The sequence below is a fragment of the Corapipo altera genome, unplaced genomic scaffold (assembly GCF_003945725.1).
Source record: "Corapipo altera isolate COAL_440 unplaced genomic scaffold, ASM394572v1 0, whole genome shotgun sequence".
Classification (NCBI taxonomy): domain Eukaryota; kingdom Metazoa; phylum Chordata; class Aves; order Passeriformes; family Pipridae; genus Corapipo; species Corapipo altera.
Window position 1 is genome coordinate 77,421,780 of NW_020884872.1, and position 72,089 is coordinate 77,493,868.

General features: G+C 38.6%; 3 protein-coding genes and 1 pseudogene across 3 annotated transcripts; all 4 read left to right on the forward strand.

The window, feature by feature from the left end:
- The first annotated feature begins 7,071 nt into the window (after nt 1-7,071).
- LOC113944078 (stromelysin-1-like) lies at nt 7,072-13,511 on the forward strand. Its single transcript, XM_027636707.1, has 10 exons — nt 7,072-7,214; nt 7,357-7,601; nt 8,064-8,212; nt 8,308-8,439; nt 9,311-9,472; nt 9,865-10,084; nt 11,225-11,358; nt 11,927-12,086; nt 12,933-13,036; nt 13,231-13,511. The coding sequence occupies exons 1-10, from the start codon at nt 7,110-7,112 to the stop codon at nt 13,338-13,340; spliced, it is 1,521 nt and encodes a 506-aa protein (XP_027492508.1). The 5' UTR covers nt 7,072-7,109; the 3' UTR covers nt 13,341-13,511.
- Nucleotides 13,512-19,411: 5,900 nt separating this feature from the next.
- LOC113957003 lies at nt 19,412-27,431 on the forward strand (annotated as a pseudogene).
- A 7,927-nt stretch (nt 27,432-35,358) lies between these two features.
- Nucleotides 35,359-42,227, forward strand: LOC113944085 (interstitial collagenase-like). Its single transcript, XM_027636718.1, has 10 exons — nt 35,359-35,463; nt 36,443-36,687; nt 37,013-37,161; nt 37,252-37,377; nt 38,108-38,269; nt 38,635-38,752; nt 39,413-39,546; nt 40,579-40,738; nt 41,653-41,753; nt 41,974-42,227. The coding sequence occupies exons 1-10, from the start codon at nt 35,359-35,361 to the stop codon at nt 42,072-42,074; spliced, it is 1,401 nt and encodes a 466-aa protein (XP_027492519.1). The 3' UTR covers nt 42,075-42,227.
- A 5,271-nt stretch (nt 42,228-47,498) lies between these two features.
- On the forward strand, nt 47,499-54,527 carry LOC113944092 (matrix metalloproteinase-27-like). Its single transcript, XM_027636730.1, has 10 exons — nt 47,499-47,657; nt 48,021-48,259; nt 48,881-49,029; nt 49,126-49,254; nt 51,051-51,212; nt 51,384-51,507; nt 52,402-52,532; nt 52,759-52,918; nt 54,129-54,232; nt 54,427-54,527. Exons 1-10 carry the CDS (start codon nt 47,499-47,501, stop codon nt 54,525-54,527), a joined length of 1,458 nt encoding a protein of 485 aa, XP_027492531.1.
- The last annotated feature ends 17,562 nt before the right edge of the window (nt 54,528-72,089 follow it).

Sequence of the window (72,089 nt, forward strand, 5' to 3'; positions counted from 1 at the left end):
TAGATAAAAGAAACTCTTATTAGATAGCAAAACGTTCATGCCAGAAATTTTTTTTTGGGGGGGGAGATTGTGAAAGAGAAGTAGGTGACTTCAGAATCAAATGCAATATGAGATTATTTATTTAGTGTTTAATTATGGGTATATCATACAATCTCCATAGGCAAAGATAGTTGCTATTTTTGGGGCTGAGAATCTGTTAGTAAGAATCAGGTAAGGCTAACCAAAATTTCTCTGGGAAAATAAATAATTCCAAAGATATCTCTGGAAAAAAGAGAAAGGCAAGTTTTGACCTGTCAACAGCAGGTAGAGTAGTGACTGGGAGGGAGATCATGATGTGCTATGTGTGTGTGTATTGATTCTGAGGATTTTGGTATTCAGCACAGCCATGTAATTTGGTTTCTGACTCATCTTTGAAAGGCATTGTGTAAGTCTTCCCTAGTTTGTCCTTCCATAGCTACTGAGAAAGTACTCGGGGCACTGGATGAAGTGTCTTCCACTCAAGAAGCTCATGTACAATCTGGAAATCATGATGGTTTTATGATGAGGTGTTTGCAGTAAGGACAGAGGAGATGCACTGACAAGCACTATGTGTGTTGTAAATGCATGATCTAGGGGAAAATCAGTCATTATGAATTACACAGCTGCCTATTGCTTCATTCCTCAAATGTCCTCTGTGACAACCCACAGAACTTCCTCCTGTTCACATACACCTGATCAGCTTCTCTTAGATCTGGGAACAGTTTAGTGGATCTTCAGCATGTGAGGCATTAAGATAATTTAGGAGTTTTGGAGAGAAAAGACTTTGATCAAAACTCTAGTGACTCTGGATAATCATTTCCAATGAATTCTTGTGAGTCCAATTCCTTGAGAACACTGTGAGCATGAAAAAGTAATTTAATTTAACATCTGAAACCTAATCCCTGTCCAAGTTCATGACTTCCCATGCAAGCTTGGCTCTTGTGCCATCCCCAGCAGTGACAGCTGGAGAAATTGCTACCCACCAGCCCCTCTCTCTGCTCTGCAGCGGAGACCATCCCTCCCTGACACACCTCACTCAGATCACTTGGATTTGATCAAACAATTAAAGATACAAAGGTTTAACTGTTCAACTTATTTTGGATGAGGTAACATGAATTCATTTTAATGCCTCAGCTAGATGTTCTGAGAGTGCAGTAATCCCTCTGCAGGCGGGCAGTGGTCAGCTGGAGGAAGACACTGTTAGAAAGTGACGCATTAATTAGTAATTTAACATCTGTGCTTTGGTCTGAGTCCGCATTCCGGAGATCACAAGTGGTTCTCTGTTAACTACAAAAATCATATGCTCATAGTAATTTTTAATATCAACTTAATAGATTTCAAATCTAATAGTTACAGTATTTATTAAAACTCATCCTTTTTTTTAGACAAGAAACATTTTGGTATGGTCTTCCAAGGCAGTTTAGTGTGTTAACTGCTGTGTTTGATTATTTGAACTGGTATTCAAAATAAGAGTATTCTTTGGTATTCAAGCTTAAAAGAGATGTGAAAAGCTGAATATTTACTTTTAGCTTAGCATTGCCACAAATGCAAAATGACAGCACCCTCACTAGTCAGCATTGTTACGGGAGTGATTTGAAACTTAACTAGCCTTTTTTTCTCTTTTACAAGAATTTAAACTAAATAAGTGTTTTCCATCTTTTAGTCGTACAACCAATATTCAATTCTCTTGGCTTCTTATGTCTGGAATTGCCCTCTGGTCTGTGGCTTTGTGTGTCAGAACATCTCTAAAACCCAATTTTATTACAAGGCTGATGACTTACACCCTTGTCTGTTCTGGTAGCATCTAAAGATTTCCCTCTTCATCACATTTTTCAAAGACATTCTTCTGCCAGGTGAAACCTCTGGGAGTGCAGGGCTGCTTGGAGCAGGGCTCTAAGGAGGTTATTGGCATGCCTGAGCAGGTGAGCAGCTCCACAGGAGGTACCACTTCCTTGTAATTTTTGTACCCTCTGAAAGCACAGAAACCATTTGATTCAGAAGTATGGGCCATTTGAAAAATATGTGGTTTTGTCAGTGGTGGAGGCACCAGGAACTTTGAACGAAATCATGGTGTCTCCCACTGTTCTGTATGTTCCCTTACCACCTCCATCTCTCTTTGGCAAAGCCTGACTCAGAGGTCAGAACCAGGCATCTACAGTGAGGACAAGATAAAAAACTGTGTGGCTGTTACATCCATACTAATATTTCCAAAATGTCTACAATGTATATGGTGATCACACATATGAGTTTTTAGAGGGGAATAGAGGGGGATAGCTGGAATACTATACACTCCCTAATAGGTATTTGTCAAAATAAAGAAATAATGGATTGCACAAATGATGGTAATCTCCAGCTAAAGAGGGTAAGCCACAAAGGTAAAACTCATATTTGGTACTCGTGGTCTACTGGCAGCTATTTAAGGATCAGAGAAGACCACTATATAAAATGTTGATCATCTCCAGATCAAAAAAGGGTCAAAGAAATATGAAGATGTCAGTGAATTCAAAGTTTATTAATATACAAGTCTCCTTCAAAAAATGGACCCCTGCCACATGAAGTTTAAGATTGCACCAAGCACTGGTCAAGTTCATTAATCGTTATTTAAAAGGCTTGTTCTAATCTCTGTGCTGGAATAAATAAGTATGTTGAATCTATCACAATTCATATGTACCCAGAAGACTTTCTACTTAAGAAGCACACAAGAAGGAAAACAGATACTGTATGAAATTCCAACATTAAAATATACAACATGAACTAAAGACCAAGAATGACAGTAACTGATTACCTAAATTTTCAAGTGGTAAAGAGGAAATAGTGAATGAATTGAGTCTCATAACCGCAGTGCTTCCTGCCTCACCCACTGCTCAGGCCATGTCTAAATTCAGAGTATGGCTCCCATATATTGCCACTTATGAAATAACGGTGCCATAATTGCAAATTTTGTATTCCAGTTTAATTCTGCAAACCTCCGAATTCTTGAGTATTGGATTCTGTCCTAACTCTTGTTCACTGATGGACGATATAACACCAATGGACTGAAATCATTTTGTGACCACGCCTTTTAAGCTACCAAGTCACACATTGCTGAAAGGAAATGACATGCAACTTATGGAACTTGTTTATACACTAAATACAAGTGCGGAAGTGATTTCAGCTTTGTTATTGCTGATAATACTCAAGAGGAGGATACAGACATCAAAAAAGAATCTGAATTTCTGTTTAATTAAAATCAGCCTTTGAGCCTATATCTACATGCCATCTCTCAGCTGGCAATAGAACCTGGACAAAATGTTCAGATGAAGCAGAAGAGTAACTAACATTATTACTATTAGCAGCTCCATATTATAAAACTAGGATGAAGAGATCCCACTGATAAAATATATGGATAGACAGGCAAAATCAGGGAATTCAAGTCAATACCTATTTCAGGCTCTATTTCAATACTCTCAAAATACTGTCTTGCAGAGAGAGATTGAAAGTGTTTTATTTAGACTGAAAGTGTTTCATTTTCAGTAAATATTCTCTAGCTTCCCTGAGTCTTTTAATAGCAGACCTGCTTTTTTCCATGTCACAAATTTTCTCCTAGCCTATTTCCCTCAACCACTTATTTCCTATCATCTGGCTGTTATTTAGCAAAGACTATCTCATACAATGATGTTAAGGGCTTGTGTCTTTTTCTGTTCAGTTATTGTTCCTCAAGTCCCAGAATCTCTTTGTATGAATTGTATCTCCCAATTCAATTCAAGTGAGAAAAACCAGCAGCTTCTTCCACATCTGGATATGGCCAAGTCCTTTATACCATGTCCTGCTTCTTTGGCACAGGTAGGTTAAAGAGGGAGAGTTTAGAAACAGTATGGGTGAAGAGAAGGTGCAAAAGAAGACATCTACAGATCCTTCTAAAAATTTAGGAGGTGAAATCATAGTGTGTGCATGTGTGTGCTTATTTAGTTCAAGCTTCCTTTGACCTAATTTGCCATTGTTTAAACAGTTAATGACAATTGTTTACATGACTATGTTAAGTATCCTTCCACTTCTTTCCATAAGTAAAAAGTGCCAAACAGAACTGGAATGACATTTCTGAATGGAATCTTAATCATATGAAAATGAGAAATAGAAAAATTCCCAGGTAGAATTTTAACAAATCTGCTAAAAATCCTGGCACTTGGGCTAGACCCCACAGGATAATACAGTTTACCCTGTCAGAGGGAAAACGGTGCTGTGGTGGAGGAGTATCAGCCTAGATGTTGGCAGGGTTTCAGTGAAATGCTCTGTTCTACTGCAGGGGTCTTCCTGGGAAAGGACCCTCTTGTCTCTGAGCTCACAATTAACTGCTGGTAACATGGGATGTATGAGTCTGAGTCTCTGATGAGCTGAGAGAAGAAATGAGCAGTATTCCTGGACTCATTCTGGCTGCTTTGCTGCTGCATAAGCTGACAAGGGTCACCACTGTCATCTGCATGTCTACATGGTCTGCAGCCCAGCTGGAGGACACCAGTGACTTCAGGGCAGATGGGAATATCAGCATCTTGTTATCTATGGGACCAAGGTATGAAACAGGCATATGACCTGCTCAGCCTTGTCCACAATTAAGTGTTTCTGACACTGAAGCAGAATTCATGAGCCAGTCGACTTACATGTAAGGCAAGAGTGCCATGTGAGGTCATTTCTTCAGTTCGGCTCAGCTCAGCTCACCCCATTTAAATTAAAGCTGTGTCTTTGCCAATAAATCTTCACCCTGTCCTCTGGCAAGGTAATATTCAAGCACCTTAAACCTCTGACCAAAGCCACAATACAGTTCTTTTAGCATCCTGCAATGCCTACACCCAGGAATGCATACTCACATTAGTTTGAACACTACAATCCACTGTCTTTGAAGTCAGATAAGAAGGCAAGTCACTTCTTGGATTCCCATACAAAGATCACACTTGCTAATACATCTCAGAGCCATGCAGACTGCTCAGTTGTGAATTTTACTCACTCCTGCTGCCAAACACACAAGGCAAGATATAGCTCTTCCCCAAGCTCCAGCCCTCACCAGCCATTCCATAAATGTCAGCTTGAGCGTGCAGGCAACAGGCTCTGGAAGCAGAACCCAACAGCCATGAAGGAGCTGTAACATGCCTATTGGCAGCTATGCAAAAGTCTGTGAGAAAGAATGGCTTCCTAAACATTCAAAAGGACTAAAATATTTGCCGACTGGTTATGCTGCATGTCCTGCTATGACTGCTTCACCCCTAGACACAGCAAACAGCGAGTTTACAAAACATTTAGCTAAAAGCAGAGGATAAGGGCCATATGGAAGTTGCTGCTGCCAGGTGTGGAGATACAAAGACAATATTTAAAATGGTCCTGCTTTGTGCTTGGATTTCTTTATGGAAATACAGACGTCATGCTCTACAAATGCAGTTTGGGATGCTCTTCCATGACCAGCAGAGATAAACCTTGCTGCTACTGAAAGGAGAGGTCCTAGCATCCCAGCATGCCTGGCTGCCTTCCTGCATCCCTGTTTCCAGCTATGATATACCACCCTTCATTCATAGTGGTTCTTCTCCCTCCCTTGGGGAGCCAGTGCAATTGCTAAATTCAATAGAAAACTATCGTTAATGGGGTTGGGTTTCTGGGCTGTTTCCTACAGCTTCAGCCCTCTGAATCTGTTTACTGAGGACACACTTGATATCAGAAGGGCACAGGAAAACATCAAGAGTGCTGGTCAGGATGGGAAGACCCCTTTACAGCAGCAGCGAGCTGTTCTCATCCCTCTGCAGCCTTAGACATAAACATCTGTGCCATTTCACTCGTGGGTTCAGGGACCTGGGCTCTGACCTGGGTCACACATGTAGCGTGACCTTACTCCAGACAGGCTGTCCAACTTCAGTTTCCTTTGGAAGGAGGCCATGCCTTTCCCCAGACCACCTTGCAGACTGCAGAGCTCAGCTGCTGTGGTGCTAGGCTTGTTTTTATGAAGTCTCCAATATGTTTGCTCTCACTATAAAGTGGTTTCTTTTTCTTCTTTTTCTCATGTTCAAAAAGAAGTGGATTATTTTTAGCTCATGTTTCTCCTTTTAAACTTGCATGCAGCCATTAAGTCAACATGGGAGAATTCTGCTTTCAAGGATGGATGTCTCAGAATGACAGGCAAGAGAGAAACGAGTGACAGTGGTTCTGCAATCCTGCATAAAGTGCAATGCACCACGTTCAGAAAAGGACATAGGAACTGAAAGTAGGCCTTCTGGGAAATTGGGCAACTTGGAATCTATGGCTCAAATCTTTGTCATTTTCCATCTGAGGTTGGAGATTTTTATTAAAAAGTTCTGCTGAAGACCCTTGTATCCCAAAGGTGCCTGTAGTTCTCCAGGGCAATTTCTGCCTTTTCTTCTTTAGCTGTGAAACCACCCTTGGCGGGTAGGCCATGCAGACCAGGTTACCTGATATATGCTGCTCTACTGAGACCTTTACATTGTGGTGTGGGGTAACAAGGGGATAAGGCCATAAATCCATGATTACATGGGCCAGGTAGCAGCAGATGATGGTTCTCTAATAAAGCTGGGATGTCAGGTTCAAAAAAAGAGAAATGAGTAATTTGTATAATAAGCTATGTCACTGAAATTATCAGGGACAAGATGAGCTAAAGGAAGGGGTTCTTCCCTGGAGTGCTGAGGTCCTGCATGGATGCCACACTGAGAAAACTGAAGGACAGTTTCTGGAGATCCCATCTCGTACTACAAGGAATTACAGATTGTTGTCCCTCACAAAGAACCAGGCTCCTTTAGCACCTCTGGAAAATGAGGTGGATTTTACCCAGTCCAGTTTAGGAATGAAAAAAAAAAAAAAACAACATACTGTCCAATAATATGATTGCGAAATCAGGGGATTTTGGGCAAGGTAAACTGTCATGTGTTAGCTTGCTTCTAAAACCAAATTTGTTTTCTGTGTTTCTGTGGGAAATCAGAGGATGTTATAAGCTGAGTCATGCCATTATTGACTTTAGCAAGCACAGCACTGATATAAATAGTGAAACACTGGGGAGTCTTAGGCAGAAGGAGAAGAGATTGAGGTCTTCTAGCAAGGGCTAGTAGGACAGGGAGACCAAAATGAAGACAAAGATCCTTCTTTTCCTTGAGTTGCTATATGTTGTATGTTCTTCTGCTTTTCCAGTGGTTCCAGAAAAGAAAGAAGAAGATACACAATTTGCTAAGGTAAAGACTACAGGCAGAACTTAAGAAATAATTTATTGAAAAAATGAACATACTGATGTATTAGTGATGTAGGATATGTTATTATATGCATTGGAAAAGAAAGTTTTATGTTCTAAACTGTTTTTTTTTTCTTCCCTATCAGAAATATCTGGAAAGCTTCTATGATTTTAAAGAAGAGAAAAATTCTCTTTTTAAAGTAAAGAACCTCAATCACATGGCTGACAAAATCCGAGAGATGCAGTCATTCTTTGGGCTAGAGGTGACTGGGGAGCTGAACCATAAGACATTGGACATGATGAAGCAGCCTAGATGTGGAATACCTGACATCCGTTCATACAGCACCTTCCCATACAGCCCTAAGTGGAAGAAAGAAGATGTGACATATCGGTAACATACATTAAAGCATGTTTTTCTCTACACCACTGGGAAGCTTTGTGAATGCTAGGTAGAAGCCATGTCAACAGTTTCTTTACTATTTATTCCTGTATATCTCCATATAAAAGCTCCATTTAGGATGAAAGGGCCATGAATGTGGGGACTATTCAGGCTTCCAAATAGTGACAAAAATACCAAAATAACATGTTAACATGTTAACATGTTATGTAATGTTAACATTACTTAGTTAACAGCCTACAAAATAATATACTTGGTGGATAGGGATGCAACTGAGGGTGTATATGTTAGGAAAACTGTGAAAGCTTCATCTGTTATGTAGGCAAATATTTTGAAAATAAACAACTCAAGACATATAGATAATAATAATTCTTGATTAAAATATTTGACCTTAATACCATGTATCCCAGTACATGTGATCTAGTTGCTTTTAATTCCTTTGTCCTTATTTCACAGGATTTTGAACTACACTCCAGACATGCTGCAAGCTGATGTAGAGGAAGCAATTGCAAAAGCCTTCCAGCTCTGGAGCAGTGTCACCCCTTTGAGATTCACCAGGGTCTACAGTGGTCAAGCAGATATAATGATCTCCTTCGCCGCTGGATGTAAGGGGATTCTGCTGCCTGGGAAAGATGGTATTTGTCACCTTTTCTTACAAAGATGATGAAAAGTATAACTTTTTTTCCCCTCTTATTTTTAGTTCATGGTGACTTCTATTCATTTGATGGTCCAGGAGGAACTCTGGCCCATGCTTATCCCCCTGGCAGTGGGATAGGAGGAGATGCCCATTTTGATGAAGATGAAAACTGGACCAAATTTACTACCTATAGTGGTAGGTAACCTTAAATGTTGTGTTACCTGTTCTTTAATAGACAGAGTTGTCTTGAAGATGCTGTAAAGTCACATACACCATGGCAGTAGTTTCAGTGTTTACTGACATGTAAAATGTCAGTGTAATTTAGTAAAATAATGCTACATATTTTGATCTGGGCTGCAGTCATGACAGTCTTCTGAAGTTAATGCAGACAGCAATTATAGCTCTAGTAAAGGAAATGAGATTATCATAGAATAGCAATATTGGGTAATCATGACATTGTAAGACAGGGAATTTTCACCCTCAGGTAATGACCTTAAAAGTTGTAATATAACCTCTTGTTCGTTTTTTTTGGGTTTGTTTTTTTTTTTTCCCTGTTTTAAAGTGATGCATATCTTTAACTTCTGGAAAGGAAAAAAAAATCTTGAGTTTATTGATAAAAGTTATTAAATGAAACAGTGAAGTCTTCTGGTTTCCAGCAATGTCCAGGGATAATGTTACATTTTACTGGTCTTCGTGAGGTAGTTACCAGTTAAATTCCATGTCATTTATTAATCTCAGAAATCTGTCTAAGTGACTAAAATATTCTCACCTGGTTTTTAGTCATCATTAACATTAAAGAAAATTTGTTTCTTTGTTGGCAAGAAAATTTCTGCAACAGGTGCAAAAACTATTCCCAGATTGGTTTCCCAGTGAAAAATAAGTTTTCATAATTCAAAACTCGTTTCTTCTCCAGGATGCCAGAGAGCCTCTTAATGGGGACACAAATTTTGCTGTTTTTTTAAGTCCAGAAACAATGTACTATGCATGAGAGGATGGCACCTCTCTTCCACTGTCATGCAAAAAAAAAATTAGTAAATTTTTATTCTTTGTGCTGAACTTTTTTTAGGATACAACTTATTTCTCGTTGCTGCTCATGAGTTGGGCCATTCACTAGGTCTTGGTCACTCCAATGTCTTCGGTGCTTTGATGTATCCTATATATATGGCCAAGGATACAAGGGACTACCAGCTTCATCAGGATGACATTGATGGCATTCAAGCCCTCTATGGTAAGCAAGAAGAATCCTTTTTTAGTGAATGATAAATAATAATTTATAATGAATTTTACCCAACAGCTAAAATGTACTGAAATTTCTACTGGAAGAAGGATACTCTGGTTTAATTTCCTGTTACTATTTTTGGGTAAATCTCTTGGGTTTTTTTGTGGCTAACAGTCTGTATCTGCAAAATAGGCTGTATTCATACCATTTAGTTAAAAGATCCAAGTCCTTCTCCAGTGGTACCGGAGGAACAGCAGTATTAAACTCTCTTTATCTTCCACAAAATGATGGTCACATGCCAAGTAGCCTATGCATTTGGCTTCATATGGTACATCCTGAAGCTCTGCAATATGAACTACTCTGATCTACTTTCCAATTCTACACTTATCTGTTTTACAAAGGATCCCCCAGGGAATCTCCTGTACTTCCAACAAAAGCTTTTCCCCCCCAAGAACCAACCGAACTGACACCTGCAGAAGCAACAACTGAAATGTCACCCTGGCCAGAACCAACACGTACAACACCCTCCAAACCCCCACCAAGACCTGAGGACTGTGACCCTCATCTGACTTTTGATGCTATCACCACCCTCCGTGGGGAAACACTGTTCTTCAAAGGCAGGTAAGTGCTTTTATTTCTAGCAACACCTGTGTGTGAGATTCACAAAGGCAAAGCATAAAGTTCATTTCAAGGCATTTATCTTCCATTGGTTAAAAGGAAGATATTTTCTTATGAAAGTGTTAAGGCAAATTTGCTAAATTTTACTAGCCCACCTGGGCTGGGTGAGTAACATGGTTTTCTGATGGGTGAGTAAGCCAATTATCACCCACGTCTGTTAGAATTGTACAAGGCTGAATAATTCCAGTGTAACTCCTCATCCTGTAGCTGCTTCACATACAGCACTGTCCTCATCACACCATCCAGGTTGTGGGCCAGGAAGCTGTGGAAAATGTCACTTTCGGTGTCACTCTGACCTAGGAATCTGCACTAGACCACTGCCCAGTGATGTCTATAGGGAATCCCTGCTGTTACAGGTGTCCACTTTTGGGATACACTCTAACACTAGCACTGTAGCAGGTTGTTGGCTGGACGTATCCACCCTGGTGAGGGAGAATGGAATGTGAGGCCCAGGATTTCACCTGCTTCTTGTGTTGGTAGTTGTGTTTTGATTGAACGAGCTCCCTTTGATGATGCGGGTGTGATTTCCCTTTTAAAACATACGATGAAGAATTGTAGCTTAAAATCTTAATAATTTTCAAGGAAGGTGAGGAAGGAGCAGTTTTTCCTTAAATTAGGTTTGAACATGTTCCTCAAGAATATTTAATTAACATTTTTGACCAAACCGAGATGAAGAATGCAACTGTACCTTACCAGCATGAGTCATGGCAAAGAGAAAGCTGCAATTGTCACGCTACCACAGATACCACAGGTTTTCCAGGACAAGCCATCAGGATACCAGTGGAGAGGTATACAGTGCCACCAACTCTAGGTGAACCTGCTTGAGCCAACAGGCTGGATAAGATGACCTTGAGAGGTCGCTTCTGACGTCCACGACCTCAGAGCAATGCATAGTAAAGGGCAAATATGTGTGTGGGAGCAGGGCAAAGTGAAGCACTGCGATCACAAAAGGGGTGATATCTCGTGCCTCATAGGGAGCACTTGCTCCAGAACCTAGACAGTAGGCTTTAAAGTGTGTTTCTGGGCTCCTGACCTACTAGTGAAGTACAGATAATGAAACACTGCTGTTTTCATTTCTATCAGCTATGTCTGGCGCAAAAGTCCATATTTCTCAGAAATTGAGCACGACACCATCTCCTCTTTCTGGCCGTCGCTGATAGGTGGCTTTGATGCTGCTTATGAGGTTGACAAGACTGATCGAGTGCTATTTTTTAAAGGTATTTCTCTTGCATTTCCATCAGTCCTTTTTATGAATGAATGAAGTTATAGTAATACTACTAATGTTTTTTAATAATAAGGGAAGCAATATTACACTAATATTCATACTAATTCTAATACTAATACTAGTACTATTAGGAGCTATTCTTAATACTCAAATCCATTTTGATTTTGAAAATGCTGTTACTGCCATTAACTAATTCTGCTTCACAACATTCCTATACAATACGATATTACTCTTCTTTGGTCAGAGAGAGAGAAGATCATAGCTGAGACAAAATTTATTGCTACATTAAGTTATTTAAATACATTTTTAAAGGTGCCAAACACACCTTTGTTGACCTTTAACTATTGAATATATAACTTAATGTCTATAAAATGTCTATAAACTAATGTCTATAAACACCTGTGAGGTATTCAAACTTACGTGTGCCCTAGAGGGTAAGTTTTTCAGTAGAACATTTGTGCTGTTTGGTGGCATTTACTATACAGAAAGCTCTGGGACTTTGATGAAAAGCAGATCAGGCTCCTCAATGAATCCCTATAACTTTTTCTGTTTTCCTGTAGATGATCAGTACTGGGCTGTCAGTGGCTACAGTATAGAGTCAGGCTTCCCCAAGCCCATTCAGAACCTGGGCTTCCCCACCAGCGTCAGGAAAGTTGATGCAGCTGTTCATGATCAAAATACCAAGAAAACCAGTTTCTTTGTAGGCAACAAGTACTGGAGGTAAGACTCTTTCCTCTTCCATACAGCAGATAACAAAAATAGCTTTTAAAATCAAGTTACATTAGCATCCTCTTGTTGTCAGCCTTCTCAGACTGTAAAAGCTGAAACTCAGAGGCAATTATTCCGGTTTTTTCACTCAGGTCTTTTCATAGAACAAAGTCTGTAGCACCTGAGGTAAAGACAACTTTCATTTACCCTTACCAACCTGTTATTAACAAGCGAATGAACTTTCTTTATTCATTAGGAAGCACTATGAACTTAGTATAAAAAGACAATGTGAGTAGACTTTGTCATCATATCATGTATTCATTCAGTAGCTATTAAAGGGCAGAAGTGCTCTATGAAATCTATAAATGACAAATCAGTTAAGAAGGCTGTGGAAGGACATTAAAATATTTGCTTCTTAAGAAATTTTTTTGTTCAACTAAGTAGTAATCTTAGTTTTAATAATTAATCTGCAATATTATCTTAAAAGATTATTATTGCACCATAAGTTTCTATTTCTTTTATGGGGTCACTCCATAGATTGTGTGCTGTTAAATTAAATTAAGATGAATAATTATTTAAGTTTATTACTCAGTATAAGCCCCATCCAGCCTCACTGTCAGTCTCTGGGAATGAAAGTAAACTCTTTAGTCTGATATTCTGAAAATAGCCTTACATAGGCCACTAAAGATGTAAATATTTACATAGACAGGATTCACATAGACTGTTCTATGAGATCACAGATGCTTACAGTTACCGGATTTTCAGCTGAGAGTGGGTATATTTTGTAAAAATTCCATCTGATTTTAACATTGAACATGCTGTGCTTATTTTCTGTTTTCATGCAATTTCTTTATTTAGTTTCAATGAAAATACTCAATCAATGGAAAGAGGATATCCAAGAAAAATAGCAGCTGACTTCCAAGGGATTGGCCACAAAATTGATGCTGCCTTTCAGAAAAATGGTAAATAAATTAAAATGTAACTAAAAAGAAGTAACCCAAAAGACCACCAACCAAAGCCAAAAATATGTATCTTTCAAATATATATGTTAAATGTTTGTTTTGATTTTTTAATCACTCAAGAAAATATTGTGTATAACAATAGGTATACAAAAATGAAATATTAATTTTCCAATATTCTGTCCTTCCATTTCTAGGATATTTCTACTTTTTCCATGGTTCAAACCAGTATGAGGTTGACATCAAGAAAAAGAAACTCATCCGTAAAATGAAGAGCAACAGCTGGTTTAATTGCCAGAAATATTAAGTGGTGGTGCAGGGATGTATTTGTACCAGAAATGGTTTTACATGTTCCTTGGTTCTAAACAGTATTATTCAGCTGTTACTGTGCATCTGAGTCTGAAATTATGGCCTTTGACAAAGCTAATTTAAAACCGTAAAATGTAAAACCTAATGTACAGTTTTAATTTATTTTGTTCTCCAGTTATTTATTAATCAAGTTGTTTTTGAGTAATAAAGTATTTTGCTCAAGTATAGCAGTGTTTTTTGTGTTCTGGTTCAGTCCACTGGAGACAAGGCACCTGCTATAACCATATGCAAGCCTGAACAGCATCATGACCATTTTTAGTGGGGCTCAGTGTCTGTGGAGGGAAAGTTAAAATGAAGAAGAAGTAGGAGGGCAGTTCTGGCAGACAATAAGAAATTAGTTAGGTGACAGAGCAGGGAAACAAAGACATTCAGGAACAATGTGGGGGAGGCATAAAAGGTAAGAGGAGATCCTACACAACAGTGTGTGAAGGGAGAGACTGGAGCCTGGGACTCACCTGCCATGACCCCATGGCAAAGGAACAGAATGGTCAGGGCAGGGATGGAGACAGGTGCCTGCTAGTAGATGGGAGCATGGCAGAGAGCTGAAAGGACCAGTGCCCCAGTGCTGTGGTGGGTGGATTTTGTGAGCAGAGTCATTCACATAGCAGAACATGAGCCAAGAGAAGGGTAGGTGTCCAGTTTGGGGACGGAGGTAGCATGCAGGCAGGTTGGGAACTGATCATAGGGTCACAGGGAGTCAGTGGATTAGCCCTGCTGTGCTGTGACTGTGTGGCTTGGGAATGGAGTCAGGGCTGGCAGTCCACCTTGCAATGCTGAATTAGAAACCACTAACAAGAACTACCTCCCAGTGTAAACAAGCTGAAATGATAAGAAAATCCCAGAATTTTTATGTAACTACCACAGATGAATCCTCCAGAGGATGAGTGGTGAGATACAGAGAAAAGTACATCTGCTTCCTCTGTGCACCTTGTTTGGGTCCCCCTCACAGGGCAATAGCTCAGTGACCTTAAACACCCCTCGGGGTATAAGAAAGCTTGGCTGAAGTCCATCCTATCTGAAGGGATTTAGTCTCATCTCTCACAACACTGATGCTGTTGACTCGCTATTCCTCTTTCTCTAGCAGCATTGGCAAAGGTAGAAAGAGAGGATGGGAATGGCTGCTAAGGACAGTATTCCAGTTAACCCAGCTCAAACCCCATTAGGGTTTTGCTCCAGGTTTTCTGCACAGGATTTGCTCCTGGTTTTCCACACAGTGTAGATCCCTGAGAGACCTTGTCAAAACACATACTAACATCTGTTGCACCATCCATCTGGGCCAGAGGAAGCCATGTGTCTCCCAGTGTACCCACAGACCCACTGTCCCACTATGCTAGCAGACAAGACCAAAGAAGGGCAGCAGAGATGCCTTTGAATGGGGCTTTGAGAAACCTGTCCTAGTGGAAGGAGTCCCAAACGCAGGGGGTTTGGAACTAGACAATCTTTAAAGTTCTTTCCAACGCAAACTATTCTATGATTCTATAAATCTTGGAATATCTCTTCTTTGCCATGTTCACCTCCTCATGCATGCTAGATTCACTCTGAGCACCTCTAAAAACAAGGTATAAAATGAACATAGGTTAGAAGTGGCTTAAAAGTCAAGTAGGGACTGAACAGCTCAGCATTGCCACAAGGGCAGTGGTGCATCACTGTGAAGTCATGGACTGACAAGTGAATGAGTTTACCTGGCAGCAGTCCAGGCAGGGCAGAGACACAGGAAAACTGTGTTGCCCCAACATCTCCCAGTGTCTTTCTCAATAGCCTGTGCTGTGTACACAGCATATCCTGAAGAAACTTCAGTTCAAGGACTTTAGATGACTCCAGGGTTAGGCAGGGTGCTTGTGAGTACTGTTTGTACATAAATAATGGGATTAATCCCCTTTTTTAAAGGGCATTTTAAAAATGCCTACATGCTTTGATATGCTAAATGGATGCCTTCTTATATGTGAGGGCTACCTTCAGAAATCAGGCCTTTAGGATCTGGTTGTTGACTGAGACTCCAAAGTGGTTAAGGAAGAACAAAAAAGAAGAACAAAAAAGAGCATCTCAGCAACGGTGAAGCAGAATACTGTTGATGTTTACAATGACTCACATTATATTAACATATTTTTTATATATGGTTGGTACATTTTTTTTAGTTATGACCTCAAGTAAACAGCAAAATTAAAATATTCTTTCGACCTCTGGGTATTAATTAGCTTAAACTCCCAGTATCTGAAAAATGAGTGATATTTACTTGAATGCAAAGGAAAATCTAGAAAGAGTAGCCTGGAGGATAAATAGAAGACAATATGGCATGGATTTCACCAGGACAAGAGGACTGGTGACAAATGTTAACCATGGAATTTCTATCTGTATTTCTGTTTTCTTAATGTCTTAAACTTTGAAATGAAAGAACATTACTTTTGGTTTGGGAAAAGCAATGAAATTCCTGGCAAATGAAAAACATAATTCAAATGAGATTGGAAACAGGAATGCTGAAGCTGCCTGGCTACACTTAGTGGGCAAGAGATTTCTTGTAACTATGATTTTCTTATAACTCATAAATGATTGCTGGAATTAAAGGCCTCTTGGGTACCAGAAGGGGAAATTTGTCCGTAAATGTAATTTCAAGTATTTATCCTCTGTGAATATGAACTTTCCCTGAAGACTGAGGCCAGGCACACAAAAAAAAAGAGGCACACAAAATAACCCTTTACATCTGAAATTATTGACAGCACAACTTCTGTCCCAGACCCAGTCTCTTGCACATGAAATCTGAGGTAAAAATGCCTTAATGACTTCACCAACAAAGAGCAATAGTAACCTGTGTACAAGCTGACTGGAACTAGGGGGGCCCCATCAGTGAATCAGCATTACCATGCTGAAGACTGTTATATAAAAGCCAGAAGTAGGTCACACACTCATCTTTGTCAGCAATACATATTTCTGAGGCTAGGTTTGTGCTGCCAGGCCTGAGAGTTTGCAACATCACCAGGAATGAAGTGCCAAAGGCACTGAGTTAAGCAATGCTCATGGCAGCACAGATTTGCAGTTCAAAAGCTTCCTGTGCACAGAACTGGGGATTACCAGAGTCCAGCCTGGCCAGGACACTGAGGGTACATAAAGCAGCAGAGTGGGGCAGTTTCAAGCTCTACGTAGTCAAGCTTTTGACTTTGCAGAACAATTTAGCTTAATTATGTTCTGTTGAGGCTCTATGAGATGTTCTTTTGCTTTTCTCTATACTAGAGTATGCATTAGTTCTAAAATATATAAACTGTACACTAGCAATAAGCTTGCCAAAAAACGAGCAACTTCTAACACTTCTTGCCAGTGTTACATGTCTTTCCTGGGTACAGCCAAAAGGGGCTGGGGCTATGGGAATACATCCAAGGCAAAAGATTGACTCCAGAAGAGGGGGAGAAAAGGGCAATCTTAGAAGCTCACCCAGGCACTTTTACAGGTTGAAAAGAGAACATAACAATTTTCATACTGACTTCTTTAACCCAAGCCAATAGATTGTCATTATATATTGTACTAGTTATTAATAAAGCCACCTCAAAGGACAACATCAAAGATCTCTGTGGTTATATAGTTTTCTTCATAAAGCGTATTCTAGGTTATTGATCTCTTGAGGACAATGGTGAATAGTATAAAGCAAAATGAGAAAGAGTTTGACAGAGTAGCAAAAGTATGTGTTTGAGAAGGCCGATAATCAGAAAACCTTATACATTTCGTCAACAGCTTCCTATATGGTTTTGATGGCTTCTAAAGACCCTCTCATTAGTGAAAAAGATAAGTGAGGAAAATTTATCAAGTACTGCCAGCTGAAAAGCTTCTTCTTTCTTCTAGTATACATGGAGATAATATGGGAAGAGAAAAAATTTTGGAAGTCTATAGCTGGGCTGTAAGCCCCAGAAGCTGTTTCTGCAAAGAGGTATTGTGGGTGTGTAAGCTGTACAGGAGAACTCTACATCCAATATTTAGATTCCTCTCACCCACTCAGAGACACCTCACTAACTATGTGAGGGGAGTCATCAAACCTCCCTCAGGGGATCGCTTCTCCTCAGCTCAGCTGCCCCATTTTTGGGCCCTTTCCTGAGCCTGTCCACCTCCTTCCAGGGCTAGGGAGAGGGTCTCTGCCCTAAGGGGAATGCTTCAGCTAGGTATCTGCTCTTAGGGTACAAGTTCTGTCCCCAGTGACCAGATAACCCCTGCAGAGTCCCATCGGCCTTGCTGGGGACTGCTCTTGTTTCAGCTGCCCAGACCTACAGTCCCTGATGTCCGGCCTGCGGACAGCCACAGGCACCCTGTGCTCTGGGGGTCCTTCTGGTACCAACACAGTGCCCTTCAGGAGGAAGCAATTCTAGCAAATACCTCAAGTGTACTTTAACCTCTCCTTTCACAGCTCTGTGGAAGGGGGTTTATCTCTCTGCACATGCAACATCCCACCTTCCCTGCAAGTTCTGCGGGGGTACCCTAAATCCTGGGTCAGCCCTACAAAGAAATCTCAAATACCTAGGACTGTCTTCAATAGCAGTAAGCATCTCTTTTCAGGATTCCCAAGGACTCCACCATCACCACTGCTTTGTCCTCATTTGTGGCAGTTTATGGAGGGTGTGACTTGACTGGGTGTGGAAAAATAGACCCAATGCTAGAGTGGACCTGTTGTTGAGTATCAGCAGTTCTCACCACCAGTGACAGACATAGAGAACAGAGGAATCTCTCCTCTGACTAGGACAGCCAAGAGACAGTTTGATTCAGAAAACTTCAGTGCTTTATTATTGACGATGAAAGAACGGGGCAGCAAACACACCCTATTCCATTTTTGGGATTCTCCACAGATCTCTCTCTGTGCTCCCCTTTTATTAATCTCCTCAGGTAAGCAGTACCTGGTGTTGACATTCAGTTAACTAGAATTCTCAGGATTTTGCTGACCTGATGTTTTGATTTCACAGGTTCACACATTACCATTCTGTGATTGTTTTCAATCAGAGTATAAACCATGCATCCAATCACACAGACCATTAAACAGTTTTCGACTTTGAGACCACAGTGCTTAGTCAAGGTCTACCCTCTTTTTTGGTTCTAGTTAACTGAATGCAGGTGTAGGCTGGCTCAGCTTGTTCCCACAATTTATAAAACCTTATAGTAAATATAAAAGGAGACTGTGAAATACAAAGTCATTGTGCAATTCTCTGAAAACAGTGGAAAAACTGTTGAATAAAAGTAGCACAAAAACATCTTGGCTCAATTTTTATACTTTTTACATATGCTGTGGGAATTTTTTTTCATTTCTTTCTGTAAATTCCACATTTTCCTCCAGACAAAAGGAAGTTTCATCCATGTGAGAACTGTATTAAAGAAAAACTGCATAAACAAAGCACTGCTTCATCAAGCAGGGAGTTATAGCACTGCCAGAACTATATCAAAGGGAAAGATGGTGGCAGTATAATAGCCTCCAAAAGTACATGCTCCTATGCAAACAACTGCAGACAAAACAAAACAAAACAAACAAAAAAACCCAAACAAAAAACACAACCCCACCCCCAAATAATCAAAAAAACAATCAACCATGACCACCACCACCAAACAGCTAGAACACAACTTTTCTGCTTGTTTTATAACCTTCTGTGTATGTTTTTCCCTTTAGGTACTTCAACAACCCTTTTGAAATCAATACTAACTTTGAACGGGAAACATTAAAGAGATATGCTTTAGATTTTGGAGAGTAAGACTAGATTTAAAAAATTGAAATATTAATAAGTTTATTAAAATGAACTACAGGTCTATTATCTTTTCATTAATCATATTTCCATGTTACAAAACTGCACAAGGGTGGAACCAGATGAAAGACAGTACCAGTCTGTTCTATGATAAAACCCTTGTTTTGCATGTTCTGTTGCTAGCTAGAAATTGTGAGCATCAATGAGTCAGGGAAAGCTTTATACAGCAAACAAGTACTATATAAAGGTGAAGCAGGTGTGTGGGAAATGACAAAAAAGACTTCTCTAAAGGTTAGGGGAACTGAGAATGGAGAACCTACCATTTTTCTTGTTATTATGAGTGGCACTTTCTTGTCCTTTTCCTGTAGATACAAGACAGAAGAAGGAAGAAGACATGTAACTTATCCAAGAGAGGAAGGCAGACCTTTTGGGAAGATCTTTAGCAACTGTTGAGTATCCATTGTAGTCTCTGTAACTAGTAAACAGTGGTTGAGGAACTTGCAGAATAAATAACATGATGGAATAATTCTCAAAATGGTGGGTGGTGGGGAAAATGAAGGGTGGTGTAATCATGATGACAAAGGCTTCTTTAGCCCCAACTCATCTTGCTTTATCCTTTTTTAGAGAACAATTAAACCAAATGATGTATTCACTTGCTTGTTGACTCTACAAACAATTAAATTCCTGAATCAGTCTAGGTTTGTTTTGCAGTTCAGGTGGAAACACGGTTATTCATGTGACTTGCAGTACTATGAAACATAGGTCTTCATAAAATAAGTTAGGGGGTTTAATGAATTATTGCTGTCAAAAATGTGGGGAAATGGGATAATACTGATGAAATTTTATATTCAGTCATATATTCCAAACTACCTCTTATGAAGGACTCTGGGTAACCCTAGGGCACAGGATAAGTGAGGGGCATCTTATCAGAAAATGCTAGACAAATACTAATTTTAAATGTATTTTGAGTTAACTGCAAAAGTGATAATATAATGTAAAAAACTGTCATTAAGAGAAAAAATAATCATACAGGCTTTAACAAACTCAATTGTTAAAGCCATAGAACAGAAAGAAAAGTAGCAGAGACACATGACTAAATGGTGTTAGTGTAATACCTTATGAGCTTCAAAAGCAAACACCATTTACTGTCTTGAAAATTACTGTGGCTTTAAGAAAGATGGGGAATCTCTTGTTTGGAAAAGTAATAGCCCAATGAACCAAATATTGAAAGAAATGTAGGAATTCTTTGGGCTGGAGGTGATTCTGGCACTTTGGACTTGGTACAGAAACATCACTGTGGATTCCCTGACATAGCTGGGTTCTCAACCTTTGCAGGAGAGCCAAAATGGGCAAAACAAGTTCTGACATACAGGTAATTACAGTGGAATTCTTCGTGTCTAGATGGCATACTCCACAGTGCAAGTGGCAAAAACACAGTCGGTTTTCTATGACACCAACCTTGTTGCCCACACAGAAGCAGCCCTGCAGCGTTTAACATCCTGCTTTGCAGATGCTGCTGAGCTCTTTGGGCTGAAAGTCAGTTTAAAGAAGACAGAAGTTCTCCATCAACCTGCAGGTCAGGAAGTCTTCCATCATCTCCACATCACCATTGGTCAACCAGAACTCAAATCAATCCAGTAGTTTAATTACCTAGGTAGCCTCATCTCCTCGGATGGTAAGATTGATGGAGAGATAGACAACAGGTTAGCAAAGGTACACGGTACCTTCGGAAAGCTTCATAAAAGAGTTTGGTGAAATAAACACTTGAAGAAAAGTACCAAGATCAGTGTTTACAGAGCCATAGTGCTGTCTACTCTCTTACACGGTTCTGAATCATGGGTCATCTACTGCCACCACCTGTGTCTCCTAGAACGTTTCCATCAACACTGCCTCCATTCAATCCTAAATATCCACTGGTCAGATTATGTGACCAATACATCTGTTCTTGAACAAGCAGCAGTCACAAGTATTGAGGCCATGTTACTGAGAACACAGCTGCGTTGGGCAGGGCACGTCTCAAGGATGAAGGACCACTGCCTCCCTAAGATCTTACTTTATGGGGAACTTCCCACTGGCTGCCGCATGAGAGGAGCCCCGAAGAAAAGATACAAGGACTCCCTGAAACAACATCTCAGCCTTGGCCATATTGATCACCATAACTGGTCTACTCTGGCCTCTAATCGGGAGGCCTGGAGACACACCATCTATAACACTGCTGATGCCTTTGAGAAAACAAGCAGGATCAGTCTTGAGGAGAAAAGACAACGCAGAAAGAATCGTGCCTTGCAGATTATACCACCTAAGGAGTCTTTCTGCTGTGCCTTTTGCAACCAGACATGCCTATCTCATATTGGCCTTTTTAGCCACCAATGCGCTTGCAACAAACATGGTAGAGCCCTTCCCAAATCTTCGTTTGTGAAGCCTAGCCATGATTTTGAAGGATAGTAAACTACACACCAGACCTGTGCTCAGCAGATGTCAATGCAGCAATCAAGAAAGCACTGTGTTTGGAGCAATGTGACTCCACTGAAATTCATCAAGAAGGATAGAGGTGATGCAGACATAATGATCTCCTTTGCAGCCAGAGGTAAAACTCCAAGTAACCGTTTTGAGTTACTGCCAGTTTACTGCCTGTCTGGAGCAGTTGGCTTGAAATGGTAATGATTTCTTCCCATGAATAGCACATATAAAGTTCAGAGTCAGGTTGAACAAGCAGACAGAAAACACAGTTCTTGCTCAAGGTGCTATGGCTATAATTCTTAACAATCTTTGAGGGAGGGTATAGAGGCAAATGAGGAGAAGGAGAGGGAAAATAAATGTAAGGAGCTGCCTTACATTTATAGATGGATCTATACCTACCAATCTATAGATCTATACCTGGATCTATACCTACCGTACTCTGCTCAGTGTGTGCATGAACACCCCATCAGCTCTGTATGGAATTTGCTCCTCAGATCACAATAACTTCATCCCCTTTGATGGCCCAGGATGATCCCTTGCTCATGCCTATGCACCAAGCAAGGACATTGCAAGGACTTCGATGAGGATGAAACCTGGACCAAAAGTATAGAGGGTAAGAAATTAAGTTCTCCAAGCCCTTCGTGAAGCAAGTTGTACATGAAATCAAGGGTGCAGTGTCTGTCTCTTCTGTTCCTTACGAAGTGCTTAAATTGCTATTGATTTGGGGGAGCATTGTTCTGTGGTTTCCGTAGCTATAAAAAGCCACTGAGCCCTCTGGTTAAGGGCTGCACTGGATGGAGAATTATTTGGGAGGGGGTCCCCTTCTCTCCACTCCTCCAACCTGCTTGCTTCTTGCCAACAGTTATATCACCTGCACAAACCCAGGGTCCTCCTCCCACACTGACTTCTACACGATCTACAGGCTATTTCTTTGTATTCTGCTATAATGATTTCATTATTTTTCTTTCTGACCAGAATTTCATCTCTAACTGAATTTCCCACGAGAGCTTCACTTGCTTAGGCAAGCAGTTCTGAAAGCTTCTGAACTGCCTTATGCCTTTCAATGTTATTCAGAAGAAATGAAAACACGCAGCTCTCCTATTATATGTTTTGTTTGTTGTTTTCAAGTACAAACCTGTTTTATGTTGCTGCCCATGAATTTGGCCATTCACTGGGACTCTTCCATTCCAAAGACCCCAATGCTTTGATGTATCCAGTTTACAGGAAATTAGACCCTTCAGAACTCCCTCTTCATTAGGATGATATTACTGGCATTCAGTACCTCTATGGTAACTCAGTTATTGACTAACTAGCAATTATAATTTCAAAGACTTTGGAATACCTTACAGTGAGATTTTTGTGTACTGGGTATACCTCAATGAGTTCTCTCTATAAGTTCTTCCATAAACTGCTTCTTTTAGGACCATCTTCTAACACATAAAATGATCAAAGGGAATCTACTGAGATAAAAGACATAACTGAGCCAAAAGATCCTGCACTGCCAAATACCTGTGGCCCCAATTTAACTTTTGATGCTGTCACCACTTTCCATGGAGAAATAATGTTTTTTAAAGACAAGCAAGTCAGCTTCTAGTAGTAAAATAGCTGGGTATCATTTTTTAAATTATGCTTCACAGCAAGGGAAAATAACTTTAACCAGAATGTCAGCCATTCTAGACAGGAAGGCAAGAAGGGAATCAGGAGAAGAGATGGAAAACAAACATAAAGAGGCTGCTAGAAAAATGAAGAGAGAAAAGGATAAGCAGGAAGATGACCTGTGGAACAGGACATGCTGTGAAAAGGGCGGCGAAAGATGGCTCCTCTGCAAACAGACTGTTTTCACTTTAGGCTGTAAGCAAGTCCCAAGTGTTTGGCATCTGGGAGAGTCCAGCTTCGGCAAAACACAATTCCAGCTCTGGGACACTTGACACCTTCATTACTGTCCTTGCTTTGAGAGAGCTGAGGGTTTACCAGTCTTGACACAATACCTACTTGAAGAACCTCTGTAGTGGTGATTTTGTATAATAATAAAAGGAAAGGATAATAGATTCAGTGCTAAACTCAGACAAAGTGTCCCTTTCCAGGGCATGACATCCCAAGGTCTGAAGTAGAAGGGTAAAGGAGATGATTCTCCTTCTTTTCATGAGATAGTGCTGTGCTTCCCCTGCTTCAGACCCTCCCTAAAAATCAACACTGAAGCAAGTTCTGACCTCAGAGTTTGGAGTCCACAGGGCCAATAAAGTGTTATTTTGCAGAAGAGCCTCACACACACTGACTGTTTCTCTAAACTGGTGCTGATAATCCCAGAGTGGGCTTCATTCCCAAAGTCTTACCCCATACCAGCCATGTGATTCCATTTCTGCGTAAGGGAAAACAAATGTTTTGACCAAACAGTTCCTCTGACCTATTTTAGATGTCTGGATCAAGACGAGAGCAATCCCACCATGGAATTAACTTTCTTTACATTATGATTAGGGGAGCTTAATGTGACTGCTCGGAGTCAGATAAATCCTACCCTGATTGCCATGATATAGTTTCAAGCATTAATGTATGTGAACACCTAATTTTATTTAAAACCTGTTCTATATTTATGTAAGACATATTTGGCACAAACACCCTGCAGTCAGAACAGCTGACTTTAATTTAACATCTTTGTTCTGGCTACGGCTGCCACCTGGTGTTGATAATGCATCTGAAATTTCTGAAGAAGATGAAACCATCATTTTTAAAGGTAAAATGTTGTCTTTTTATTTTCACATGTTGTCTTCCAATTAGCCTTGAGAGTTTGTCTGGCTTAAAAACTACTTAAGCTCTTTCTGTAGGATCCAACAAGCTTGAATTTAGTCTAAAAATTGGTGTGTTTCAATCACAGAGATAACAAAAATATTATCTAAGATAAAGAAAATGTATCTTATTTTTTAATATTCATACAGAAAAGTTTCCCTGCTAAAATAAATGCAATGACTTTTTTCTTTCTGGGAAATTATCTATTGAATTTAAAAATGATACCACATGCTTCTTCCAAACTTGTGGGAAACCCATATAAATACGAAGGAAGACTGAAATTTCAGTTTTCACAAAACGTGATTGCTTTTTTTTGGACTCTAGAACTAATATGTAGAATGTTTTCAAGTAACCGTTATTTTATCTCTGTATTTTTCCATTAAAAGATTACCTTTCATGGAAGGGATTATGTCATTCCCAGAAGAAGATTCCGATAATACGTTGTCATCAACTTTTCTTCATAGGGAATGAATTCTGGGTTGTGAAAGGAGATACCATGCTTCCTGAATACCCCAAAAAACTCTACACCATGGGCTTTTCAAAGGATCTTACCAAAATTGATGCTGCTTTTTATAATGAAAATGAGGGGAAAACATATTACTTCATAGTGGACAAATTTTGGAGGTAATATTTCCTGTGATACTTTCCTAAACAGAAGCAAACATAATCATATGATCAATATCCTGCCATGATTTAGGATGCATTAGTCACACACTTTTGGTAATCTCTTTCAGTGTCACAACTGGCTATGAAAAAAATATTTGAAATGGAGGTGAAACTGTGCTTTTAGCTTTCCTCTTAACCGATATAACTATTGTATATTTTATTGATTTATTTATTTTCATTTATCTACCTTGGGAAAAAAACCCATTCTACAGCTCCGTAAGTCATCTCAGGAAATCAGTTAGAACCTCACCATTTATATAAAAATGTTTCTGTGGAGTAAGAAGGAGAAGCCCACCCTTTTCCAGTTACTAACAGATAGTTTCATAAAGTTGCTGATAAATGCTATGTACTGCAAAGAATTATCTGCTGTGCATGGTTATTGTTTTCTCTTTCCAATTCAGTCCCTACTGCTCAGGTTTTTCTTACAGGACATAGATTTCTAACAGCCAAAGGAGGTGCTCCTGTAATGAAAGCAGTAATTCACCTAAACTTTTGTAGATGAACAACAAGACTTCTCTTCTGTCTGTCACCACAATACCCAAGTCATTGTGCATACAGAGATCACCCTGAAGTAACTATTCAGACACGTATTTGCAGTTCAAGCAGAAAATCAGACTTCCACATTTTAAGTCAAATTCTGGTAGCTTGAATGATTTCAGATGAGATATTTGATCATTAAATCTCTTGCTGAGCAAAGTTATCAGAAGAGGAAGGCCTTCAGAAGCCTTCTTATTCCAGCATTAATAGATAAAATGGACTTTACTAAAGATGTAATAACTTGCTATACTTACATAAAATGACTTAAAATAAGTTATAACTTCAGAAAAAAACCACAGATTTTTTCCTGATAAACATTTCTTACAGAGTCATGACATTAAAGCAATCTTTTTATAATATATTATCTCCTTTAGGCATGGTCCCTCAGAAAAAAATATTAAGTATTAAGCAGATTTATGACAATGGTTCCAATATTAAGTATTCTTAGATGTATCTTGAGGTGCAGTAAAAAGAAGCAATTCTTCCAGTGCAGCTACTAAAGTAATAATTATTTATGGCAAATTGTGTCTCTCTCGATGCTACCTAAATGATACTGAAAATCTTTAATGAATGCAGTTACCTGTTGATAGGTAGAAGGTAATTAAGTGAGATTATTTAATCATGAGTTGTTTGCAGTTTTCATTGACTCAAGGTTTTTTATCATTTTTCTCAGTTATGATAAAAGAGGTCAGTCTATGGATAGAAAGTCATTACTCATAAGAGATGCCTTTCCAGAAATTAATGGGAAGATTGATGCTGTTTTTCAACATGAAAGTGAGTAAGTGTTCTTAATAAAATCTGCATGAAATGCTCAATCATAGGGTTGAGAGAACCTGGGCAGAGAAAGATACTTCTAAATGATACTCAGAGCCCTCAAGATGACCAGTAAAACCCTGAAACAGTCACATAACGCTCCCATGCTTCACTTTACCCCTTTGACAACTTCAGATCTGGGAAGGCTGTCTCTAAGGGACAGATATACCTGTATTTATGTTGACGTGCACATCACACCATGAAGAGCACTACCCAAGACAGTGATGTCTCAATAGCATAAGGTTTACCTGCTGTGAGCAAAGCTATCACAGCATGGCCCTCTACCATAAAATGGGGCTGCTTTGAGTCCCAGTTGGCACTAACTTCTCCTACATGAGGGTGAATACTGCTTAGACAGGGAGATGCTGATCTAGACTCAAGGATGCACCCACACTGCCAAATGTCACAGCTTCCCAGTTATCTCCTTGCTCCTCATATGTTCCTTATCAAAACCCATACATGCTAATTGTTTCATAGCAAATCATGCAATTGATAACATCTTCCTCCAAAACAGGGCTCTCATCTGGCGCTGGGGGTCCTTAGCTGTAGACCTCACTCCCAGAGGGTAATGTGGATGTGACTGCCCCAGGCTGGATATCTCCTTCCCTTCATGGTATCTGGCACACAGCTGGCTAGAAATGCATTCTTCTGGGTGGTTTCAACACAGCTGATGTGTACCAGGAGATGTTTTAAACTGAAGAAACACTCAAGACACATTTTTTTATTGTCGTCTTGTGGGACTCAGCACATTATGCAGTGTGTGAATGGCTGGTTTGCCATGGAAGGTGTTCCCATGCTGCTGTACAATGGTTTGCAGAAGTTACTCCTGGGAGTAGATCCTCTTGGCAGCGTAATTGTATCCAAAGATTACTTTGAGCTCTTTCTGGATGTTGTTAAATCGTACTAATCTTTACATCTGCAGTATCATAATTCACCTGGTTTTATTGCTGTCTGGTTTTTTTATAGACTTCCTTTATTTCTTCTGTGGAAGAAAGCTATTTGAGTTTCACATTGATAAGAAGAGAGTTACATGCTTCCTAAAGACAGACTTCTTGTTTCCATGTTAAGGAAATGAAATCTGTAATGGTGTTGGAAAGAATGTAGTGTTATTGGTCTAGAAACACTTTTTCTTTTATAAATATATGAAATGCACAGGTACTTTAGCATTAGTCAGTAGACTTCAGACCCTGCATGATCTGTGTTTCTATAAATAACAGAACAGTATTTAACATAATGATGAGTATACATGTATGTGGTTAACATCAGGCTGGCTAGCTTACCAAACAACAATGCTGTTTATACTTCTGGTACAAAATTATGGCTTATTATTTCCACCATCTTCTTTTCACTTGTCATACTGTACATCACCCTACACAGAGCCCTACCTCGGTTCCAGGAGTCCATGAGGAAGAGCATTTCTGTTCCTAAAGCTAGGATTACTTTCAACCAGTTTTAGATATTTCAAAGTTAAACAAGCAGACTAATCAAAGCTACTGGTCATTGTTGCAGTCCGAAATGTGGATACCAACAGAAAAGGAACTGCTAGGATTAAACAGGAAACCTTGGGCCACTGGGGCTGGGAAAAAAACACCATCTAAAAGACCAGACAACATCCATTGACATTCATTTCGTGTGGAAAGTCAAAAAGATATATGAACAGTTTGGCTCATACTTCATAGATATTTTTTAGTTTGTTAAGAAAGTTTCTAACTGCCCTGGATTTGAGTAGTTTTCTTCATTTGTTCCTACTACTGATCCCCTTCTACTGTATCTATGCCTTCCAAAGCACTTCCATTGTGGATAACTGCATGAGATCATGCAGCTCCGGTCTTTTAAACTTCCTTTCAGAAATATTCTGTTCCAGATAAGATTATAATTCTCAGAGAAAAACTGGCTGGTCCTAGAGATTTCATGATTTTTTTGTAGTTTTGTGGCTTTCACATACTTATCCAACCAGTTCTTCCTTGGGTTATTTTGATGATTTCGCATTAGTCGGAAGTCTTTTCTTCCTTATGCCTGTGTGCACAGATGATCATATTAGTTATTGTATATGAAGGCTTGGATCTGTGGCAGAAGTAGAGCTTAGCTGACTCTGATAGTGTCTGCTGTGGCAGAAGTAGAGCTTAGCTGACTCTGATACTGTCTGTCTTACTAAATAGTTCAGCTTGTTTAATAGTGGATGTTGGTATCTTTTTTTTTGCTTCACAATTCTTATTTTAAAAATCTCTGGTACCACTCATAAGACAGCCTCACTGTTTGAATGCAAACAGGCTTTTGAACTGAAGGTGATTGACCTATATTCAGTCTCCCATGCTCTTCTGAAATACATTTTGAAACCTAGACTCTGAGTTATGTATATGTATTGTCTGCAGTACACTCAGTCCAAGCATTTCAGATATGGATTTCTCAGTCCTCTAAACACATCAGATTTTTCCATGCTGTAGAAATTTTCCAACCTGTTTGTATAGAAAATTGGGTGAAGACTAAAGTTGCTTCACAAGGAGCAGTTTTATCATGTGACTCTAGAATTCAGATCACAAAAGTTGTTTTCTTCAATGTTTTGTTTATAATGGTCTTGTTCTAGTTTTCACAATCTTGTCTTTGAGGACATTTTGCTTACATCTGAATGGGGTTTTTTGGTTGGTTGGCTGGTTTTTTTGGGGGTTGAGTTTTTTTTTGTTTTCTTTTGCCAAGGACTCTATAGTGCGTCCATCAGAAACAATCCAGAAGGTCCAACAAGGGAGTTCCAATACTGTCTGCCCTAGGAAACAACTGTTTTGACTGGATGTTCTTTTTCTTACCAATTATTGATTTTCTTGGTTTCACACACTCATCCTGCCTGGAAGGGACCAATGGCATTTGATATTGTTCTTGGAAGGATTACATATGTATTTTCACAAAAGGTGGCTCTGCAGTACTGACTTGAACTGAAAAGCTGTTGTGTACTAATTTAAACACTCAGATTAAGAGCAGAAAGTTTACCACCTAAGTAAATCAGACAAAGGTAACTGATAGGTACTGGCAGAATAGAATAAGATTAAAATGAGTTAATTTAACTGCTGTTTCCAGGGACTTGTTCTTGGTGAGATGCTGGGTTTGGTTTATGGAAATGGTAAGGGAAAAAAACCCTTTCCTGGTGAAAGAAACAGCAACTTTGTGGGTTCAGAAGTGCTTAAGGCAACTCAGAACTAGAAAGATGCATCTCACAGGTGCCACTGAGATTCCAGAGAAAATAGTTAAAAGCTACCAAGGAGCAGACTTTTTTTCCAGATTATCCCTGGTAGCCTCTGAACTGCCATCTGGCTGCTCTCCAATAGGCCTGTTCGTGTTTGCTCCCTGCTAGCAAGACAACTGTCCTTGCAGGTTTGCAAGCAGTAGCTGTCTCTTGGGATATCTCGGCATTGATGCCATGCATCCAGCTGGGGAATTGCTAGCCTGTAGGAGTTCCAGTATGTCCCAAATAGTCCAGATGCCCAGGGAATATGCAGATTTATTTTGTATATCAGTGTGGAGACATTGATGTCTTCTTGCTGCCTTTTTCAAGACAAGTTTTATATCTGCACAGCTTGTGTGATAACCATCAAGGCAAAGGACTTCAAGTTGGTAAGTTTGATTCTGCAAGGCATCCCAAAGCTGGTCTGCCATCGGGGAAGTCATGCCCTGGACACAACAGATCAGGTTCCCATCCCAGGCAACAGCCCAGCTGCAAGGATGAAGAATGTGATTTTATTTGTCTGTGTTCAGGAAACAGGTGCTTGCCATGGAAAGTGGCACTGCTTCCCTTCTCCTTTTACTGAAATCATTGATGATGCCATGTCTGAGACTATGCAAGTCACTGAGGTGTAACTCAAGCACTGCCCCAGTCTGTGACTGGTCATGTTAAATTGCTTTTCTACGATAGGATAATCAGAAGTGATTCAGCACTTGACATCCTGAGCGCTATTGCTGTGGCCTTTGGACTTCTGAGAGGTTTGAACTATAGCACTGTGCTCCTAACAATGCCCAGCACAGCACCCTGGTTTGTAAACTGAGTGACTGATCATTCACTTGGAACAGTACCAACAGCAATTCTATAAAGGAAATGTTTAACACTGTGTGACGATAAGCCATGAACTTGTGCAAACTCTGAGATAACTGACTTGAAGGGTTGCCTTTGGCTTTTTCATCTCAGTGTTAAAATATGCTTGGCCCTAAGTATTTATTAAGGTAAAATTCCTAATGAACTTTCTAACTTCATGCAAACATCTGGCAAACAGCTGAGTATTGCAGCACAGTGACAGGATTTATATCTTTGACACTTCAGTTTTCCTATTAAAAGTTATATCCTTCGAGGAAAATAACTTGTCTCATTTGCAGAAATATTTTCATTTTGTTGCTTCAAAATAGATTAGAAACACATGAAGAGATTCAGATATACATAAGAGCTCAGAATGGGAATAAAAGTACTTCCTGCAGGCATTATGACTCCTTTGTAGTGCCACCTGCTAATGAGAAAGTAGTAGTAAATATCATTGTGACAAACATTAAACATTCTTAGAATTATGAAGTACTACTTTTCATTTTTGCAACAGTAAAATTACAGAACTACCAGTCAAAGTTCCCTTTTCTACAGTAATTTTACAGTGAGAAACTTGATTTAGGGAAACCCCACTGTGAGTCACACTGTGAATTTATTTTTTCATTATTCAGTCAGGGGTGTGGGTGGAAGTCATTTGAACATTTTAAAATGTTATCAAAGTTAGCTAGGGAAAAGAGAAATAGCTCCAAGAGTCAAATCCAAGCTCTAGCTAAGAGAGGTACAAAGTAAATGGAAATCACTGAGAGAGAAAAATTTTTGAGGCTGGGAAAGTCTTCTGGGGAAATATGGCTTCCCTTAATGTTTCTAAATGTCCTTTTCAATTAATGCTGAAAAGGGAAATCATACTGGGTAGACCTCTGGCAGTGTTTACATTCCTATGTAGACTTAGTGAGTGAGAAACAAGGAGTAGAGTACCTAGAAAAGGGACACTTTCAGGTCTCTTGCCTCAACATGAGCAACAAGGGTGCAGCTTTGCTGAGGAAGAAGTGTGCAAATAAAGCAGGATTATTGCCAATACAGAGAAACACAAACCTGTCCTACCTGGGTGTACACTGGAAAAACCCTTGAAAATGCTGGCTTAACAACTGTGTCACCTCCTCTACCTTAGGTATCCATTTGGGTTTAGCAGTGGTTTAGCAAATAGATACCAGACCTCACAAGGTGACTGAGGACAACGTGAGTGAGGCACTGATGTTTGTGGTCCAGACAGGAGCTACCTCTGAAGAACTCTTGGGTATAGATAAGGGTCAATTTTACTTATCTTCTTTAATTACATGGAGATTTTCCATGTAAGCCCCTCTGGAACACCTCTGCTATAAAGACAGCCTGGAAGAGCTGGGATTGTTTATCCTGGGAAAGACAAGGCTTCAAGGAGACTTCTTTTGGGCTTCCAGTACTTAAAGAGGGATCATAAGAAAGAGGGAGAGGGACTTTTTACAAGGGCAGACAGCAACAGGATAAGGACAAGAGATTTAGGTTAAATCTTAGGAAGAATTTCTTTACATGGAAGGTGGTGAGGCACCGGAATGAGTTGCCCAGAGAAGCAGTGGATACCCCTTCCCTGGAAGCGTTCAAAGGCTTTCAGCAAATTGGTCCAGATTCCTTCCAACTCAAACCATTCTATGATTCTAGAATGCTATGATTTTAGGAAAATTTCAAGTAGTGTTAGGAGTTGTCCAAACCAAGCACCCTGAGAGAGGTGAAGCTGCTGCAGCTTCATGACAACAGGTCCAGCCAGCAGTGAAGCTGCACTTGTATTCCCGGTAGGGACATGCACGTATACATATGTACCAAATGGACTGGCACATGCATCTTTCCAGTCACATCACCACAGACACAGGGGCCTTCAGCCCCTGGTCCAACCCCAGAGGCTCTCACTGAGACCCCCACAGGCAGGATAGAATCCCTTACATGGGAAAATTACTAGAAATGGGGTTTAGTGAGAGGCCAAGACATTCAGATGCAGGTGCAATGCAATGGTCCTTCAGGCAAAATAAGGAACTGTGTAGACACCAGTTGGCACTCAGTAACAATCCTCATGTATTTTGAGGGGATCTCACTTTCATTTTGGCATATTCATGTCTCATTGTGTTGGATTTTGAGCTTTTTTCTGAAGGGCAGACTCTACCCTTCCCCTCAACACAGATTCCAGGGAGTTGTGCCAAAGAACACGCAGTAGGAAACCAACACAAATGGTGAAACGGGACATGACTTTGTAGCCCAACACTGGAAAATCCCAAGACAGGAGGAAGCCACTGCTTCTGCTTCCTCTTCCTTATACTGCTGAAAGTTTTTCACTCTCCAAACGAATAAACAGCTCCCACAGTTAGTGCTGGAGCCCAGGACTTTCTAGTCCTTCCACTAGCTGACTTGGAAAGTAATTTATTGAAAGTTTCATGGAAAACAACTATGTGTCCCCTCTGACTCTCTGTCCAACGCAGTATCCTCTTGGTCACGTTAAAATTTGGCCATAGACCCTCTGTAGAAATTTGCAAGGCGGAAGATCCTCTCTGTGAAAGCCACATGATTTCCTTATGTTCCTGTCTCAGCCACTGGACACATTTGATTAATCTGCATCTCTTCTTTGCCTGTATGTATTTAGACATGTCTATGATGCCTTTGGATAATAAACAAATTTTAAAAAAAATAGAAGAAATAAAAAATTAACCACTTTTTAGAAAAAAAAAAAGAAATTAAGCTATTAAATCAGGAACTATATAAACCAGCCTACAGAAAAACTGGAGAAATATTTACAGGTATGACTAATTTAAAAACTGAGTTAGAGAAGTGAAGCAGAATTTCACAAATTCTAGGATTATGTGAGCTGTAGTAAAGTCTTTGGAGAGGTACTCAGCACATAAAATTCCTTTTGTACATGTCTGAAAATCAACACAGATTAGGAATAATCAATAATTAGGTTTCCTTGGACTATGATCCATGAATACGGAAGTTGAATTTCTTTACATCTACCACAGCTGTACCTTTTGAGGAATTATTGTCCTAGTCATTTTGAATCCCAGCACATGAATGTTGCTTCTGCTTTTGAAGTGTCCTATATTAGCTTCAGTCAATCACTCCAAGTAAGCTATGTGACTCACATTGGAAGGTATAAAGTAATTTCCTTTTTCCTAGGAATGACATATGCTCTGCTGAACCTAGATATAACTAGGAGGTGCTACACTACAGTGAATGTAGAATTACATACTAAGTACATTATTTTTCATGCCGTTTGAGAAACTAAGTGAAGAATTTTCCAGCATATTTAAAATAATTATGTATATTTGCATTTTTCCCTCTCACACCAACATTTACTGTTTCCCTTTTAAGGTTCCAAGGAAGCTCCTTACCTCCAGTAAGGACAGAAACATCAAAACCATCCTGAGAGATGTCCAACCTGTACCTGTCAGGTTCCAGAGTTAGCAAATACACAGCCACTTCAGGCCAAATACTCTGGTGCTTAGCTGTCCTTGCAGTCAGAATTGTCTTCCTCAGTTTAGGGGTCTACACTGTAGGTTCCCACATGTGTCCAGGGTATTTAAACCCAATCAGTCAATGAAGTATAGATAGCAATTAATCTCATTTTCAAGTCCATATCTTATGGTCAGTTGAATCACACTCTAGAATTCATTGTCCAAAATGGGAATTTAGAGACCTAAATAACTTACAGATATCTACGCAAAAAAAACCCAAACCAACCAACCAACCAACCAACCAAAAAACAATAACAACAATAACAACAACAACAAAACTTAAAGGATATTTCATCTCATTAATCATTTGCCTGTACTTGAGACACCCACCAGGCCTTGCTACCATGACACAGAATCTATGGAGACATGCATCCTTCTAGGGCAGCTGGAGGTCAGGTGTCATTCCCTAAGGTATCCCAAATAACACCAATGCTCAGGCAGCAGAATCACAAACCTCATGTCTTAACTTAGTTGCTGTCGCTTAAGACCACTCTAAAGTCTTGGAGACTAGACACTGCTTCCTTTTTACTAAAACTTTCATATATTTATCAACCTTTATCATGGCTCCCCTCATTCCTCCTTCTATGAAACAGTAAATACAGAGTCACAAAATGGTTACTTTAATCTTCCATTTCCACACTGATGAAAATCCCTGTTGCATTTCATGGAGTTTTTTTCTCCCAGAGTTCATCTCTCTCTGCCTGAATCCAAACACACTATTGCAGCTGAGACCTTATCTATGCTGGCAAGAGTACAAGTATCACTTACCATACATATAGGAATCCAGCTATGCGTTTCAGTAGCATGACTGATTTTTGTTAATATAATTTTGTAAAAAAATGTTGAATAATTTTAGCACTCAGTTCTGCTAACATCATAAGATTGTTTTAGATAGAACTTTTAAGTAACTGATAACAGTCCTCCTGGTGTTATGCTGCTGATTATTCCTAGATAAGTTCTTTGTACTGTCTTTTGTATTTTTTTATTACATATTAGAACCTATTATTCTGTAGTCTGTTAAGTATTAAATAATATGTATCATCTATTTGTTTCATTATCATACAATATATTATGTTGCTGTTACATGTTTTTTCTTATTATTTCTACAGTTTCAAGACTTTGTGCCCTAAATAGTCTAAATTCAAAATTCAAGAAAACCTGTGAAATGTAGCTCCACATTTTATCTGAAAAACACTTCCTTATTTTTAAACACACTACAAAATTGCCCAAAACAGAAGATTAGGACAAGATAAGGACAGTAACATAAATTAAACAGATTGCGTCACTACCTGGTGATGAAATCATTATGCATCAGTTTTACTAATCAGAGGATATTATACAGCATGAGTCAGGCTGTCATTTATTTACTATTAGCTATATAAACAAAGCTGAGAAGCGTGTTCAGTAGCTCAGGAAAGAAACTGAGGCAGAGAACCTTGGATGAAGATGAAGACTCTTTCACTTCTTCTGTTGTTATATGCAGCCATCTCCTCTGCTTTTCCTGTGACCCCAGAAGCAGAGGATGAAGGAAAAACCCTACAGCTTGTAGAGGTAAATATTTTTTTCAGTGCATTTCAAAGGGTAGTCTTTGAGATAATTATAATTGTAACTCACAGAATATTGCTTGAAATTAAAGATTTACCATTTTGCAGATGTTTCAATAGAAAGCTTTCCCAATCAATCTAGAAAATGTGTGAAAATTATATGGAAATTTTTTACCCAAAAGTCATCTGAATATTGCATATTTCACTTTTGGTGTTTTCAGTAAAACAACAAAACTTCTGAAGCTTGAGTTTTAGCAGCAAGTTCTGTGGCTCTGCAAAACCAGTCAAATTCAGTAACAATATTAATTTCTGAATGTGCTTTGAAACTTGTAATATGACTGGTCTTAATAACATAAGGAAGGAAACTTGCTTGAAGCAGACGTGTTCCAATGTTTGGCTGAATAGATCTTTTACAGAATATTTTGGAAAAAGGGACATCTATGAGAAATACAGCACTCACATAGACACAACACTATTTGTTGTAGAAAAAAGTGTTGAAATTTAGTAGAGACTTGAGTTTCTACTATCCTATTTTGGAACTAAAAATAAAAGGCATGATTTACCAAGTCTGACTCTCTAGTAGTAGTCACTTGCTTTCGTGGGAGACCTGGTTGTTTGGAGTATCACTGCCAATCTTGATTTCCTTGAATGAGACCAGATATAAGCTTCCTCATAAATTTTGCTGTTAGAGTAGTGGGACATGATAAATAATGTGGGAGTATTTATTAATAGTAAATATGAGATTTTCAAGACATTTCTTCATATATTCCATCAGTGAAACAAGAAATTCAGAAAACTATAGCAAAACGGTAAATTATTCCTGACTCCTCACACCACTTCCTGGAGAAAATAGGTTGTTATTACTCCTGGTAAACACAGGGCAAGTCGACATGGGAATAGTTCACGATTACTCAGAAAATTTTAGTGTGACCCAAGACAGTACCGATATGACACAGTGCTCTTCTTTTTTTAAAACTCTGATTCAGAGTTATCTACAGAATTTCTATGACCTTCAAAGGGATAGCCATCCTCATTTAAGAAGCCATGGTGAAAATCCCCTTGCTGCAAAGCTCAAGGAAATGCAGTCATTCTTTGGACTACAAGTGACTGGGAAACCTGATCTTGACACTTTGGAGATGATGAAAAAACCCAGATGTGGTGTACCTGATATAGGGCAATATGTGTTCACAGCAGGGAATCCTAAATGGAAAAGAAATAATCTGACATACAGGTAATATTTCCTAATCTGAATAAAAAAAATCTTATTCAAAAAATCTAGCACCCCAACTTGAGGGGGAGGGGGGTCTGAAGTAATTATATTATGCCATATATGGACATATAGAGTGATTAAGTGATTCCTAGAAGAAGACACACTCTGGAAGGCAGTATCTAAACTGAAGACATTATTGATTTTCATTCACAAGAGATACACCTAAGATTTTTTACTTTTTCACAAGTTATTATTTTTCAGCTAAAATGCTTAAGTTCAGAGAAAATGCTGAAATTTCAATGAAATTCTTAACAATATATTATTATGTGTTGTTTTTTCTTTGAAGAATTTTGAATTATACCCCAAAGATGACAAAAGCTGATGTAGATGAAGCAATCCGAAAAGCTATCAGTGTCTGGAGCAACGTAACACCACTGACATTCCAAAGGGTTGAGGACAAAGAAGCAGATATAATGATTTCTTTTGCTTATAGAGGTAACAATGATAACTCTACATATTCAATAGCCATCTGCAGTCATAGGAGTAATTTAGGATTTTAACTGATTTTTTATGTCTTCATTATAGACCATCGTGACAATTCTCCTTTTGATGGTCCTAATGGGCAGCTGGCTCATGCATTCCAGCCTGGTGAAGGTATTGGTGGGGATGTGCATATTGATGAGGAGGAAGCTTGGACAAAAGATGGAAGAGGTAAGGATTTTGTAACTGGATTCATTTACATAGTTTTACCCTGGATGTTCTTAGCTCAAGTGATGCTTATTACTTCATGAGCTTGATTACAGGCAGAGAAGTGAGTAAAAGAGATAGAATTTGGCCTTTTTTTTTTTAGGAATTACCTTGCAGAAAATAGAGGTTTAGGTCATAATGGTTTATAATGGCATATAAACATTTAGTTCATAATGGTTTATAATAATTTTAAAGTCAGCATTTTAAAATACTTTTTTTTCAGATAAAAGATAAAACTTGCATACAAGCAGATCTGATGGGAGACTTCTCTAGGCAAATCCTTTCTCTTTCTTAACCTAGCACTTCAAAATTTGGTGCTAACTAGGATGGTCCAAGTATCACCAAAACTGTAATCTCAGTGTTTGTTTTGAAGTCATTTTTCTGTTGGATCTCTGCCAATAACTACTCATCACTGGCATGATCCTTGATCTGAGCAGTTTATGTGACAGCAGGAGAAACAGTTTGTGTTTAAGATAGAAGAACACTAGAGAAAGGACAATGAGACCACAATTAAGGCCAGACATTCTTTAGTTACTCATATAGTTCTTCTGTTACAATATTTTTAAGTTGTGATGTTGATAGAATTACTTACAATCTTTCTTGCACTTTTGGTATATTTTAGGAGGAAGCATAAGTTGACTGTGCTAAATACCGAAATAGATTTTACCTTCTTTGTATGATTTTTATCCCACAGGCTACAATTTGTTCATTGTTGTTGCCCATGAGCTTGGCCATTCACTGGGTCTGTCTCATTCAAATGATCCTGGAGCACTGATGTATCCAACTTACTCCTACACGGACCCCAATGAATTCCTTCTTCCCCAAGATGACATTGATGGCATTCAAGCCATATATGGTAAGAAAAAAATATATTTATTTAATATTTCTACTTGAGAGGCTCATAAATGATAAAAGGAATTTATCAAAACTACATTTATTCCACCAAAATGAGATGTTTAACAGCTACTGAAAAGCGGATAACAAAAGAGAGAAAATTCCTGGAAGTTAACTTCAGCTGAAGTCAATTTCTGCAAAAAACTCATTTTGGAACAGATGAACACAACCGATTTTACCAATATTAAAATCCTGTGTATCATGACACTTACTTTAAAATTGTATCCCTTTTCATTCTCTGTAAAAAGTGTTCTTTGTGTCCTCACAGAACTTCTGAGCACTGTCTTTATATTTCTCCACACTAAACGATAAACATTCATCCTATAGGGCAGTCTAATGCTGCTGTGCAGCCAACAGGACCAGTAACTCCAGAAGCCTGTGACCCAAATTTGACATTTGATTCTATTGTTACCCTACGCGGAGAAATCTTCTTCTTCAAGGGCAGGTAACAACAACAAGCATATATATTACCCCTTTAAAAGATTCAGTAATTTAAAAAATTCCACTAAGGGAAAAACTATCCTTTTGGAATCTAGTACAAAGAGAAGCACTGGAAAACTACTGTACATTTACAGAAGGAAGAGTTCTCAAATCGTTAGTCCTAAGAGCCCTAGTTGACAAGAGCAGGGACAGTGACAAGGGCTTGTAGGTTGTCTTCCAGCTGTTCTACTACTGTGGCCACTGTGACACACTGTTCAGACTTGTCTCTGAACTCCATTCAACTAAAGAGCAAGAGCGTTCATATGTCCCTTAGCAATCTGTCTGTGGGTCCCACACTCATCCTCAGTTAAGGAGCAGTGGCAGAACTGAAAGCATGGCCAGGTAGAAAGATGTTTGTTAGGTGGTTACTGAATCTAGGTCTGAACCTTCTTGATATACAAAGAAATAGAAGGCCTTGTATTGAACTTGCCTGATTTTTAGCATGTAACTGAGGTGCTAAAATTAAGAATTCTGTTGCTGTAGATTGCCTTTATATTCAGTGGAGGGGGAGTATTCACACCCAAGTACTCATCTCCCCTCTGTTACACTCCAGGAGCTATAATAATTCTTTTGCATTTATGATAGGAGTGGAACTATTTTATCACATAAATTTTGTTTAAAACAGATACATGCTGCGCAAACATCCTGCGAGGACAGAGACTGAGCTCAATTTTATCTCACTGTTCTGGCCAACATTACCATCAGGAATTCAAGCTGCATACGAAAACATTGAAAAGGATGAAATTGTACTTTTTAAAGGTAATGGAATCTGAAATTCTCTACTTTTTCTGACTATTTACTTCCTGCTCCTTTGCAAACTATTCAATTACAGAAGTCAAAGTGTTTTTAAGGAAGTGAAACAGAGAATCTTACAATTCTGCAAGTAATTAAACCAGAGAATCATACTGCTGTAAGTGATCTCCAGAGGTCATAAACCTGAAAACTTGCCCTTCTGTTATACCTAATGCTCTGAAAAATAAGACATGAAAACAGCTACCCCTTCTTCAGGTCTAGTTCTCTTCAGGTAACAGTACTTCACTTTGTGCAGAAGGATTTTTTGTGAATTCAATTGACAAATACAGGCCTTTTTACACTACTGTTACTGTTATGCGTATTACATTTTGTGATATTTTTGGGAGAAAAACCTACCAAAAAAAATATTGGAGGAAAAGAGTACAGTGCGAGGAAAATTGTTCACTGAACTAAAAATCAGTCCTTTTTGTTAAAGGTCTCAAATACCCTTTAAATATCTCAAATAACTTTATTATATACATATTTAGGTACATGATATATTACCACATATAAAAATGTTCATTGCACTTAAAATTACCAAAGCACTTTAATTAGATATATATGCTTTTCTTAACAGTTTAAATTGATGCATACTGACTAGTTTTCAAAATATTATATGATTCTCTAATCAGATAGTATATTGCAGGAATTTAATAAACTCAATAACCTAATCCAGTGTCAGTGGATTAACTGATCAACCTCCAGCCTTCTCCAAGTTGTTATCCAGACAATTACTTTATATTCATTTCAAAAAAAATCTGGGGAAAGTTGTTATCCATACACCTTACGATTCTAATGTTTTACTCCCAAAACCAAAAGATATTTCCGTTGTTTTCATGATGTATTCCCAGTGTGAGAATTGGAAAAATTTTTGAAAGTAGAAAACTGAGAGGAATAATACTGACATCTAGACACATTATTATTTTCTACACATCTAAAACACAAGTAAATGCTGCTTATGAATAGCAAAACCAAATTAAATTTTCTTATATTTTTCAGAGGATAAATATTGGGTTGTCAGGGGATATGATATTGCGCCTGGCTATCCCAAACCAATCTACCGCCTGGGGTTCCCGAAGACTGTTAAAAGAGTTAATGCAGCTTACAGTGATGAAACCACAGGAAAAACATACTTCTTTGTAGCTAACAGATACTGGAGGTAAGATTGTATGTTCATTTACCAGAAGGCCTATTTTCATTTGTCCCTGGGGATTAATGTATTACTATAAAATCCAAGTGTAATGATGTTTAAACAAGGTATATTCCACAAATTTAAATGTGATTTTTCTAAAGCTTAAAAAAACTAAACATTTGCTAGAAAATGTCGACTTTTCTATAGATTTTTTTTTTTTTTTTTTTTTTGCTAAAGATTGGATTCCTGTAGCGGAATGTAATTACTTGGAACTGAATGAAGAAGCTGCTCAATTAAAGAGTGGTTTTCTATAAATTACTCACTTTTTCTCTATGACGGTGCTGCTGTTCTGTGCAAATATATCCACTTTGAATTTACATTTTAAACAAAATGAATTGCTAATAGTGTTGTATTAAATTTCTCTATGAAGAGATTCTAAATATTCTCCAAATATACAACTGGTTGTATTTCTAATTCAAGTATGACAAATTTCAGAGAGCAACGTCGTTTAAAAAGTGCATCCCTGACACTAATTCAACAATGTTTCAGGACTGTGCTACTGTCTTCTTCTCCAAAGTTTTCTGTTTTGCTTTTATATTGAACTGGATATTCAGTGCCTGGAAATAAAAACTCTTTTATGTGCCAGTGATGCCTAAGGAAGGCTCTGCCAGTCCAGAAATACATTAATAAATTCTTGTGCTGTGTTCCCAGGGTCTCTGAGAACCTTGTTGCAAACTTTGCCATAAGCAGGATTTTCAAATCTCAGGACATTCATAATGTGAGAAACCTAATACATAATAGAAAGAATCAAAAAGCTACTTTAGTTATTCTTTATAAGGCTTCTTAGTAACAGCAGAGTTGTGTACGTGTACGAATTCACTTTTGACTTTCAAAATATTGTCTGCTTCCTCACAAATTATAATGGTGTTTCTTGTTCTAAGATATGATGAAAAGAAAAAATCCATGGATCATGGTTATCCTAGGAAAATAGTCTCTGACTTTGGAAAAATTGGCAGAGTTGATGCTGCTTTCTGGAAAGATGGTGAGTAAAACATACCTTTAATCTGTGTTTACTTGAATATTTGGGCTTCTGTAGATAGAATAATTTCCAAAAGTTTTCAAAAAGCTGTCATTAACCTTAATGAGAAGGAAATGAAAAATATCAAGTATATATGGACAGTTTATAATGGGGATGATTTTTTTTTCCACAATACTGAAAAAAGTCACCTCTGAAATATAATTGGATTAAATTTTACTTCTAGGCTATGTCTACTTCTTCCATGGAACAACTCAGTTCCAGTTTGATCCTCGTGCCAAACGGATTGTTGGACAAATGGAGAGCATCAGCTGGTTTAATTGTTAATTGCGATATTTTTTCATATGCACACCGTATGTTTTTATGTCCTGCATTTTTCAGCATTGCCTGACTACCTGGTCAGAATGGATTTCTGTTCAAATTCCGTTGGAGTATACTATTAACAATTATTTATTTTAAATTTATTTATAATTTATGGCAATTTCATCTGTTACTGTTAAGTTTCCAAATAAATTATGTTTCTCATATAATTGTGTCCTTTATGTCTTATTTGCCCTAATGCTCAAGAGCCAAGTCTAGCTTTCAAACACTAAAAAAATGTGTTCTGGCAGGAAATGGCAAATCTTTTTTCCCCAAAGACAAGAGAAAGGGGCAGACAGCTGTCTCTGAATTTCATCAAGCCACACAAGCCCTGGTTAAAATCTGATGGGCAATTAGACCAGTTGGAGCTCATTATCATCAGTGTACAAGTCTAACTCCATCTTCTGTTCCTCTTTCCCCAACTTCCACTCTTAGCCTACTCTCTGGGGCGTATGTCTTTGCAGCTATAGGCAGAGGGGTGTGATGTGTGTGGGGTGTGCGTTCTTACATTTTTGGTTTTAGAAACTAGTTTCAAGGCTTGAAAAGACCCTTGAGATCACTGAAGCAAGTCTCTTGCTATCACAGGTAGCCACTTTATATAACGAACAAATAAACCACTTTAATCAGGGACCTTTCAAGTGCTTACTACTCCAGGAGTTAGTAAATCCCTCCTAATTTCAGTGGGTTAAAGAATCAAAAAGTTTGCTTAAAAAATGAAAATTCTTGGCCAAAAATACTTCAAAGAAAAAAATTAATGAAAAAGACAACTTGACTTCCATCTTAACCATATTTTTTTGCAAATACCCTCAGTTAAAATGGTTTTTGAAGGGTTATCCACTTTCTGTTTAATCTTTGTAGCTCAGTTGATAACATCAAAAGACATATGACCAACACAAAATGTGTTATCTTGTATAACACCTGCATTATTCAACATGCTTCAGAGGAAGGTTTGAGGTTACTGTAATAGAAGTAATTATATTTGAGAAAAGAATGTGTAACCTCATAAAAATATATATGTTTAATTTTTTTCATTTTTCATCTGTCTGTATTAGAAACGTATTAAATTATATCCTTCATAAATAAAGAACAGACTAGGTAGTTCTTGTGTTTAATAAATAATCTAAATACTATTCAAAGATAATAAATTGTATAGTTGAAAATTAACTTGATTATATACTTTATAACACCTAAGAAAATATTATAAAATAATAAAAATAAATTACAGCAAATCAAACACTTTAATTAAAAGTCAATTTATGTGAATCCTGTTCTCACAAGGTATTGTAAGTACCAATTCTCTAATTTCAAGCCTTTGTAGCAATGCTATTTAAATGTATTTTCTCAGGTAAGCCAGTACTGCTGAACTAACAATGACAATTAAACCAAAAATTGATTGGGAAGTATATAAATCTAAATAGATCATGTTGGTATTTTTAGCAAGGAAGGTCAAACATAACACAAGGTTTACAAGGAAAGATAATATTTCTTAATAGAAAAATTATACATTAAAAATTAAAAACTGGGAGCACACGTCCCCTACAGATATGATGTAGGAACAGAAGATCTCAAGGCAATGCCAAAAGAACTCCTCAGATTCAGAGCAGAATGTTAATCCCTCTCTAGAATAAAGAAGTAATGTGTAGTCATGGGGTAGAGAAATGTTAAGTGGGAGACAAGGGGTATGGAAGTGGTTACGTTTTAGAGGAAAGAAAGATAAAGGGTAATTTACAAACCATGGAAGATAAAGAAGTTAAAAAGAGGATGGAGATTCTAATGGCGTATTTTTAGTCCATGCCTTTTGGTATCCTGCAAAGTTCTTATTTTTAGTTGCCAGACACATTTTTGAAATCGCTTTGCGTATTTCCCAATTGCAGGAAGACCAAGAGCTCAAAATAAAGTGATGTCTTTGTGAGAAATGTTACCCGTGCTTATGTGAGTGAATATTTCCTCTGCCTTCATGAGAGCGGTGATTGCTCCATCCCAGCCATACCATTAGGAGGAGGGCATCTCTGGTGCCGGTGGCTCTTGTCTGCCTTCAGGCACACACTTTCAGTAATTTGGAATCCGGGTGTTGTTTCCAACTCAGTCCACACAATCACCTACCATTTTCTTACTCCTTTTAATAAGTTAACAGTCCCATTTGCTACTTACTGTACTATGTTAAAGCACTGTACCACTCCCTACTGTCTTTTTACAGGTTTAGTGTGTAATTATAGCCCCTATAATTACTATCTGAGATAGATTTGCCCAGACAGGAATTCAATTCCCTAAATGTGTTTAGTGCATTTGAGGTGCTTTAGGGTATCCAAGCAACCCACGCAGGTATGAAATGGAATTTCTGGGAGATCATTACTTCCCAAAGTCCCACAGAGTCTGTACTGTCTCTAGGGACTTATTCTCAGGTGGTTGAATCCTGCTTTCATAGGCTGCAGTCTTCGCTAAAGGTTTGTCAAAGGTCAGAAAGATAATCTGAACCATTTACCTTTGTCCCATGTTTTTCATTCAGCTTGAATAATGATTCAAGTTTGTTGACTCCATGGAAGGATTGAGCCTGAAAAGTAGTGGCTCAACTCAGATGCCTGAACAGTTCTCTAGTGCCATTAAGGTACCTGAAGGTTTCCAGCTGGCTTCCAACTAGCAGTCTAGAAGCCACACAACCCCTCTAGGTTCTGGATTGCAGACACCTGTGTCAATGTCTTAGGTTCACTAGACTGTCTAAAAAGCACAACAAAATCACATTTTAGGTAGCTTAATTGCTGCCCAAGTGTTTTCATCTGATCTCAGGCTTAGGTTTTCACCACAGGCAATAGTGTCTCTTAAAACATTTGATGGGCTCCTGAGAGCATCCTACTAAAGTTTGCTTCCTACATGTGGTGAGATGAAATGCTCCCTAAATGCCATTTGACCATATTGATTAGATTTCTGTTGATATAATGCAAGCTTAGACAGTTAACTCACAGACACCCACATTGTGAACAATTAGGAATGCTGAATCCCTGCTGGTATTTGTTAAGATCACCACAATGCAGCAGCATTGCTGACTCCTGTGATGCTCTGTATAACATCACCTGGTACTACTGATGTGATGAGGATAGGTAGTGACCTTTCTGGATTAAAACATAGATCACATTGCTGCTGTCTGGATAAAACCAATTCTAAGGTGAGAAAAGATGTCATGATGCAGATCAATATCCACCAGCTCTAACAAATGTCAAAGATAAGCATTAAGAAACCATAGCCAGAAACTGCCTATACAAAAGCATTAGGAAACCGTAACCAGAAGCAACTCATACAGCTTCTTCTTTTCCCAGGCCTCAAGGCCAGCTATAGGGGTATTTGTGAAACATTGCTTGCAAAAAAAAACATATTCAGGTCTTTTTCCCATGGGCAGTGGGAACTGGCTGCTATGTAGGTGGCCAAGTTGCAAAACCCTGGTACTGCTTTGTGTGATGTAGACCTCCATCCCCTGTCACTCAAATGTCTTCTGAGTAAACACTAATGTTAGCTGAAACTAGGAAATGTAGTCTAAATTAGTTGTTTCAATGAAGACAGAGAGCACCAAGAGAGGTCAGATCATCCTATTCTAAGGTAGTTGGTTGAATCACTCTCCAGAGATATGTATTTCTCTGTTTTATATAGAAGAATACTTAACTAATAAATCCATAAAGTTAGGTGCAGCTGATCTTAACCTAGCTGCTCTCATTGTCTCTGTCCTTCTACTGCTACATGGTAGACAAGCTGTGGGGATCTGATAGCCAGTCACAGTGGGTAGAAAGATAATCACTTTTCCCAGTTCACATCAAATCTGCTCATAGTGCTTGATTTTTATATAAAATAAAATTCATATCAGCCAAAACATGTTTTTTCAAAAATGTGTTCTAGTGCCATTGGAAAACGCATTTGATGCAAAAGCCACTGAGCAGGTTTTTTTTGTCTTTCATGGCGTATGCATGTACATGGTCAGATGGTAGCACCATGGTCATTCCTTCTAGATTTGAAACCTTTGAGACAAACAAACATATCCATTTGAAAACATAAGACAGGTCTCAAAAAAGAAAGTTTGTACTTCTGAATAAATACGCACATCATTTCCAGTATCAGGTCAATTGAGCTCACTGTCTCAGAACAATTGTTGTTATAAGTTGTACTTCAGTTACAGAACTGAATGGGATCCATACAATGCAATGATAATAAAAACAAATCAAGGGACAGGTTTGATTATTTTTTTTTATGGTAGCTGAGAAATGCCATTGACAAATAAGTTTAACTAACGAGGCTATTAAGATGGAAAAATCCATCATTAACACCTCCATCTGGAGAGAAATTGGCTGCAATTGACAGTAAAAAAGCCAAAAACAGGGAAGCAAGGATTTCCTGAAAAAGCCACCGTCCAACATGAAAGCATTTCTTACAACTGTTTTGTAGAAGTTGGGGACATGCTGTCAGAGCTCCTCTGAGGTGCCAAACACCTTCAGCTCCCTTTGCTGCCAGTGGATGAGGAAGATGCTTGGCTGGCACAGGGTGAAATCCCATAATTTGTCACAGCTTGTGTGACTTTTGAAACTTCCCTTATTCTGAATTACTTAAAAGAGGAAATAATCATATCCCCTGTGGCTAATGTGGTTAAACTGAAAAAAAACTTTTGTGATGAAATGGCAAATAGATAAAAATAGATAGGTAGATAGATAGATAGATAGATAGATAGATAGATAGATGCATACATACATACATAAGTATGTGTAGACAGAGATATAAGATTATTCACATTTTTTAGGCTGGATTTATAAGGTAAAATCTTTTTCATTTACGTATATCTTGGATTCCACTGTATAATTTAAAGGAAACACCCCTTTTCAAAGTGTTGCAGGGAAGAGGTGGGGAGTTATTTTGCATTTTCATCCATTTTCCAAAACACTTTATGAATTAATTTGAAAAGAAAATTTTCTGCTTACAGTAGTTTCTGCCAAAGTTTTAATTATTTTTTTTAATGGGCTTCATATCTCCTGCACAACTTTCATTTTCTAGGCTGCTAATGGTGGAGTCCTTCTACATTTTGTGGCCCCATTTCACACAGCTGGGTCAGGACAGGTTTTGCATTTTTTCACCATTTTGTCTGGCATGAAATTGCTCGGGTTTGCTAAGTCAGTGTAAAATAACTAAAACTGAGTGCCGGTTTTGAAATTGTAGCCAAGCTGCTTGGGCGTGTTCAAGTACTAACTGACTTCAGATGACTGAGAAATCGGATGGGTTTAATTAAGTTTTATTATGTCAGTCAGCACAGAGTTATAGCATATATGGAGGTAATCAGAGCATGATGAAGTCTGAGTCAGCATACAGCTAACTCTACAAAGCACCCCATAACTGTACGAACTGGGCAGGATGTGAGAAAGTATGTACACAGAGAGGAAAGCAGACTGCTCTCCTACCAGGACAGGAAAGAGAGTAAGAATGAAGGATCTTTTATTTTGGCTTTTAACATGTGCAGCTGTTTCTAATGCTCTTCCCAGCCACCCAGAGAAAGATGACAAAGAAGATGCAAAGCTTATACAGGTAACTACACTGTCCATATCTGAGATCTATTGAGCCCTCTATTTTTAGATATAATCTGTGTGTTTCAGCTGCACAGAAAGCTTACTGTCTTTCTGAGACAATGTTATAGCATAGAAGGCTGTTATCCAAACTTTACTAAAATAGGATAAATTTTTACAAACTGGAAATGTCAAGTAAGTAAGAGTCAGGGACAATCTCATCTGTTTCTTTTTAGCTGCAAACTGCAGGAAAACATCTGTGGTGCTGCAAAATCACAGGCAGAAGATTTTACCATCAAAGTACACAAACATATAAGTCCAAAGGTATTTGTTTATGAAACAGATCAAAATGTGAAATGTGTTTGTTTTTTTTTCCTTTCACTAGGACTATTTAAATAAATTCTACGCTATTGAGCCAGATCCAAATCTACTTGGATGGAAAATAAATGCTAAATCTACAGCTGAGAAACTTCAGAAAATGCAACAATTTTTTGGTTTGAAAGTGACTGGAAAACCAGATAACGAGACATTGGAAATGATGAAGAAACCCAGGTGTGGAGTTCCCGATGTGGGTCTCTACGGTGTTACTCTGCCAGGATGGAAAAAAACCCAACTGACATACAGGTGGTATTTCAGTAATTACTGTCTAAGTTTAAATTTTAGGTTTGTGGATGTCCACTTTTGTTATATTTAAGTATAACTTCTATAGCAATTGTTTCGAGTTGGGAATACAAATATGTTTATCTTTCCCCAGCTTTTAGCTGTTCATACTCCTGAGAGGAATTTCTGAGAGTCAAGCAGGGTGTTCCACATTTTCTGTGTCAACCACAGTGTTTTGCCTGCCCTGTATCACTCCTGACAAATATTTTGTGAGCCAAATGGAAACATCAACTGCACGCTGTACAAGCTCCATTATCTTCAAAATTTGCTAAGATGAACAGTTTATTTGCCACAGAATCCTGAGGAGATAACTTTCCTCATGCTCAAGTGACAACCTCCTGGCTAAGACCCATTTTGAGAAAAAACTGATATTGTGTATTTATTATTATTTCATTATTTTAGTGAAAAAGACATTGAACAGTTATCAAACATGCCTCAAACTCGCTCAGTTCAAGATGAATCTTGGGAGCTATTGGTTTACAGGTTAAATTTCTTCTTATACATTTCTGTTCATCATCTTAAAAATATTAGGAGAATTTTTTTTGCAGATATTAGGTATTAATACTTAAACTCTCATAACCATAGAATTGTGAACCACACACCAGATATGAGCAAAGAGGATGTGGATAAAGCAATCCAGAAGGCATTTAAAGTGTGGAGTGCTGTTACGCCACTGATTTTCACTCGTACTCATAAGGGAATAGCAGACATAATGATTGCTTTTGGGACCAAAGGTAATATGCTGACTGCGTACGATGGTAAGATTAATTTATAGATTTTCCAGTTATCATAACATAAACTCAGTCTTGTTTCAACTTCATGTTATTTAGCTCATAGATATTGCCCTCGCTATTTTGATGGCCCCCTAGGAGTCCTTGCCCATGCCTTTCCACCTGGCAGTGGTTTAGGTGGTGATGTACACTTCGATGAGGATGAAGATTGGACCACAGGTTCAGATGGTAGGTCAAAACAAAAGGTTTCTGAAGTGTTGTACGGATGAATAAGTTCCTTTTTGATTATACTTAAGTGAAGGAATAGACTGAGGTGAAACGCAGCATCAACAATAAAAACAGTTTGAGGATACTACAGGCTGTCCTCCAATCTGGATATTTATAATGACACAGACATAACCTCAGCCTGATCTACTCTAGTTCTTATTTAATACTGGTAAAAATACCAATGGGACAACACTTTTCAGGTGGGAGTGCTACAAACCTGGCCACTCTTACCTGGGGGCTGGTAGGGCCTACCAGAGTTTCACAAATCAAGCTTTCTGACATTTTCCCCTTTTGGTGAAAACCAAGCCTGGCAGAATCATAGACTGCAGAGGAAGCTTTGCAGCAGACCTCAGAGGAGATCCCTACCACCTAAAAATCAGTACAGCCACCAATGATAATGAAGAGTCTTCATTAATAATTCCAAGATAGGTTCAACTATAGGCAGCAGAGAGGGGAACACCAAGTGCTCAACTATCTGACTGGGATTTGTCTGCTCCCCTCTGCCTCTAGACTGGCCATACAGCACATACAGCCTCTGATAGGTCTGTCAGTACACAGTTACATTATCCTTTTCTCATCCAGTTTTTGGGATGGAAAACTGCAGAGGGTAACTGCAGCAGGGGAATGAAGGTCATGCCACAGGAAGAGCAAAGAACTAATGAGCAGGAAGGTCCTGTAAGAGCACTGCAACAGGAGAAGAGTGTGGGTTAATTGTGATGGGAAAAAACCAAAAGGCATGAGGAGTGGACATGTCATGTGATAAAATAATGTTTTCTCCACGTTGGGACTAAATGGGTCAACCTCAGTTTTGCTGCTGTTCCTCAGCAGCAAGGCTCCAGTGGCCAGACATTGCAGAACTCGGAGAGCGCAGACAACTCATGAGAGGGGGAGTCTGACTGGAAATATATGTGGAAAAAATGAGGCTTTGTTTTGTTTGCTTTTTGAGAAACAAATATCTTGGCTTCAGTAAGCCTTTCTTGGGCAATCGATGACCAGTCCTGTGCTCTGCCACAGACTTGTGATCTTCGCTAAGTCTGTTGACATTTTCTGTCTCTTAGTCTGTGGAGTAGATGATCATTCTTCCCTAATTCAGAAAGACGAGTTACTTGGAGGGATGCATGTTGAAGTAAATTCCATTCTTATCTATTTACTGCGTTGACATATTTCATGGAGAATAAGCATGTATAAGGATAATATTTTAAAAATAGATTTTGTTTGACAAGAAACCATATTCTTTAAAGTCCTAATGGTAGAAAGGTAAATCATTCTGCTAACATTTTATTTTTCCTTGTCTGTTCATGATCTCATCTTTCTTTCTCACATTTTAGAAGGGAGGGTGACAAACTTTGATGTGTGAAACTTTGATACCTGAAATGAACATGGAGTGTGTTGTTCTACTCTTACCCTGGAGAGCTGTTAGTTTGATCTGACTCACTATCTAATCTGTTCTACCTCAGCCAGGAAACCCTGCCAGGACATTCTTCAGAGCTGCACCCACACTCACCTCCAGACATCTACTCATGCCACACACATACTTTCAGTAGCTAACAGAAATAAAGAGAGTCAAAAGCCACTCCCTTGTAGTGGGGGAAGACCATAACCTTATCCTATAAAAAATATGTTCATGTATATGCATACCCCAGCGAATGTCAATACATTTTATGAAAACTGTCACTGAGCAGCAGCCTTGCTGTGATTGTATGAGCCAATTGCAGAAAAAAATTAGACTAATCTCTTCTCTCTATCAATTTCTTAAGGATTCAACTTGTTTCTCGTTGCTGCTCATGAGTTTGGGCATGCCCTGGGTCTCTCCCATTCTAATGATCAGAAGTCTCTCATGTTCCCCAATTATGCCCACAGCAGCCTCAGTGAATTTCCTCTCTCTCCAGATGATATAAGTGGCATTCAGTCCATTTATGGTGAGTAAAATCCATGGCTTTTAAAAAAAAAATAAGCAGGAGAGAAATAATCTCTTTCATAAAATTTCACCATAAAAATAATTGTTTTCTTATATATTAAAAATGCATTTATATGTGAAAACCTTAATGTTTCTACAATTTGATATATTCTTTCTAAAATGTCTCCCTCAGGATCCCCACCAAATGCCCCAGATAAAAGGCCAGCCACTCCTAACTCACCTAAAACCTGTGGCTCCCAAATGTCTTTTGATGCTATAACTACACTTAGGCGAGAAGTCATTTTTCTAAAGCACAGGTAAATACTGAAATGCCATTTGTCTCTATGGAGTTTATTTTTTTTTTTGATTTATAAAAAAACTGAATACTTTTGTGATTTGTGTGGTTATGGGGTTTATAGTGAGACAAACAGATTTCATTTCATGGAAATACAACTTTAAGCAAGTATGAATTATATTAATATTTTTACATGGTCCCCTGAAAAAACATGTTTTGGTTTTTTTCCAGAAAGCATCTCAATACCAATAAGACTTTATTCCCAAATGTATAGATTACTATACATTTGCAGAATGTATACAGGTTACACCCAGTAGTGACTTGAATAAATGCTGCAACTATTTCATAAGAATCATAGAACGGTTTGTCTTGGAAGGTACCTTAAAGATCATCTAGTTCTAATCAGGGACACTTCCAATAAGATCAGATTGCCTTTCCAACCTGGCTTTGAACACCCAATTAAGTGTATAATTAATTTAACTCATTTAATTAATTAAATAAGAAATCAGTTTGTTTGACAATTTCAATCAGTTTGTTGAGCCAATCTCTCCTCCAGTCATCTTTGCAAGCCCAAAGTCATCCAGGGAATTAATCCGGTTAGTAGCTTACAGTAAGGCTTACCTGGGATCCTATAACTCTCCTACTATATGGTACAACCTAAAATTTTCAGCTGCTTATAGCTGATCCCATTAATCAATCAGTACCAATGAGAAGGGTAATGCCAAAAAGAAGCTAGAATAAAAAACCCCACACTTACCATTGTGGGGAGTGTTTTCCTTTCTGACACATTAACCCAGGTAGCGTTCCACTAACAAGAAAGAACTTGTAAATGACAATGTTTTTCACGTTCTTTTGTATATGTAGAAATGTCTGTGGTTTATTATGTACTATAAAACCTGTTTCATATTTAAATCAGGTACTTATGGCGGGTCTATCCTGATAACTCAGAAGCTGAACGTGAATTAATTTCTACCTTCTGGCCAACTCTGCCACCTGCTATTGAAGCTGCATACGAAAACATGAAAGATCAGATCCTATTTTTCAAAGGTGAAGTATGAGATTTTCTTTAATTTTTTCTTAACTTTAATTTTTTTGGGAAGAAGGGAGGAAGAAAGAGTAGACATGTGGGCATAAAATTCACTTTTCAAATAAATAAGATAAAAATTTAGAACATTTCATCCAGTGTTCCTACAACCTACAAAAAGGAGTGTATTTTTCCTTTTACTGTCTGAAAATGACAGGTGAAACTAAATATTTTTATTGCTTTTAACAGGTAATAAATTCTGGGTTATCAGCGGATATCAGGTATTGTTTGGTTATCCAAAGAATATCAACACACTGGGCTTCCCTAAAGGAGTCAAGAAAATTGATGCAGCTGTTTGTAATAAACACACGGGGAAGACAGACTTTTTCATAGGTGACAAGTATTGGAGGTAAGAAAGTGTCTCCAGAAAATAAAGATCTGAAAGACAACCTGCTTCAGCAGAAGGCTGGCTGGGACAGTTTGTGCAGGATTTCTCTGATTTCTGGAAAGTCCTGGATTATTTTACCCTATTTAGAAAAATAAAAGTGAGAGTTTCTTTCCCATCTTTGACTGATTAGCACTGGATTTTCAATGTCTCTCTTCTAAACCCTATTCCCAAACTGGCATGAGTGACTCCCAATACTGAAACATCAAGCAGGTGGAAGCAAAAATCAGCTTTGGTAAGTTGATAGATTCTTTCTGTGTGCAAGAACAATGGCTGCAAAGGCCTTTTGCAGGCAACCAGGAGCATATGTGGGTCACACAGACTTTATTGTGACTAATTGTGGGGTTCCTCAGTGAGACATATGGTGTCAGCTGGATTTTGAGATTCATGTGGTTTCCTGCCCTCTGTTTTTGGTTGTTTTGGACAGATTCTTTACAATGTCTTGCATTGCTACTTTACTGCCTTGGTCACAAGACAATAGCATGCAAGAAAACCACAACACACATTTCTTACCTAATAACTCATTCTCTTAACCTCATGTCCCTGTGAAAAATATTTCTTGTATCCAAGGAGAAGTAAAACAAAGGCTAGCTTGTTTCCTTGTTTTTCTTTCCTGAGGGAGTTTCTCAAATCTGGAAGAACCTTTCAGGTTTTCCTTTCAGCCCCCTTAATTCAGTTCCATCTCACAAAAATTGTCCTGGCTCAGTTAGGAACAACTTGATTGTTTTAGAAATAAGTCCGCTTCCTTTCCTCCATCTAAATCTATAATTTAGTAGAGGACTATCTACAATATTTTATCATTCTTATGATAAATACGTGCAGTTACTATAGCAGAAATTAATCTGTCCAGTTTCCGTGTACTGTCTGTCACAACACTATCATTAGAGGAGGTAAATCTCATCCCTGCTGTCAAAAATGTGAATCTTCCTTCAATTTTTCTTACTTCAGGTGCTTTTTTGGAGCTATATCTGCCTTTATGGGCAAACAAGTAGCAACCTCATGGAAAACACAACGGCCAGCATCCTGCAGGCATTTTTGTGACCTAATAATACAACTTTCTGTTGTAACCCCAGTGAAATCAGTCAAGCTGCAGATGGTGGGCATGTTTCAGCAGCTGCTTAGCTGTATGTCAAAACTCTGTGTAAAATTACACATCTCCCTTCATATGATTTAGGTTTGATGAAAACAGCCAGTCCATGGAGGAGGGTTATCCTAGACTGACAGTCGGTGACTTTCCAGGAATTAGCCAGAGGGTTGATGCTGTTTTTCAAAAAAAAGGTAAATGGAATGAGTTTTTAAGTAAAATCACTTTACTTCTAAAGATCATAAGTTCTGAAGTTATGATGAATGTCATTATTGCTGTATCCTGCAAAAGACAGAAATTAAGAGATGCTCTCTTTTGTGTTCCCTGGTTGTCAAAATGAAGCTGTTTCTTGTATCCATAACATGATGCTTTGCTTTTTCATTTCCAGGATTATTCTACTTCTTCCATGAATTGAAACAGTGGGAATTCGACCCTATTGCTAAAAAGGTTATCCGAGAAATAAAGAGTAACAGTTGGTTTAACTGTTAATATCATTAAACTTTCTTACATTCAGCAAAAGACAATAATTCTGGAGATCTCAGAACTTGTTAATATACACAATACTATATGTACAGAAGAGGCAACAGGACTAGTTTTCATAAATGGTTTTCATGTATTTTAATGAAAGAACATGTCAGCTCAAGTTGTATCTCTAAAGGCTAGAACAAAACAGCATTTTTCGCAAGTAAGTACAAAATGTGCATCATAATTCATTAGTTTATACTCCAGAGGGGTTTTCAAATATTTTGGCAATAAACTGGTTTTGGTTGATGTCACTGTTTTCTGTTTCATCTATTGAAGACAGACTGACGTGTGAAAGACTGTAGGTTAATATACTAATAACCTTCCAACATACAGTGTTTGTATTTTGCTTCTTTTCTCTCCAAAGAGTGATCTTTTCTCTCCATCTGCACGAGCCAGGCTTTTTATTAGTCACTTGCTTTTCTGTCCTCTCTCCTGCATCTTCTCCTGTTCTTCAGCTGTTGCAGCCTTGTTCCTTTCACATTATAACAACATTTTGCCATCAAAATCACCCTCCACCCCCAGGGTCTAAATACAGTATCTCACCTGATAATCACCCTGCCAATTAGAATTTCATTAGTGGCCACTTTTTGTAAAGCTGTGAATGACATCCTTCACGGATCAGCTCTGTCCTTATTAAAGAAATAGATTCAACTACACCATCACAGAGCACAATCTTTGCTTCACTAACTCAAACCATGTACTTCAAGTGAAAATACAGATTTAATGCATGCTGCCATCACACATGGTTCAAACTCCTCACACAAAATGAGACAAAATCTGTAGAGTTACAGTCATATCCTCTCCAGGTGTTTATTTCACATTTAGTTCTGGAGACAGGCCCAGAACACACTGCCAAATGGCTGGCCATACTACCTGCGTGACTGGGTATATTTGATCTCAGAATTGGTGTGTCCTCCTGTTCTCTGGTTCTCACATATTAGGCTGTTTAACACACCTGTTGCACGCTTGAGTAAAATATTTCTTTTTGCTACGTGCTTTTACAACAATGGACTTACCCCAACCTGAACCTTTCCCACATGGTTTTGTGTAAACAGCAGGAGTACCATCATTTTGCTGCTATTGCTATGAGAAACCTGCAGGGTTTTTTCCCACCAGAAAACCAAAGCAGAGGTTCAAATATGCTGTTTCACTGATTTACAAAACTAATCATGGTGAACACCATTACAATCTAATCCCTAACAAAACTTAATCTTAAATTAGGATGAAATGGTAGACATTTGAGTAAGATTCATCTGACTACTTACTGTTTAGCTACGTATCTACATGAGTTAGGGAAATCCCTGTACCAAAAGACAAGGGAGAAGTTCTCCACAACATATCTCATCTCATCTCGAAGACTGTTCTGGAGCAAACCGGTGCCTTCAGCCCCCAGAGAAAACATCTCTTTGCAGATGAAGGCCAGTCAACTAGCTTAGAGTAGCTAACTTTCAGATAGGTAAGTATTGGTGGAATTTATAATGTCTTTGACGGGTATCTTTCAGTTTTTACTCAGAATATATAAGTACATCCTATTTTTCTCCTCTACAGTGTTCGCTTTTTGGCAAGTTACGCCAGCAGCTTTTTGTATCACCATAAGCCAGGGACAGAATTGTCTGAAGGCACCTGCTTGGACGTCACTGTCTGTGGAGTGATTGTGATATTCCACAAGACAAGAGCAGGACGTACTAGAGGCAGGTGAGATGGAGACAGTTCCTCATCTATTTCTGTATTTCCTACCTTCTCTTCTCCAGCGTTTAGTTCAACTGATGTCTGTATAGAAAGCAGAGTCCAACAGCACAGTCACAGAGGCTGCCAAGTTATACCCATGTGTTTATATTCAGGGGAAAGATTACTCTTTCAGACACTCTGTTCAGTGTGTAATACAGTTTTAATTTAAACTGCAAAAAACAGTTAATCATGGAGTCATCAAGGAGATTATTCAGTTCTTTGTAATACGTGGGTAAGTTCTTCTGTGTTCAGGTACATAAACATGATTGTTTCTCTGTGCTCCTTCTTTTCTCAGGTCAAACATTGCTTCATAATTTATATAAATACCTTGTCTTAAGGAAAGTTAATATTTAACAGTGAAATGCTGTTACTGAAGTTTTCTGACTGGTAGCTTTGGCGTTATGTTAAACCACACCGGGGTGTAGGTTCACGGGTCAGCTGAAAAAATAAATAAAGCAATGACTACTGCTTTTCCTTTATTTGCAAAGAAGGCCTAAGAAATCATTCCTAACACAAAAACACTTGACTTCTGATTAGCAATAACAGCTTGATCACTCAGTTTTCCCTCTTTTATTACCACTTCACTGGAGTAATAGGAATCAGAATAGGAGTGTCAGAGCAGAAATTCATAAGTGATGAGTGCTTAGTGATGGTCCTATCCCTCCACCTCTGCCAATTACCTGGCCAACATGGGATTATGTCTTGCACCTCACCATATCCTCCCACAACCCTAAAGAGCTCCCAATACCACCTCCCCAGCACTCTTTTGTGCCACCTATAGCTCCTCATAATGCATGCCCCATACTACATTTAGGTATCTAGCTGAGTAATGCTGATTAGTTACCTGTGGGACCAGCCACTGGTCCAGTCGAGGGGTGAGTTATCTGCCTTGCCATTAATAGGTTTTTTTCTCCTCTAACCAGCTGTTATTTACCACAAAACCTGTAGGAACTATGGAATTTATGTTTGGCTTGACTGAATTGGCCAGTACCTTCAGTGGCAGCTGGACCAGATGGACATACACAAAAAAGAGGATCCCGTGTGGTCAAGCTAAAATAATTTTCTTAGTGTTTTCATTAAATATTCTTCTTGCTTTCTGCTGCACATTTTCATTCAGTTTTGTAATATCATATTACCCCTATTATTTATCAGAGGAGTTTTGGAAGGGCAGACAAGGCAAGGCAGAAAAGACATATAAAACCAAAGAGAAAGCTAATCCAGTTGTTTCATATCACTAAGAAAAAATGGTCATTTGTTTCTCATCCAATTAATGTTTTTTACCAGCTGTTTTTCAGATGAATCATAAGATCATAAGATGATGAGACTGGATTGAAATGAGGAAATTATATATCCTAATGCAGTATGTTGTTGAGACATACAAATTACAGCATTCGTAGCAGCTTGTCCTGAAAAGTCATGCTCGCTTCTTTGCCTATGGGAACCTGATCTCCCAACACTGGCTAACAGAGTGGGGAAGGAGCTGTGTATAATCAAATACTTGCCAGAGCAGAGCTTAAAACCCATGTTCTATAACCAGAGTTTAAAAACCTTACCCTCTCAGGTAAGCAACCTCCTCCCTGTGCTCTCAGATGCCAGACAGATGCCCCAAAAGCCTTGAGAAAACTGATAATGAATCTTTTTAAGGTTTTGATACTTTAAAGGAAGAAAAAATATGAGCATGGGAGCTAAAGTGCAGAGAAAGAATGGATCATTACCTGGATGTACATAACCACCCTTCCCTGCACTCACTCATAACTTCATACCTCTTGATGCTAATTTTCCAATTCTGGATAACAGGCAAGGAAGCTGCAAGGCCAATGTTTAAGCACTGGTAGCCAACATGCTCTTTGAACATTTTATGGAGTTTGAACCTTTTTGAACACTGATCCTTCAGACCTGCCAGAGCCATACCCAAAGCAGAGAACTGAAAACCAGTACACACATCACAGATACTGAGATGGAACTTCAACAAGAACTGAGCATGAGAGGGACAATGTGCCAGGCCAAAACAGGTGAGAGCACTTCTCTGAGGCCTAGAGACACAGGTAGAGACCCTTGCAGGGTAAGCACTCTTAATGACAGCCATCTCAGTGACCTTACTGAGTGTACCCTGTACCTGTATTTTGTAGAGAGGACAGATTTGAGTTGTGGGTTCTAGCTGTGAATCAGTTTTTCATGGTCTGTCTACACTCATTGATTAGATCAGTTTCAGGGAAGGGGGGGGTTGGGGTTTTTTTCCTTATGCATCATGGGCTTCATGTGTTTTTATGATCTGTAAGCATTGTATCTTGCTATCTTTCAATGAGTGAGTGGACATAGATCTGTGTATGTGTTTGTGTGCTCCTATAGAAGCGCCTTGCCCATGAGTACATGTGGCTCTGTGCAGGCTCTGTGGGGCTCTGCAGTCTGCAAAGGCTAAAGGAGCAGGAGGTCTCCTCAGCTGTGTGGAAATGGCTTCTCTCTATGCTACAAGCAAATGCTGCTTGTGGAACCAAGAACCATAGAGTCTCCACATAAATGAGTAAGACAAGGTTTTAAACTACGAGAAAAAAATCCAACATAAGCTCCTAAAGACTAGGTCTGGGGTGAGCAACTCAGCCTTTGAATATTGTGACTGTGGGGCATCTGTTTGAGCTTGGATGGAAGCAGATGGTGGTTACTTTTGGAGCAGTTGCTGTGGGTACAGGAGATTAGCACACATTGACAAAGAAAATGTTGCTTCTTTCAAGAGACGGGAGTTGCAAATCTCACTTTGGTGAGCACAGCCTATACATGCCATGGCCACAGACTGCAGGGACCAGCCAGAGCTACCCACTGCCCTGCACATCGAGGTCCCTTGGGCTGGGAATGGGGGGTCACAGCTGCCGCTCCAAGGTCACAATTGTCACCCTGCAGTCACAGCTGCCTCTGAGGGGTCACAGATCATAGCCACTGGTCTAAACTGCCATCCCGCGGTCACATCTGGCATCCCACGGTCACAGATGCCACACAGCTGTTACAGCCGCCACCCTGCGGTTACAGCTGGCACGCGAAGGTCACAGCTGTCACCGCGCACAGATGTCACCCAGCGGTTACGGTTCCACCCCGCGGTCACTGCTGCCACCCCGCGGTCACAGCTGTCCCATCACCTGCTTTAGGTTGGCTCCTGACAGCTCAGCTCCTCAGACAGATGCTTAATTTCACTTGTGCGGTTACTCGGCTCAAGATTTTCTAAGAACGGTTTGCATGAAGGTATTTTATGGAGAGGAAAAGTATGAGAGGAGAAGCACTTAGATTTTAAAATGAAAAATGCTTTGTTAAATCTATTAATAGTGTAATTTAAACTAAATAAACTGAGCTGTGTGTTTGCCACATTGGTGGTGATTCAAAATCACTAAAAACCTATAGAAAAGCACTGATAGAGTACTAGAAACTATGTCCTGAAAGACTGAGTCCCCTAAATTGTCAGCAGTTATTATGGGAACTGGTAAAAGCCGTTTTGCCCTAGACTGAGACAGTTACAATGGTTAGGATGAAAAATCAATATTTAAAAATGAAGATGTTTTAAGAAAGGAAATAGCTTACGGAAATAGCTTATGGGAAATGTAATTATTAAATAGAAAAACTGGGTAATAAATATAAGAAATAAATAGTTTACAAAAAGCACTGGAAACATTTTTCAAACATGTATATGTATATTATACAAATATATATGTATATTTATCTTTAACTATGTTTCAGACTATCATCACTACTTTTACAACTACTGCTTTTGATTTTCACTCAAAATCATAGGGGAAATGATTTACACAGTAAATATATGAACTCATCATGATGCAATTTAGCTTAGGCTACTGTATTTTTCCAAGCAGCTGAGAAGTGAATTTGTCACTTCATGCTACTGTAAACAGGATTACTGTGAACAAACTAAGTTTTTAGCATAAAAGAAACACTTTGTGTCGGCAAGCAAGAAAAGTTTACACTGATCTCAGGAGGAGACCAAACTGGTACAGGTATGTGTACAGGTATGTTCTGGAGCAAAATTCTGCATGTTAACAAGTGTTCGTTTACAGAGGTGTACAGAATATGGGAGGAGAATGACTACTATTAAAGGTATCTTTTTCATTTCTAAACATGATAAATTATTTCCTCATTAACAGGAACACAGTGAAACCTGTGTGCATCGTGAGCTAGAGAACAGGTTTTAATAAGAGAAGAAGGTGTAGATTCAGGAAAGCCTTCAAGCTCATGCCAAAATTCAAACACCTATTTATGTAACTCTACTTCTGAAATGTTTTGCATAATCACAGTCCTGATGAGACATCTGTGCTCATTAAGACCATAAAAATGTACTGCCTCAACAAAGCTCACACAAAGCATGGTCATTTCTCAAGCACTTGGCTGAAGAAATGTACATTCACACTGTTACATTCAAAACAATCTGTGCATAAATGAGAATGGACCCCATCATCTTCCTTCCCCTTGCAGTCCACTTGACTCTCATCCTCAGAGCTTAACCTGACACTTTGCAAACCTTTCTGTCTCTGCCTCTGGTTTTGCAAAATTCATCCTCAGGTGTAGATTGTTGGAGGTCATAATTTTGGGAATCAGTGTTATTAAAAGGTAGAAGTCTATCTAAATAAAATGTAAATTGCACAAAGGTAAATACAGAGGTCATTCATCATTTCTGAATATGTTGTGGGATATTTTTGCACACATGGCATTTCTGTAAGAATTTGTTTAGACTGTGAAGACCAAGTCCTAGTAATCTAATTATCTGATTTCCACCTATATCCTTGTGTCTGGTGTCCTACTGATTGGATCTGAGCCTTTAAAGATATGTAACCACCAGGAAAAGTCTCTGCAATTTGGGATGAATTTGACCATCATGATACCATTCTTAAAGTTTTAGAGTGATGGTGAGACAAAATACTCGTGGAAAAAAATTATCCTGAATTTAGGGAACATACTGCCTGTAGGTGAAAATAAAGATTTTGTCTCTTGGGGTATCTTTCTACAGCAAGGGACAAAGGAATTTTAGCCTTTAACACTAGGATAAGTATGTCTAGAAAGCACTAGTGTTGTATTTCAGAGCAGCATGTTTCTGAAGCCAGCCTCTTAATCACCCTCACTTGCCATGCATGACTTCAGTTTATGGAGCATTTTGTGGCCACAAATCAGAGTCCTAGTAGAGAAAGCTATCTGGAAAGCTCTACCACAGCTGCCCATATGCCTAACGGAGAGATCAGAGCTTGGACCAATGAATGGTCCTTTGGACACCTTCAAATCATGTGGCCAAGACAAGTGACCAGAAGTCAGTCCCAAGTCTCTTACTGAATGCTTTCCCTGTGTGTAGCTAACAGAAGAGACTTATAGAAAAGATGGACGTAGCCCTCAGGTAACACTTTCGTGCAACACCAAGCAAAAAATCACCACACAGTTATCCCTGCATCCACCTCTGTTGGGAGTCTGTCCCTTCTTCAGCACAGGTAGCCAGGGAACCATGCTCAGGGAGGCGTGGACTTCTCAAAAACCTGGTCTCTGCACCTACTGTCAGTCACCAAGGCTGGGCTGACATTGTAGGAGAAATATCAGACTGCCATGGAGTTTTTTTGAACACTGAAGAAAAAATGTGAATACTCTGTAACACAGCACAGCTATGTGTTGTTAGTGTGCAAGACACAGGGTTCCTAGTCCTTTCTCTTAGTCTAAATTAAATTGTCTTCCTCCAGCAGTGGTACCATCCTCCTTGGCTGGCAGCTGGAATTGCCAGTATCGTATGCCATCTGACAAAGAGACAAAGGTCTTGTTTCGTTGCCATGTACAGTAGCAAGTTTATCTCCATGCACAATAGTAAGTTTATCTCACTCATTTGACAGAAAAAATAGTAGATTTAACAGCAGTAATTTTCCTGTGCTACTGCTAGACAAGGGCCTGTGCAAGTCACAGAGTGGCACAATCTGTGTATTTGAATCAGAAAATCTGAGCAGTAATCATCTACAAAATAATAACCTCTTTACATACTAGAATAAAACTGTAGTTTAGACTTTGCGAAATTTCTATTTGCCTTGGAGAAAACTGATGCAAATGATCTAAACTTGTCAAAACCAGAATGTTTGCTGTCATAGGAAATTCCAACATTACAATTTCTTCTCATTCTGAATTGAACCCCAATTCAGCATAAGATTTAATTTTGGTATAAATAAATTACACTATCTTTATATTAATAATTGCTCATTTTTCATTACCAGACTTTTCTAAGAACTATATTGTCATCTAGATTATTTTTTTAATCAGCATTTAATACAATTCAGATTGTAAAATTTGTATTGGAAAATACTCAATTTACATCAATCAAAATATTGACACGTCAATGAGAAAAATTTGCTTGAATTTTTGTAGGTTTTTAGGAGTCCTTTGACAAGTATCATACCCAAAAGGGAAAGCATCAGTCTGTGAGGATAGCAGCAGCTACATGATAAGAAATCTTAGAGATGCAGGCATTCCTGGGTGTTCAGGTGACCAGGAATGTGGGCTACAGCACTAGGAGCATGAATGACTCAGAGGTCATGGTGTTCCTCACATAGCAAACTACCACCTCTTTTTAGGAATGCAAAAAGAATACACGAATACACAGGTGAGGAGTTGTGGGCTTTCTGGCCTTAAAAGGACAATTAACTTTTTAATTTTTGTCAATGTTGTCTCCAATTTGTATTTCATATATTTTATCTCCATTATAAACTCAGCAAGGACATTGTAATAAGCCTCTAAGGTTTTTTTCACAAAAATTATTAGTTCTTAAAATTAAGGGAAGATTGTGTTATAAAAGAGCACAATGCATGTTTAAATGCACAATACTTTGTCTGTTTTAGAGAGAAACACACACTTGTTACTGCACTGCTAAGTGCATTGCACTATATTATGAAGACTACCAATTTAAAAATATGGGTTGGCTATCACAAAATGACATGGTCTCACGATATGAGATCATGAATAGCTGGAATTTTCCCACAGTATGACAACTCCGGCTTTGGTTTTTACCTTGTCCCTATTGCACAGCCCTGCCACTAGATGTCAGATGATGAAAAGGCCCCACTGGTCCCCTCAAGCAAGTCTGGTCAAGAGATAACATTGAAGAAAGTATTGCACTTTCCTTGTGGCCAGGTGAAAATATGTAACTATTGATATTTAGCTTTTAGTAGCATTAAATTATGGGTTTTCTAGGAAGAATACCACTGTTGTGATATACAAGAAAGGGTCCTGAAGCCACTTTCTTCCTCTGGGCTGTTACACTGTTTTTAGAGCATCTTTCAAAATGGAGTCTGATCCATTGCAGGAACTCTTCATCATTAGCACAATGCCAACACTAAATAACTATAGAAAAATGAGACTCAGAAGTTATGTGATGCAAATTAAAGTCATATAAAGAAAAATAAATTATCAGGTCTAGTTCTTTCAGTCAGTATAGACTTACCTGTATTTACATCTCAGATGGCTCCATGACCTTGCCCTTCAAGCTCATGTTCACAGCTAAATTGCACTAAGTATGGGGCTTGGTGATGAAATATCATGCTATGTTTACATTCAAGAAGGTTGTCAAACAGGACACTAAAGGAAAGGAGACTTGGTACATTCTCTATGTCATGTCATGGAGTTGATGAATGCTGTCCATAACAGATTAAGGGAATATTTGCAAAGATCACAGCTCTGGACCATGGCCTGGTACTCAACAGAAGGATTAGCCTTGGACTATGAATGCCATCATGCTCCCAGCTTCCCAGGACAAGAGCTAGAAAGGGGAGGGACAAGGAAAAGGCAATGTTCTGTGTATAACACGAGAGAAAAGCTTCTCACTTTACCTGCATACAGGATAAGTTCTGTATTCTGTGATTACATAAGTTTAATTTGATTGCTCTATCCATGTTTATAGGAAAAAAATGTGCTTCAGAGAACTTCATTCTCTTCTAGTATCTGTATAAAGTGGATTTTGGTCATAGTAAATAATACCAAAAACAAAAGCTGATGTCAGGTTTATCCCTTTCTAACTACAGAAGGAAAGCCATGGGACATAACCCATATAATATTATAGTTAATTACTTGTGATGAGTTTAACTTGTATCGGAATGGTATTGTTACACTGTTTCATGGCATTGCACACACTTAAACCTTCAGCTGAATGCTCTGAGTGGGCATGAAGTATTTGCACTACTGAAGAGATGATACCTCTTTTTAATCTCATTTCCTCCCTGAAAGTATCTAAATTATTGCTTTCTGGAGTCTTTCAGTCACTGTTCATGCTTGCAGGTGTGAAAGGCACCTTCTCTTTTAATCTGCTTCCTAGTCTGATGCTAGGTTATTTTTCCTTCCAAAAAAAAAGTACCTCAGTTATTCATTAGAGTTTCTGACATGCTATACATGTAGGTGTTCTTCCTCTTTCTTCTGCTATTATTTGCTAGATCATCATGACTCTTATCCCTTTGATAGCCCACGTGGGACCCTGGCACATGCTTTTGCCCTAGTGAAGGATTAGAAGGGGACAATAATTTTGAAAGCACAGAGAAGTGGACTGTGGGAAGAAATGGTACCTGAAAATAGCTTATAAACGTTGCAAATTCAAGGATTTCCTGAAAAACGACCCTTAAAATTTCCTTCCAGAAATCGGTCTATTCCTGAGTTACCTGGGGAGAAACAACATAACAATGTAGGATGTTAGGACAGTTTAAAATGTAGAAGTGTGAAATATGAAATCCTACAATAGGGGATAAATTTGAGGTCAGTTTGGAAAATAAATAATATATGAACAGACTGATAAGCCTTAATCCCAAGCAAACTCATTGAAACAATTAAAAAGGAGAGGAATTATTGTTACTCTTTCAAAACTGGGCTAACTCAGTCCTGAGAGAGTTATTTCTGACCTATCATTGTGTAACAGAAAGTAGAAGAACAAAATTAAATCCATCATTATCTGCAACATTTATTTTTAAAAAGCACACAAGCTACAGTTTTTACTGCTGCTCAGTGAGGATCAACATAAATATGTATATAAACTCATAATGTTGTTTAGTGTTGTGGTTTTCTAAGGAGCCATGGGATAACAGTTTACCTGTTGTGTGACAGGAGTCTGTAGGACCCTAAGATGAGGAATTGCTGCTTTAATGTCAGGCCCATCCCGAAGAGCTTTGCAAGATCAACACTGGAACCTCTGTCATCTTGTAGTATTGAGGATTAAAATCCTGAAATGTCTGTGGGACATACTGGTACATTGTCATCAGTGAAGTAAATTAAACAGTGGCAAAGAAGTAATAGTCTATAATCTTAAATTATTAACTTGGTCCCTGACACAGCTTCGTCCTGGACAAACTATCATTTGATCATGGTTTAGGAGTCAGTACAGTTCAGAGACTTGCCTTAAGAAATCAAGTGATCTGCATGTATCTGCCCTGTTTTGAAAGTTAATTTTAGATAAGAAGAGAATGGTTTCAGGCCTATTTATTTTAGCAGTTTGCTCTTTGAAACTTGATGAGTTACCTCACTCATGTGGATAAGCATAACATACCTGTTTTCTTGTTTATATCATCATATTTTCTTCCTATCTGATAGGTTATTTGTCATGCACCTGGGTATTACCCAATACTTTTCCTTCAAGGTGCTCTTATAGCACATTCAAGTTTTAGGAACCTTTCTTCTGGAAGCTTTCTTTGGTAAGAAAAACAAACCTAACTCTTAGATAGAAGTCATTGGTCCAACCTTAAAACCCCATAAAAAGTTGCAAAAGCTTTTTCTTTCTTTTTTTATTTTCTGGATATTCCACTGCTTCATAATGTGGTTTTGTGGCTTGGTTATTAGGGTTTTTTTCAGAGCACATGCTCTCAGTCATCTCAGTCCTGTTTGGGTGGGTTTGCTTAATAGTGCCACAGAAATCTAATGCCATAAGAGGTCCTGTTCAATGTCTGCTGTTTGTCCAACTACACTCTATAACATCCTTCTTTACAAGGCAGACCTAAGACCAATGTATTCTATCACTGTGTCACTCAGTCTTTAGTCAAAACGACAACCAACTTTAAACATGTACAAAGCATCTAAGACACTGACTGCATATCTCTCTGCCAAACCTCAGACCCTTCAAAGCTCTGGACTATCTTTTTTCTAATCTGTGTAGACTGTCTCATCTGCATAATTTAGGGCCTAAATTCAACATTATTTCTGCAGTCCTTTGACTTACCAGGGAGGTCGAAGTCCAGCCATAGATCACTGACCCAAGTGACTTGTTACCCCCTAAACAAATGCTTCAGCAGCCGGGGAAGGTGAAGATGGATGCACACCTTTCCTGTGAGAGTATCAATCAAATTATCACTTAGAAGACGGCAGACAATGTTTACTTGGATACATTTCAGCCCAAGTTTACAGCAGATATCCTAAAAACTAATTCTTCTACTGAGCTTTACAGGCCTACCCCTTCAGCTACTGTGAAACCAGGGACCAAGGGGACCGAGAACCTCTTCTGTGAAAAATGTAAAGTTCTTTTGGATAACAATCAATCACCATTCCACTTAAAGTTGTGACAGTCAGTGTTTCTCTTGGGCTTTCCAGACTTAAAGCAGTCAGCATTTTCGTACCATTTTGGAGCAACAGTCCGGTGAAACCCCATATACTGCAGCCACCTTTCATGACAGCCTCCCATGAGCTGGTAGAGAGTCATGCAGGACTTAACTGGACTCGTGCCTTAATAGCACTTTGCCAAAAATAATGAATGTCAGCAAAATCCTTTGGAAAATAAAAAAAACTTCCTAAAGAAATTTAATTTATGAGATTTTCATTTTTCATCAGGAACTGAAAAATTCCCCAGATTTCGTAAAGTGGTTGCTGTATCCTTTGTGGCCTGTGAGTCATCTCCTAGAATTGTGACAAGACTAATTCTTTTCTTTTTTACTATTATTTTATTTTATCACCACTCAGTCTCTGAGGCTCCTAGAGGAGATACCACCTGCAAAAATGCTTGACAGACCAGAGGCAACATGATTGTAGCTGGGCTAATCTTTAATCAATGCTGGATGAGGATCTCCAGCTGTAGACAGAACCAGTGTGACCAAAGAGAAACTGTTGGACTAAGGCTACTAGAATGAAGCATGTAAGATGGCATTTCAGATGAAGTCTAAAGCCTAAGGTTACATCTCTAGTAAGAGAGAAAATACAATTGAGATCATTCACTGATATGGTGGCTGAGAGGCATGAAAGAGCTCACACCCAGGCTATTAAAGTCTGTTAATCTCTGAGGTAGTTTTCTACTTCCAAAGATGTCACGTGGGAATTGTCCCTGACACATTATGTTCCCTGAATAGAGCCTGGGAACCATCCAGAGGGTTGATCTGAAATGAAGCCATGCAACAGCCACTCCAACAGGACAGATTGAGATCTAGTGCCTGGGAATGTTTTTCAGGACCACAAAATTTACTAATACCAGCCAGAACCTGAGCATCATTCCATCTCTCTCAAAGTCCATTGAACATCAGGCTCACAGAAGCCAGTGCAGCAGTTTTCAGTGAGACTCACAGGCAAAACGTTTTCTGCTCTTCTCACCTAGACTCCCTCCTTTTAATTTCATGACAATTTATTGTGTTCTCATTTAATTTTATGCCTGACAAGAGAATTCAGATGACTTTGGCAAGACTTTGAATCAGTTGCAGTTGCTACAACCATTTCACAAAAGGCAGTATAGCAGTTCCTTGTAAGCAGCCGCGACACCACAATTAAAAAAAAGGAAGAAATTACAAAGCAGGATATCCTTTGGAGACTGCTACTGCTCATTCAAAACATATGTGAAGCACATTGGTCTAGTGGCAGCATGAACAGACACAGGATTATGTTGGAGAGCTGGCCCAGTAGGACAGCACAGAATCTTTTTAGACGCACACACAACAACACATGCCTGTATACATGTGTGCATACACATAAAACTTCAAAGGGAATTCAGGCAACATACTGGAGAGGTGCTCTGTGTGTGGTGGCTGTATATGGGCAAACTGCACTTGACAAATCTGTAGCCCTTTGAATCTCTTCTGCTCCTCCTCTCACCCCACACAGCCTCCATCAAGGTAACTATGGGTTTACTATGACCAAGGCAGAAGTCCTTACTACTGTAAATTCAGTGCAGATTTTCTATGACCTCTTTTTGACAGGTTCTGTATGTATGACCTAAATAAGTATTCTCCCTGTTCCTAACCAATGGTACAGTTCTGACAAGTGTTTTTAATCTCCTTATCTAAAGAGAACACAAAACTGAAGCTGCCAAGGAAGTCACTGCCATGTGCCATTCATCAAAGAAGAGCTCTCTGCAACACTAAGAGGCTCACTGGCCATTCTTCCCTTTCTTCAACTCATGTTACAGCTCATGTTAAATATTGTTGCTGCTTATGAAGTGAACACCACTAAACACTAAGCAAAAGTTAGTGCACCAAAAGGCTTAATAAGGAAGGAGTCATTTACAAGTATATTTATATCTAGTAGGATCTACTCCTTCATTTTGTTTTACCTTTTCACAATGCAGAGACCAGAAACTTCTCCAGGGTTTCTTGTCTTCTATGCAACTGGCCTTATATTTGAGTACTTTTTTAAAGAAATTAATCAAATCCTTCTTTAAAGTCATCAAGTGATGAAGAATTTCCCAACTCATTAAATGAGATGTTTTAGCACTGGAAATATTTTACATTAATTTGCATAGAAAAGGGAAACATTTGATTAGATACAGGGTCTTTTAGGTCTTTAGATGTCATCAGTCAGATTCTAAATATATATAGGAATAACAGTGTTCAACCTGATCTGTACTGGTGGTATAAGATCCCATGGAAATGCATCACAAGTTGTCTCATGTAACAGCTTTATTTTCTTTTGTACTGAATCGTAGCAGTGACATCTTTTCCCTTCAAATTCAGATTCCAGACCTATATCTACACCACTGGGAAATCTGCAATTTTTGTGTAACACATTTTTTTGGGATGGCCCTCATTACTGGATAACTTGAGGATTTCAAACACAGAGCCCCCCTTACGCCATCTCTGACTTAGGGTTTCCCAAAAAAGGTGCAACACATTGATGCAGTGGACTAGCTAAAGGATGAAAAGGAGATGCTCTTCTCTGTGGTAGATGAATATGACACACACATTCATTACCAGCTGACACTCTTGGTCTGTACTTCTATTGGAAAACAAGGATTTTATTTTTCACCAAGAAAGTGCAGATAAACTAAAAGCATTGGAAGGATGGGATATATCTGACAAAATGTAGACTTCTACAATGTATATGGCTGTACATGAGTACTTCAAGCAATTGTACTCAGTATATACTCATTATACACAGTCTGGACCTGTTATTTACTCCAATCTCTGAACAGTAATTTAGAGGATGCCTCCACTGAACAGAGCTAAAGCCAAACAGATTACTCTACCATCTCTCCAGCCTCCCAAAGGCTACCCATGCCAAGGTTAAACCCAGAGCACAGTCATGGTTCATCAAATCTTGGCTTCTACAGCTTCAGAAATATCTGTGTCTAGAACACCCAAAAAATACTTATCCCATATTCTTCCAAGTAGTACAAAGCACAAAATAGTCCTGAAATAAACTGTTCAGCTTAAGATCTTCTGTAAACACAGTAGAAGAGTAGCAACAGATATCACAGATATCCACCAAACCACACCTGAAGAAGAGAACAACAGATGTCACAGAGATATCTTAAGTCCAAAGCTCTCAATTGGCAGAGAATATATTAAATACACGTAGCAGATCCCTTCTCACCACAAACACTTTTTCCACCATCACTACTTATCACTCTGTTTTCAGGAAGATGCTGGGGGAAAATAAGCACAGCACAGAAGCCAATCTAATCAAACCTGTGTTTAAAGTAGAATTAATCATCCTTAAAATGTTCTAGCTTCATCTACACAGAAGTGCAATTTGAAATATTTACAATGATTAAGGAAGTAAAGAATAGAAAATATCTTAAATTTGGTAAAATTATAAAAGAATCAATGGAAAAGCAGTGAATTATTTTTATATCTTTTCCCTCCAAAATGATTTTGGTTATTTACATCTCTTATCTATCATACTGCTTTTTTTCTGACTCATGTAAATAAAGTTAAAATTAAAAAAATTTAATTTGTTCTCTTTATTTTTCCTAAAGAAATGGGGAAAACAAATGTTATCTGAAAATTGAAGAACGAGGCATTTGCTCCAAAAAAAAAAAAAAATTCCATGACTTTTCCAGGAAAAGTTGTCTGGTAAATTCTGACCCATCTGTCTTAAAATCAGCTCACACTTACTAAGCAAATGAAATAAGGATGCACAGTGAACACAATATTATTGCAGCTGTTCCCGCCACTGAGCAAAGACATTGATTCATTCTAAAGAAATCACACTCAAAAAAGCTATAAAATTTTATAGAAGTCATTAAATTCATTTGACTTGGTGAATACAGAGCATGTCTATATTCTGCATTATGCATGAGTAATAAAATAAATTCTTACAGAACTAAGCCAAATGTCTGTTCTACTGTAGTTAGTACTTAGCAAAGTTGCTATGAAGATCGTCTGACTTACTTTGAAGATTAGCATTAAAAGTATGATCAAAGCTTTTAATCTGATTTTCCAGATCTTGTTAGTGGATACCAATCTTGGAGAAAACCAGCCATGAGTTGGTGTTCATGAGCCTTTTCTGCCAGTTCTAGAAAACTTCTATTATCCTAAACCTAAGGATGTTTCTTACTTGTAGTTTCTTTAGCTTTCTTTTTAGATAAGCAGTTTCCTATGGCTCCCAATAGATTTTCTACTTAGCACATTTAACTAAAATCTTCAAACATTTCCTTTTCTGCCTTATTAGTCTATTTTTTTTTAAGGTATGAGAATGTCCAACTGTACCCATGAAGACTACATTATGTAAACTGTGCAATCCAAGTGAAACTTGCCTGAAACCAGTTGCGTAGGTGAGGAGGCAAGGTTAGTTAGGCATAGCAGGGCTACTGTGAGTAAGTATAAGGGTTGCATGTTTTCCTGAGGCAGAGACAGCAGAAAGAGGCAGGAAGGGATTGTTTATTATCTTATTACTCTTCATACACCATCCTTCGGCTGAAAAAACCTGCCTCTGCCCACTTTCTGTTATCACATATTCAAAGTTGTCTATCAAAGATACAATTTAGATCATACTTGCCCCTGACCACAGCAGGGTGGTTGGAACAAAACGATCTATAAGGTCCCTTCCAACCCAAATCATTCTATGATTTCATGATTCTATGATTGCAGTGAAGAAGTCTTAATATTCCAAATATATTTTCAAAAGTATGAAAATTACAGCATTAACTGTTTGTAATAACTCTTTCTTCTTCCAAATCTATGATTTAAAAAAAATGGTTGGAAAAGATCATCCAGAAAGTATTCATAAAGAGTTCAGAAGAATCAGTAGCAAAAGAGATGCAGCATTGGAAATGAATGGTGAGTATTTAACCACACATCAAATAGGTCTGATCCTGCCAGTCTATGCTCTGTGGAGGTAAAGAGGTTGATATAAGCACAATGTTTGTTTCCAAAAAAATAGTACATTTATTGATTTATTTCTCTGATGAAGCTGAATGAAATTTCCTTACCAGCTGCTTTAACAAAAACTCTGAAATGTGTCAGCTCCATAACCAAGTCATGTCATCATCGGATGATATCAAATCCTAGGATATAATTCTGCTCTTATCCCTGGTATCTACTGACAGGACACAGCAGAATGGTACAAAGCTGCACTAGAAGAGGTTCACACCAGACATTAGGAAGCACTTCTTTATGAGAG

Bases quoted from the DNA above. Each gene is read 5' to 3' on its own strand.
- LOC113944092 (XM_027636730.1), top strand. From the start codon at position 47,499: ATGTACACAGAGAGGAAAGCAGACTGCTCTCCTACCAGGACAGGAAAG. The intron at 51,213-51,383 runs GTGAGTAAAATC...TGTCTCCCTCAG, and splicing joins TGGCATTCAGTCCATTTATG to GATCCCCACCAAATGCCCCA. The intron at 51,508-52,401 runs GTAAATACTGAA...TATTTAAATCAG, and splicing joins GTCATTTTTCTAAAGCACAG to GTACTTATGGCGGGTCTATC.
- LOC113944085 (XM_027636718.1), top strand. From the start codon at position 35,359: ATGAAGACTCTTTCACTTCTTCTGTTGTTATATGCAGCCATCTCCTCT. The intron at 35,464-36,442 runs GTAAATATTTTT...ACTCTGATTCAG, and splicing joins AAACCCTACAGCTTGTAGAG to AGTTATCTACAGAATTTCTA. The intron at 36,688-37,012 runs GTAATATTTCCT...TTTTCTTTGAAG, and splicing joins AGAAATAATCTGACATACAG to AATTTTGAATTATACCCCAA.
- LOC113944078 (XM_027636707.1), top strand. From the start codon at position 7,110: ATGAAGACAAAGATCCTTCTTTTCCTTGAGTTGCTATATGTTGTATGT. The intron at 7,602-8,063 runs GTAACATACATT...CTTATTTCACAG, and splicing joins AAAGAAGATGTGACATATCG to GATTTTGAACTACACTCCAG. The intron at 9,473-9,864 runs GTAAGCAAGAAG...TGTTTTACAAAG, and splicing joins TGGCATTCAAGCCCTCTATG to GATCCCCCAGGGAATCTCCT.